The sequence below is a fragment of the Ursus arctos genome, unplaced genomic scaffold (assembly GCF_023065955.2).
Source record: "Ursus arctos isolate Adak ecotype North America unplaced genomic scaffold, UrsArc2.0 scaffold_29, whole genome shotgun sequence".
Lineage (NCBI taxonomy): Eukaryota > Metazoa > Chordata > Mammalia > Carnivora > Ursidae > Ursus > Ursus arctos.
In genome coordinates, this window is record NW_026622974.1 from 2159505 (window position 1) to 2230551 (window position 71047).

At 51.0% G+C, this 71047-nt stretch overlaps 1 protein-coding gene and 1 non-coding gene across 2 annotated transcripts; one reads left to right on the plus strand and one right to left on the minus strand.

The window, feature by feature from the left end:
• Positions 1-9516: 9516 nt before the first annotated feature.
• Positions 9517-48885, minus strand: LRFN2 (leucine rich repeat and fibronectin type III domain containing 2). Its single transcript, XM_026506960.4, has 2 exons — positions 47486-48885; positions 9517-10495 (listed from the first exon to the last, which is right to left on the minus strand). Exons 1-2 carry the CDS (start codon positions 48883-48885, stop codon positions 9517-9519), a joined length of 2379 nt encoding a protein of 792 aa, XP_026362745.3.
• Positions 22774-22877, plus strand: LOC113261382 (U6 spliceosomal RNA). Its single transcript, XR_003318365.3, has one exon. It is a non-coding gene; the product is annotated as a U6 spliceosomal RNA (small nuclear RNA).
• Positions 48886-71047: the final 22162 nt, after the last annotated feature.

A 71047-nucleotide genomic window follows, 5' to 3' on the forward strand; every position in this document is an offset into this window, starting at 1 on the left:
AGGCCTCTGTTCTCTTGCCCTCTTCTGGATGTGGATGGCAGATGGGCTAGACCTGTACCCTGGACCCACACAACTGTGTCCTCCCAACTGTTCCTCTGATTCTGCCCCTCACCTCTTCCCCTACTCATGCTTGTTTGATCCCTCTCACCTGCCCACTTCTTAGCCAACAGTGGACCATGGTCTCTAACCCCATCCCAACTGGCCTGGCACTGGAGGGCTGAAGAGCCTCATGACCATGAGGAATTCCTGGCAAGTCACCCTTTTCAGCGCTAAGCTGCAACTCTCCAGGGTCCTATATCCTTTCTCACCTCTCCCAGGCTTCGTTGTCCTCCTGCCATGTGGATATTTTCTTTCCTTCCTCTGGTTGCCTTCTGGGCCTATTTCTATTTTGCTGTAGCAGGCAGCCATCACCATAATGGCTGAGTGTGTGTGGGGGTGGGGGTGGGGGTGATGGGAACACATGTTCTGGGGTCTGAAGTTTTCATTTGAGACTCTCTTCTGCTACATAAACTCTGTAAGAACTTGGAAAAAACAAATAAACAACTTGCATCCTCAGATTGGAAAATCTGTAAAATGGGGAAAGCACTGATGTGTAAATCCAAGGTGTTAGGTAAGGAATGGAAGGAAAGAATTTACTTGGAACAGCGGGATGCTGTACAGCCTCTCCAGCCCTGCTGTTGGCTAAATGTCCCCACTTAGTTTTTCTCCCCCACCACTCTGCAGACAAGGCTGGGTCTAGGGAGGGAAGCCCAGTTGACCACCCCTGGAATCAGATACTCTTGTCTCAGCCCCCTCCATCTACCTTGTTTTCTACCCCAAATGAAAGGCAGAGGGGCTTGGGCAACAGTATCTTGTTGTCTTATGCCTGGCACAGACCCCTATTCCCCATTTTCCATACCTCAGGGGAGATGGAGGGCCCTCAAACTCAAGAGAAAACTCCCAGAAAATTCCCAGCCTCTGCTTCCATATTATTAATAATATGGGCCAAGGTTGAACTAACCTAAAACTGTTTGCAGGATTCTTCGGAAGACAGAGTCTCGTCAGAACTCCTCAAAATCTTTAAAGAGCAAGGAAGATTTGGACCCCTTTACTTGATGGCTGTGGAGGTCCACCCACCTTCCTCCCAGACCTCTGGGGTGACCCACACTCATCTCCATTTACCTTCATCATGGAAGCCAGGCTCTTTGTGTGTGGGTCACCCCACAGCTCTACCCAAGGGGCCTGCCCAGTTGTGTACCGCCAGATGGGGTGGACCATTTCTCTAACATTCCTTCTTCGTTCCAGTTGGGGACTAATGTGATGATTCAGAAGTAAAGACTAAACTGGGAGCCACTTTGAATTATCCCACCTGAAGCAGGTGGATGGTGTTTGTGTCAGGGACCAGGAAATTAAGGAGAGGTGGAGAGGGCTGGTCGATGGGCTGTCCCAGGTCCTCCTACCATGCCTTGGGAAGTGCTCACTCCTAACTCAAGTGAGCCAGCCTGTCGCTGGGTGATTTACTGGCATCTGGCAGAGTCTTCCCATGAGAATTTACAGCCAACAAGGGTTTTCCTCTAACGTCTATTAACCCAGAGAAATGGAGGAAACTGGTGGGAGGGCTTGGTGGCAACATTTGTGTCATTCCAGAGGCCTGTTGTTAGATTTTGGCTATTATGCCAGACCCGGAACGAGGATAAAGGGTGAGCAGGGATTGGGGAAGTGATAAGTGAGGGAGCCCTGGGGTGCAGTTGGGGATTTTCCAGGTCCTCCTTGTGTTAATGGGACTGTAGATCTCAGAACATGAAGGAGCATCAGGGGCTGCAGAGGCTACCCTCTGCTTTCTGCCCCTTTCCTGCCTCCTTCCTTTTGTCAATCTCATGGAGACCTATGCTGATTTGGCAAGGGAACAGCATCCTCCCCCTCACAGATTCTCCCAGCCAAGGTCCTGGCTCTGTACTTAATTTCCTACTATAATTTTGGCCACAGCACTCTGAGAGCTGCTTTCTGTCTGGCCTCTGGATTTCTTGTGAAGGAGGGAATGATGGCTCCACACAGGCCCACCAGGAATACGGAGTCATAACCATCAGGCCTTCATCTGATTTGAGTTCAGGGAGCCACTTCCTACCTGGGCTGAACTCTGAAATTCATCATGCACAATCTTGCTTGTAATAAGATTAATAACAGTTTTCATGGATATTGAACAGAAGATTCTAATACCCATCGAGGGAGGCTAGAGTGGATGGCCCCTGATAGCTCTGGCAGCCCTGAGATTCTCTGAGTCTGAGATACCTAATATTATCACTAATTCCCTGTAATTTATAATAATGTTTCCAATGATGCATATCATTAATAATAATGACTGTTATCACTCTGCCTTTTCCAATCTGATGTGTGATCTATAGAACTGCATGGTACTTCTCAGGAGTACTTACCAAAGTAGATACTTACCACTAATACTTTACCAGAGAGGAAACCAGGGCCAAGAAATGGCTCTGAATCTAGCTCCCAACACCGAAGGGCCCCTCACCCACAGGAACAATTGCATGTGCCTTGAGTTACTCAGGACACCCCCCCCCCCCAATTCTCTGCAACTGACCCTCTTCCAGGCCTCTTTTGTTCTCTCCATCCTACTTGCCAGCCCCTTCAAAAGCTCCCGGGATGGCTAGTTTCCTCCATCCACCCCTGCCCAGGCCCAAGCCCAGGACTTCAGTCCTGACCTGGCTTCTGTTTGGCACAAAGCCAGTCAGTCCCCATTCCAGGTTCCTTTGGAGCTTAAAATCCAGTGAATTCAACCAGCTAGAGGTGCCACCTGGGGCTTGTGGCCCTGGCAAATCCATCCACCCAACCATCTCTTCTGGGATAGTAGGTTCCCCAAAACTATACATTACCTTGAAATAAATGAAAACAGACCCATCTTTACAAAATCAGAGATCTAGAAACTAGCTCATGTCCCTGCCCCTCAGGGAAATATGTAAGGCCCTCAAGGGCATGCACAGTGTCCTTCACTTTTATTTTGATTTCTTTTTAAAACCAGGCACAGTGTGGGGCACACAGCAGGTCAGCAAATGCATGTTGAATGCCTACGGCGCTGATTTCTCCACCCCTCTCACTTTTTCTACTGGGCTCGGTCTTCTCAAATTCAAGGTTCACACGCCAGGGTTCAGGCCTTTGACATGAAACCCAGCGTTCCTCTTCGCCTCTGCAGCTCTGCAGGTAACTTCAGTGCAAATCCATTTATTGAATGTTTATCCAACTCTGCCACTCACTAACTATGTGATGTTGGGCAAGTTATTTAACCCCTGTCTACCTCAGCTTCCCCAAAGGGAATGTTAATAATAATACCGACTTCATTATGTTGTTTTGATGATAAAGCGAGACTACACCAAGCTCTTAGGACAGTGCATGGCACATAGGAAAATCTCAATAATGTCAGCTATTATTAGCAATTTAATTTTGTGGTTCAATATCCACTTGGAAAATGCTAATCTTGTGTCAACCTAATGAAGGGATAAAACTTTCCCTGAAATTAGTCTGGGTAAGTAAGGCAACTAACCCATCCTTGGTAGACAGGCAGAATCATATCCTGAGAGATCCCTGGAGGAATGGGTAGAATGTGACAGGGAACCCAGGAGGGAACATTCAGGACTAGTAGGTATCACTGAGGCCTTCCACTCTCTTCTTCATAACATTTTTCCTCAGACAGTGAATGAGATACCTGCTTCTAGTCAGGATGTGCTGCGTCAGGGATGGAGGCGTGAGGCTTTGAGGTTTTTCTTCTTGAGAAAGTGGCAACAGTATCAGGAAGTTCAGCTAATAGAGATAACTACGGTTTGGGGAACAGGAGACATCGCGAATACAACACAGCAGGTGTCAAGGGAAAGCGAACCCACCCCTGCTTGAGCCGCTGCTGGGTGCGCCAGGGAGCACCAGTGAACACATGGCACAGAGGAGGTGATGAAAGAAGGAGCAAGATGGGCAGCTGGACGGAGCGACCTGGGGCAGTGGGTGGCTGGTCAGTGGGCTGACTGGCTGCGGACCAGATGGGTTTGGGGAGCCCATGGAGATGGGTGAAATTCCAGTTTCACCCCCTCATCACTAAGAAACCAAGCGGGTGCCTACAGGGTGCAGTGACATCTCAGAAAGGGATTAGCTAGTGAGAGCGTCCTTGCCCCAGCCCCACACACACACCAGCGCAAGACGTGGGGCAGAATAGTGGCTCTCATTCACCAGGAGCCCATTCGACCGTTGGCTAAAGGAGCCAGAAGCTCGAGGATCCCAGCAAGAAGAGGAAAATAATCAGGCAAGAGCCTGCAATCTGGGCCTGTTTGTTTGGGGATGGGGAGCTGAAGAAAGAGGCCAAGCATCCAAAACGAGGACCCCGGGCAAGACGGCTGGGTCTATCAGAAGACACTAAATGGCTCTGATGGGCATCGCAGGAGAGCTTGAGACACAAAGGCCAGCTCCCCTCTTAGGTCTTTTGGAAAGCATAGCAATTCCCTCTGCTAGAGGCTTTGGGGAAGGAAAATCCTGAGCCTTGTAGTAAACACTGACTGGCTGTGACGTGGGAGACCTTAAATGAGATCACGAAAGATCAGAAACTAAGATCTTGGGTTTAAAGCCTGAAAGAAAAAAAACCTGTATTTTTAAATTGTGAAGGCAGAAGTGTTCCCTGTAGATGTTGGGAGAGCAACCCCGGTGAGTCTGATTCCGTTATGCAAAGGTAGAAACCTCAGGTATTTACCTGGGAGAAGCCTTGTCACCAGGAACTTTCTGCTGCCAGCTGCATCACGGGGAGCAGCTGGGTTTGAGAATCTAGGTGTGCTATTTAAAACCGCGTGGTGGGGATTTGACTGCTGTCTGCCAAGTCTCGTCTTTTGAGTAAGTGTGTCGGTTTTACCAGCAGCAGTTTGCAGAGACCACAGCGGCAGTAAGAACAGAGGAAGCCCCGCCTTGCTGGCTTCAGCCGAGACCCTCATTTGCAGACACACAGAGAATAGAAAACACAGAAATCCCCAGGCCGTTGTTGGGAAAAATCAGTATCTGTAAACCTGAGGAGAAAAGTTACTACTCGTCTTGGAAGGGGGGCAAACCCGAGACAATGACCTTCCTTTTACCTGGCTGGAAATTGTATCCCTTAAAAAAAAAAAAGTGTGCATAAGTCCTTTTGGAATTTCAACAGTGTTATGATAGCAAAATGAAAAGCATCTCCTTTGAGGGGAAACTGAGGAATGTGTCATTATCAAGAATTTGGGGGAAGGGGGTTGGACTATTTGTGAGAAAGCTTAATCATTCAGTTGCGCTCAGAGTCTATCAGCTAAATCTTCTCTGCGAAAGAGCAGAGAACTGAAGCTTCTCTCAATCAGGAAAGAGGATCTGGGTGGGCGAGTGCTTCTCCTGACAGGGACAAGAGTTTAGGAGCAGGAAGTGGTGGGAAGATGAGTTTGGACATTGGAGTGAGCTGGTGTGAGGCTTTCTATCTCACAGGGATGAAGTCATAGGCTTTCGGGGCACAGGGGCTGGGGGTGGAAGGCTGTTGAAGCGAGTGATCTCCTTGGAGTCTCCAGGCCAGGAGAAGGGCTGATCACAAGGGTGGTCTGAGCAGGACCTTCTGAAGCCTGGGGGAATCTTCCTGGTCAGGGGAGCGAATGTATTATAGGCCAAGAAGGGCCAGAAAGGCCAGTGTGAGGTCAGAGGAAACCAAGGGGACCTTACCTGGAGTCAACACTCTGAGAATTTTACCAGACCTTGAGGCCAAACCAAGAGCTCCCAGATTAGGCTAAAAATCGGAGTACTTCCATCCGTCTAAAATATGATCCATAATGGGTTGAAGGGAGGAAGAAAGAATAGGGGGTGATGTTAAGGAAAGAACTAAGACTTTGTGGCCAGACTTACTGTGTGACCTCGGGCAAGTAACTTAACCCCTCTTGGGCCTCAGGCCCTTCCTCTGTAAACTCAGCATAATAATATCTACTTTGAGAGGTTGCAGTGAGAAGTGCCACTTTAGTATCAGCACATGACCAGCAAACTGCAGGTGCTCAATAACGGTTAGTCTCCTTCCCCTTCCAGAAGCTGTGCTGGCAAGTCAATCGTTCTCTGTCCCGAGTTGCACTGTCCCGTACGGTGACTAGTACTAGCCACACGTGGCTCTCAAGCACTTTAAACATGGCTAGTCTGGACTGAGATGTGCCCTGAGGGTAAAGCGCACACTCGATTTCTAAAACTTCGGAAGGAATAAAACTCCCACCACCCACGCCAAACCAAAGTATCTTATTAATATTTTTATAGTGATTACACATTAAAATAATAATCTTTTGGGTACATTGGTTTAGATAAAATATATTATTAAAACTAATTCCACCTGTTCCTTTCTACTTGATTTAATGCAGCTACTGGAAAGTTCAAAATGACAGTGTGGGTCACATTTTATTCCAATTGGACGGTGCTAATCTAGCCACTAGGCGTAGCTAGGGTTGGGAAGCTGTTCCCAGAGAAGCTTATTCGTTTCTATTCCTTGGGTTTATCCTTTGGTTTGTTGTCCCAGTTCCCCAGTAAAAGAGCCTTTTGAAAAAGTGCCATCCAGGGCTCAACCAAGATGGGTGGGAGGTGTCCGTGCGCCCCTAGTGGCTAAATGTGGTGGTGGCCACAGTACAGGAAAAAGGAGGCAGGGCTGGTCTTTGAGATACCAGGTGGGACAGTCAGGGCAGCTGAGGGTGCACCATTCCTTCTTCTCCTGGAGCTTCACCCCAGATCCCCCTACTGTCCTTTATTTCAGAAGGACGACCCCGTTCTCTCTTATTTCAGAAGGCTCCCATCTTACACATGAACTTGGCAGGAAGCAGGCTCCCAGTGGGCAGTAACAAACACAGGTGCAAGAGAAAATGCCACTTCAAAGCCACATTCAGAAAACCTCAGTTTCCAGAGAAATGAACAGCAGACATTCACAGATATGAGAATGTTCTTTTTTTTCTCTATCCCAAGAAGTGTGGTTGGTTTTGTTTTTTAAACTGTACATTTTACTGTACATTTTTTTTTAGCAAAGAAAGTTGGCATTTATATTCTGACCACACAGATGTTGCTTTCCAAAACTCCAGGTCAGAAACATGACAAACACAAGTGCAAGTACATATCATGTCACGACAGAGCTCGGGGCCACTGACCCAAATATACGGTTGGTTCTCCCCTTCCGGTGTCCACCATTTCCTTCTGGGTGTCCGAACCCAAAGGCAAAAAGAAAGGTGGTATTTAGGGTCACTTCCTCAATGGCTACATGTAGAAAGACGGAAGGAGAAAGGTGTAGGGAGGAAAAGGAGAGAAGAGAAACACGGGCAGGGAAAGAGGAAGGGAGAGAGAGATTTCCGTTCAAGTCACCCAATTGTATGGTTGCTACCATGACCGGGGAAGGCCCGTGCTCTGGCCCCGGGACTGGCCTGGAAAATTAATGTGTCTCAGGAAGAGACTGGCCTCGGCTGCTAATGACTGTCAGGACCAGAAAGGGACTGGGGAAGGTAGAGGGTCAACAGGAAGAATAAGAATAAAGACAGGAGAGTGGAGGGAAGGTGAGAAGAGACAGAAGGGGTGGGAGGGAGAAGGACAAAGACAGGGGATTTGGAGGCTCCTGGGCTGGAGCCAGAAGGCAATCCTGCATAGACAGTTCCCCACCAGCTCCTTGTGTGTTCCGGGTGGGGTTGGGGGCCACCAGCTCAGCTCCAGGTCTGAGCCCATCAGAACCCTTCAGCAGAAGTGGACTCACCTGGACATCGTATGCGGTATGGTTGGCAAGTGGAAGGAGGGAGAAGAACAGGAGAGAAGCTAGAGATCAATGGCAGATACTCAGAAGAGCAAAGAACGGGTTGGGGAGACCGAGGGAGAGGTAGTATGTTGGCAGTGAGGAGAGATCTGGAAGAGACGGAGACCAGGAGAGACAGAGATGCAGGAGAAAGTCCTCCAGATGCTTCTAAAACAGTTTCTTCCTGGCCACATGTCCTCTGCCCCCTCCTGACACGGTCTGGGGTGTGGGGGTTCATCCCCTGGTAGAAAAGGACCCATGTGTGCCTCTCCCATTGCCCTCTGTCATTTCCGTGGATGGATCCTCCTCAAAGCTGGCATCCAGGAAAGGCGTCCCCCATGTCCCGTGCTGAGCCACCTTCCTCAAGAACAAACAAGGGATGGACTTTGGACAGAGAAATGCCCGAACCAGGGTGAAGACAGCATAATGGATCCCAAACACCATCCCAGGAGGTGGCCTTGGCACCTGCTCTGACTTGGTCACTAACTCACTGTGTGACCTTGGGCAAGTCCTTTATACTCTGGGGCAGGTTGGGGAGGGAGAGAAGGTTAAGGATGAGATGACTGCAAACACCTCTTCAAACTTCAAAACTCTACCATTCTAAAAAAAGATTTTGATTTCCCCCTCCCAAAGCTCTAGAATTCTCCCTCTGTGTCCAGTAGGGAGAATAGGGATGCTTTACCAGCTTGTGCTACTGGTACTGCTGATCTGGAAACCACAACATCTAGAGCCATGGAAGAGTTCATTAGTCCTTAGAACTTGAAAGGAATCAAAGACTGGGTACCATCCAGTAGTGTGAGAATTAAGAGACTGAGGTCCAAAGAGAAAAAGAGTCTTGCCCAATGTGTTCAGCTGGTTATTTAGTGGTGGCTCTGGAACCCAAACTGAGAGCTTTGGACTCCAAGTCCAGTGCTCCTTTTGCCACCCTACTCTGCTTTCCTTAAGAGAAGCCCTCTTTGCCCGCCATATGCTCATGGGGACTTTCGGTCCCACCTTCCCCCCAAAGAGGTAAAAATCCTATAGCAACTCCAAAAGTTAACAACCTTTATGCCCTTATGCCTCATAAAGCCCTTCTCCCTTTCCCACACATAAGAAGTTCTGGAAGTTCCCCTTCTGGCTTAGGCTGCTGTGATGGGTGTGGGGCATGATGTCTGAGCAGAGGGAGTTGGGTCAGGTATGGGAGTGGTTGCCCATCCCTCCCAAGCGTGCAGACAGTTGGGAATAAGGAGGAGTCTGGGCAGCGGATGCCGCGGTCTTGCCTCCAAACAAGAGTGGAACCAGAACCATCCCCTTCTCTTGTCAATGGAGAATAATCTCCCACTACCAGGGCTGCTGGGAACCCGCTCTCATGTGAAGAGTAAATTCTCCATGATCTGTGTGAATGAAGAGGAGGAGTCTGGGAAGTGGGGAAAATAAATTAAGAAATAAAAACAATGCTGGAACCATAAGCAATCCAAAGCCACTTGCTTACACACTACATTCGTGATCAGAAAGGAGGGAGTCCGCCTTTCCAAACACTCAGGGCTCAGTCTGACATTTTAGCGATTGAGTCCGCTTTCCCTGAGCACACCCCGGCTGGGTGGTGGGGGAGAGGCTTGGAAGGTGGTGTGGGTTGCGGGGGGGGTTGACAGGGAGACGAAACTGTCCCTGGATGTAAACATCACCATGGAAACTCCACAAAGACTTGCCAGTATAAATTCTTTCCCCTTCATCCACCCTGCAAGGGTGACCGAGAGGAGACCCCCCCAGGCCTACACCGTGCTCTCCATCACCCACTCGGAGCTGCCGAAAGTTCCCCGGGCCCCCACCAGGTCACTCTCCTCAAAGGGCAAGAGCATGCCATTGACAGAGAGGCTGCGCTTGGTCCAGATGTTCGAGACCCTCCGAGGGGGGCTGTAGCCACCGGGTGCGACCCCTCCAGCTGCAGCAGCTGCAGCGGCAAAGTCCCCCATGTCAAAGGAATGGCTGCGTTTGGCCTTGCCCTCCAGGGGCAAGGGGAGCAGGCTCCTGGCCCGGGCCGCTGGAGGCCCCAGCAGTGGCTCTCGGTCCGAGTGGTGGCCCCTGGCCGATGTCCCAGACCCTCTCCCGCCTGGAGTCCTGGAGTCCAGCAGCTCCTCTTTTCTCTGACTCTTGAGGTCCAGGGAGGCAAAGGCCCCCATCAGGCGGTCAAGGTTAGGCTTGGGGCGGGGTGCAGGGGGTGGGAGCCTCCAGGGGCCCCGCCCCAGCCCTGCGGCCTCCCCGCTGCCCAGGGAGCTGGAGGAAGAGGAGTCGCTGCCCCGGGCCAGGCTGGCACTGAACTGTACAAGTTCATTGCGCACCACCACCTTGGGTGGCCCCTGCGTGGGGACCCCGCTGGGTGCGCTGGCCAGAGTGGGTGGCGGGGCCCCATTGGTCTGCGAGTGCACGTTGCTGACCGCAGCGGCTGCCAGCTTGCCCGGGGCCTCCTGGTTGCAGACTTTGTAGCGCACCATGAGGATGACGATGAAGACCAGTAGCGTGGCCACGATGATGCCGCCGATGACCAGGATCATGGTGCCGCCCAGGATCTGGCTGTGCATCGACTGGCACTGTGGGTAGTCAGCCTTGGTGAAGAACTGGGCACAGCCCACGATGTTGGTGGCCGTGAGCGTCGTGGCCGTGTCGTCCCACATGGCCAGCACACACAGGTCGTAGCCGGTTCCAGACACCAGGTTGTTGACCACGAAGGCCTTGTTGGAGGCTGGGATCATCCTGGGGTGGGTGGACGCAGAGGGAGAAGACAGTGAGGGTAGGCAGGGACAGGAGAGGTTGGCGGTAGGGAGACAGACACAGGGACCAGAGGGAATAAGGTGGAGCAGGAGAGAGAAGGACAGGCGAAAAGGTGGGAAAAGGAGCCAAGGAGACGGGACGGGAGGGGAGAGAGGAGGAGGAAGCAAAGGGACGGCAGAGGGCAGGAACAGGGTGTGATAGGTGGTAAAGGAGTCCCGGGGGAGAGGAGAGAGGCCCACGTACGAAGCCAGGGCAGGACATGTGGGGGTGAAAAGGGCAGGGAGAGAGAGATTCAGGGGTGGAAGGGTCAGTGAGAAATTCACAAGCAGACCAAGTGCCCAATGGCCCAGAAGAGGCCGAAACACAGACACCAGCAGTGTGAAGATGAAGAGAACGAGAAGGGGGGTGTGGAGAGCAGGTAAGAAGAAGGAGGTAGAGAGAAGAAGGTGGGAGCCTCAGGCAGAGATGGGAGAAGGACCATGGGAGGGGCAGAGGGGGAGACATGGAGAGGCAGAGAGGTTAAAGCCAGTGGAAGCCCAGTCTAAACAAAGAGACCCCCAGCCTGACTCCCGGCCTGTCTTCCTCAGACTCTGGGAGGTGGTGGGAGCCAGGCCTGCCCGGCCTAAACTCGGGATGCCCCAGACTCCATCCACCCCTGCTTGTGTCCTGGAGATTCATGGACATTGTCTGAGCCCCTCCCTGGGCCCTGCGCTGCAGGAGTCACAGTCCAGGCCCTGCCCTCGGAGCCCATGACATCCTTCTCTGCGAATGGCTTTCTCAGGCCTGGCAGGAGAGTGTTTGCTGCTGCAAACCAGGTTGGAGGGGTCTAAGCAGAAGACAGCTGGAGACAGGGAAAGGAGGGGGACAGTGAGATGTGGAAGATGGGAGGGCGATTCTGCTTCCCAGAAGGAAGGGATGATTCCTCTCCCTCCGGGGCATGGCAAGAGGCTGGGGAAAGAGTCTCTGTGCAGAGAGGCCTGGTCCCTCCACCTTAGGGGAGGGTCTGGGGGGGCTGCAGTCTCCCACACTGGGGCCCACCCACTGTCCTGGGCCTCTTCTGCTGGGACCCTCAGGAAGCCTGGGCGCACACCCTGATCTCTAAGGCCCTGTCCAGGTATCGTGCCTTGTGGCATCTCCAAAGACAATGCCCTGTTACCCCATAAACACTCCTGCAGAGATAGTCACCTCGTCCTGGAGGGGCCAAGTCCCTCTCTGCCTTTCCCACCACCCCTCCTCCCAAAGAGCCCTCCGTTCTCCATCCCCCTACTACTTAAGGGCTCTATCAGCACCCACCAACCCCACAAACCCAGAGTCAGGCAGTTTAATTGAGATCTCAAATATGAAATACCAGAGCCTGAAAACTTCGGCCCGGGAGCTCCTCGTGCAGGATTGGAGCTGACAGGCATTTACTGACAACCCGTCAGTGGGCCGCGCAGGAGGTCTTTGCCTCCTTCCTCACATTCCCAGGCTGCTGTGTGGTTGGGGAAGCCACTTCGGAGGAAGCATTGGTCCCCAGCCCCCACCCCCCAGCTACAAGAGGTTGGGTGGGGCCGGGGTGGGGGGATCTGCAAGGGCCCGCGGGCCAGCCCCTTAGGTCTATCTGTTTCACCTGGGCATTGTGGCAACCCTGTGAGGATAGGGACTAATGCCCTCCTGGCACAGAAGAGGAATGGCCATGATTCAGAGAGGTTAAGTGATTTGCCTGAAGTCACACAGCTGGGGCTGCTAGGCTGGGCCGCTGGACTTGGACACTGGTTCCCAGATCCACAGTCTGGGTTTGCTCCTTACCATGTCACAAACATGAGGCACGTTTCTTCATCTCACTGAAAAGCTTGTCCCCGCCTGTGGCCTGTCAGCCACCCCTTCCCTGGAGCAGTGCTCAGGGCCCACCACGCTCTCATGCCTCCACCGGCAGGATCTCTGGCCTGCTCAGCCACCCACTGGGCAGAGCGCACTTCATCTCCCCTTGGAGCTGACGATAGAAGCCTCAGTGGAGGAGCGATACGTACCCAGAACAGTGACGCAGTAAGCAAACCCCAAGGGTCACCTGTGTGCCAGGCCCCATTGTCAGGGCCCTATGGCTCTCAGCTCACTTAGTCCTATAGCAACTCTCCGGGGCAGCCACTACCGTGACCCTTACTCTGCAGGTGGGGGGGGCAGAGGTGCAGACACAAACACACACAGCTGGGATTTGACCCCACACCGCTGCCCCCCAGCACCTTGCTGGGTCATGAGCAGTGTCAGAGCACATGCATCAAGGGGGGGGGGGATGGGCCAGCTTGCTTATTGAACAGCTGTTATGTGATGGGGTTTTCACATCCGGGGTTGCACTTAACCTTTGCCCCAATCCGAGGACATGGCGGATGGACCATGAGCCCAGACCTCCTATCCATGTTTAGCTGGCTTCTCCTGGAAAGCAGACACCACCCCTACCCCTAATTAATAATAAAGTAGAGGGGCTAAGGTCTAGGGAGGGCTTCCTATGTGCCAGGCACCGTTCTGAGATCTTTAAGGGGATTAATACTCATAACTGGAATCGTCATCTCCATTTTACAGACAAGAACCAGAGGTGCAGAAAGGTTAAGCTGGCTGCCCAGGGGCGCCCAACTAGTAACTGACAGAGCGGGGATCTGAACTGGGCAGTCTGGCCTCAGGGCCTTCCCTCCTGACCACTGTGCCCTCCCATCTCTCAGACACTGTCCTATTTTCCTGAGGCCTCAGGGCGACTCTGTGTGGGACCCTGCCTGGCGCCTCTCCCCCTTGCTTCCCAGGGCAGGGCAGCTCAGAATATGATAAAGCCACAGTGGGCCGTGCTGCTGACAGAAGTGCAACAGACTGAGCTGATCCTTGGCACCAGGGGTGAGAGGGGGCAGGCTGGGAGAAGCTTCTCACTGTAACTGGCGCATCAGAAACGTGGCTGGAGGAAAGAGCTCTGGGTTCCTGGGTATGTGTGTGTGTGTGTGTGTGTGTGTGTGTGTGTGTGTACTTACAGGTGAGCCAGAGCCACCTGGCTCCAAACAGCCTTGGCAGTCAAGTCCACCTTTGGCAAAAACAGCAATAACCAGCGTTCACTGAGCACTAATCTTGTGCCCAAGTTTGCGTGCATGATCTCACTTAACCCACCTGACAACCCCTGGAGGAAGTCATTATCATCATTCCTGTTTAGGGAAGGAGGAAGCTAAGGAATTGTCACTTTCCCTCGTGGGAGTGGTGAGCCGAGACCAGATCTGGGTCCGTGGGGATTCAGATCCCACACTTTTAGGCATAAGCAAGGCTGCTTCCCACCCTGCGCAACCAAAATGACAAACGGCATGAGAAAATCGTGTGAAATGGGCACTATTCAAACTCTAGTGACACAACCAAACTCATCTCTGCCCGGGTGGCCCTGTCTACCCGCTCATGCTCCCTCGCACAACCAAACCCTGGTCCTCCAGGCTAGATCTGGAGAGGCCGGGTCCCTGCTTCACTCCTAACCATGTCCCACGTTCCACCTTCTGGACTGCTCACTGCCTTCCAACTCCACACTCACACTTTTGCTTAGGCCTTGCTGTCTTTGGTGTGGACGAGTGCAGCAGCCTCCAGACAGGCCTCCCTGCCTCTGCCTGTGCTCCCTTCACGTCCATGCTCAGCACCACCAACCCCAGAGCGCACCATCTGAAACAACTCTGGCCACGCCCCTCGCACACTGAAACACTCCTCAAGGGCTGACGGTGACCTACAGGAGACAGTCCAAGCTCCGGAGAGGGGCTCCCAAACCAGGCTGCCCATCACATTCTTGTCCTTCCACCCACACACCCTCTGGCTTAGCCCACAGTCTATAGGAAAACAGCTCGGAATCAGCTGGGCCCAATAGCAGCAGAAGGCATACTCACAGAGGCATAATTAAAGCCTTTGCTTACAAAGGACCTTGTTACAAAGGGGTAGATTTGGGGATGAGGGGGCCGCAAGGGAATGTGCCATAAACCAGGATTGGTAGCAGACGTGATGTTCTCCAGTCTAGCTCTGAGCATACCAGGGGAGGTCACCAGACCCTGCCTGAACTCACTCTTCCCTCCTCCCAATCTTCTGCTGTTGCTCCCTATGGCTGAACCCCACCGGCAGCTGGGGTTCCTGGCAGTACACTGGTCAGGCTTCCAGGGCACACAGAAGCACAGAGGGGTGGATCTGGGGAGGTAACAGGCAATATCTGGCACAACCATCGGGTCACAGCCCACCTCGTGAAAGACACTTCCTGAAATCCTGTGTGAAAGACACTTCCTGAAATCCTGATAGGTTTCTTTCTATAACACACACCGGCAACATCTCTGCTAGCAGAAACCATGAATTGCTATTTTAAGTTCAGTTGCTCCAACATGTTAAATTTAATTAAGCTCACGTGCTCTAAAGCACAATTTAAAGCTGCAACCCCAAGCACTTACCCAGGAAAAACAAAACAAACGTAAGTGGCTGCCTCTGAGTTGTTTTTTTTCCCCCTATTAATATGCATTTGGCATTCATACTTAATACTATCAGACAAATCTACAGCTGATGTCTGCAGCTGATGCCAGAGGTTTAGGAAGGAATCACAGGAGCATACTGGTTACCCGAATATTTGCTCCCACATCTGTCTTCCCTTTCACCTGTCCCCACTCTGTGTGCCAAGGAACTACATTTCCCAGGCTCCCTTGCCTGTTTCCAGTCTCCTTGGGCTAGGGCTTGCAGGAAGAGTTTGCCAATGGCGGCCCTGGGAGAAGGCTGGAGAACCAGAGGTGGGGGAGAAGCCAGATATTTCTTCCTCCTTTTCTGCTTCATGTGGTGCCTTCCCATCAGCTGCTGAGCCCCCCCCCTTGTGATCCCCACTCCTGGGGGTCTGGTTCCTGCTGGATGGATTTGGATCTTTGGCTCTGGTCATGTCCTCTCCTGTGCTCTCCGCCCCCGGGTTGGGGTGGGAGGGGACTATGGCTTCCTGCTGTCCCTCATCTCTGCGATGCCTCCCTGCCCCGGGGTTGAAGCCCCAGCGATTCCATCCCTTGGATAGCCCAACCCCTGTACTGAATTCCGTCTTAAATATAGAGTGTGCTTTTATTTTTCCTGACTGAATCCTGAGTAGCACGGGAGGTAACCTTCCCGTGACGAGAATGTTCTGTTATCATTCTCCCCTTGCACTTTTGGAAGAGACTATCCTGGCTTCACAGCAGCAGCACATCGTGGCCTCACTGGTGGGACTCCAGCTGCAGGAAGCACTTGGCCACCTTCTCTGACTCTCTCCCCACTCCCCACATAAGCCACCCCAGCCCCTTGGCTTCTAGCAACCCCTCTTCCTGGAAGCATCCGATCTCTTTCTCTACCAGGTGACTGTGTCCTTTGGGGACTGACCCAGACGTCACATCTGACCCCACCGAGAGCTGCCCCCACCCTTACACATCCCTCCCTTAGAGCCCTTCTCTGTTTACGCACTGCCACCAGCTCCCTTGAGGACAGGGGCCTTGTCTCGCTCACTTTGTAGCTCCACAGCCAATCATGGTATGTGGCCCAGAGTCACGGCTGAGTCAGTATTTACCTTACGGTTGAGTGAGTGAAAGAGTGCTTTGTTAAATGTTAAGGCCTGTACAAATGGGAGAGAATCTTCTTTAAATATGATGGCTGGCTAACGGCGACTCGCAGACACTGGCTGGTCCCCAGGAGATCCTTCCACAGAGGTGTTTTCTATATCCTTGAGGCTCCCTGTGTGGCCTCCTGACCACCTTTATGGATGTGCACGTAGTTACGTGTGTGGGGCGTGTGAGTGTGGGCGTGGAGGTGCATGTGTGTGCATGTGTGGGTGGGTGTCAGTGCTCACACACAGATGGTGTGCAAAGGTGGTTCCCCCCAGTGTTAGTCACGGCTCTTCTCAACCCTTCCAGACACTCTTGTGTGTCCCCTGACACTTCTGAGGTGACTCCTGTGTGCCCTCTCCCAGAAACATTTGCAGGCCAGGCCTGCTCCTTCCTAATAGCTACCATTAAAGATATCAGAGCATCCGAGAACAGGAATGGGAGAGATCCTGACTCTCTGCCCAGGGCCTCAGGGCAAAGCCTGGGAGCTGACCCCCAGAGCCCACTTCCCCCTCCCTGGGCTCACTCTCGACTACATTCCCCTGTCTCCCTTGTAGTTAGAGGAATCCAAGCCATATGTTCTGGCAAATGGAATGTGAGCCACCCCCCGGCCAGGCCTTAAAAGAGAGGGACTGCCTGCCCCACACTCTCCCTCCCTTCTGCGGCCAGACACGGGGTACGGTGACCTGTCTTGACCACACAGGTGACAGCGAGGCCTGAAGGGTGGTAGAAGCCAGAGGTGTCTGCGTCTCCAGGTGAAGAAGACCTCCTGACTAACAGCAACCACCCCCCCCCCCCCACCAAATCCATGATGCACCGTGGCTCCCAGTTGGGCCTCTGCACCAATCTGGAGAAGCCACGTCAAGCTGCCCCACTTCACCTCCCCGGCTCTGCACCCTCCTTACCTGCTCTTCTCAGAACCACCAGCCTGCCAACCTCTCCGGCCGGCTGCAAGATCTCGGGGCACACAAAACAGCCTCATTAAAACAAAGCGAGCGGCCCTGGCTCCCCAGCCTCTCCTTCTTCCCGCAAGCCCCCGGAGGGGCCTGTTTGCTTCGCTGTACAAACTGCCAGGTAGAGAGGAGGCGTGGCTGCTTCTCTCCGGCATACACCTTATCGAGTACTTCCCATGAGCTGGGCACTTGACAGGCACGGTCTCTTTGATTCTGTGCACTGCTCGTGTAAGTGGGAATAATTATCCCCACGTTACAGATGAGGAGACTGAGGCTCAGGCGGGTGGGTCACCTGCTCAAGGGCATGGGGCCGGACAGTGGCTGAGCCAGTGTTGTAAGCCAGGCCTGCCAGGGCCCCGAGCATGATCTGCCCTCTACTGAATGACCTGGAACTGTACTGAGCAGAGTCAGATTTTAGCAGCAAGCAGGACTTAGAGTCAGGCTAACTGACAGCAATACCAAAAAACTCCCAGAAAACCAAAAAAACACAAAAATCGCATATTAGTACAATGACAGCTGATATTTATCGAACACTTAAATATGTCAAACACTCTTCTGAGTATGCGACATGTATTAAACTAATTTAATCCTAATGGCAACTCTATGAGGGAGATATGCTATTACAATCCTCGTTTCACAGATAAATTGAAGCTCAGAGAAGCATTTTGCCCAACGTCTCATAGGACATTTGTGCCTAGACAAGATTTGAACCCAGCACTCTCACATTACCTCCATCAGTGCTCACAATAACCCTGAAAAGTACAGTTCATAATTAAGCTCCCATTTTAGAGGCAGTAACTGAACTGCCCGAGGTTGCAGGGGGAGTTGGGGGGAGAGATGGGATTTCGGTGAGCACTGAGGGTCGTCTGGCTGCTTCCTGACACTCGCATGAGGTCTGGAGACTCGAGGCGGGAGCCACGTGGATATTTGCAGGCAGTTTCCTCACAGAGCAAGCTGCCAGGACAAAGGCCCTGAGGCAGGAACAGTGAGGAAGCGGGTATGGCTGGAATAGAGTGATGGGAAGGAAGAGTGGTAGGAGGTGAGGTCACTGAAGTCGTAGCCAGGAGCCAGGTTCTGGAAGGCTTGTAAATATGTTCGGTGTTGTGTTCCAACCCAGAGTATTTGCTGGGCTCCAGGGTTGAGAAAGATCCTGAGGCTGTGTTCAACTTCAGTGGGACAGAGTGGTATGGGTTTGGAAGAGCCTGTGTCCTCTGTCTATTGTTTCTGGTCTAGGGATCAGAGAATAGTTAGAATTGCTGGAATTACTAATACAAGCTATCGAAACCCCTCTTCTTGTGTCTCAGGCCAGGTGCTGGCCTTGCCTAAATGTGTGGCCCTGCGTGGTAGCAGGGAAAGCCATACGGCTGCTCTTTAAGATGGGATTAGCATGGAGCTGGCGTGACTGAGTGAGGGCTCCAAGAATCAGAAGCCTCTTAGGAACTTCTGACCGGGGCCAGGGGCCAGGGACCACACTCTGCCGCTGCCTTTCTGCCTTTGCCCCTCCTGAGAACACAGGGCCCCCCGGGTGTCCTGAGGCCCTCTGTCTTCTTGACTTCACCCTGTCAGCAGGTAAAGAAGCCCCATTCAAGATGATTGAGATTCTGAGGCAAAGCCCTCACTATCCATTCCCACAGCCCGCAGGAGAGCAGGCCAGGTGGGGAAACAGAGCCCTTGTGGAACTGGCCTCTGGGTGGGCTCTCTTACCCTCCTTCCCCCTGCCTCTCCTGCACCAGCAGCCAGGGGATCTTGTAAAAGCCAGTGAGGTCAAGTTCTTGCTCTGCTCTCTACCCCCAGTGAGGCCTGTCTCACGTGTCAAAGTCCTTGCGTGGTCCACACAGGCCCCATGTGATCTGCGCCTCACCTCTCTTATTTCCTCTCTTCCTCCTTACCCGGATCACTCTGCACCGGCGCCTGGCCTGCCTTCTAGTCCTCAAACCTGCCGAGGGTGCCCCTGCTTCCGAGCCTTTGCACTGGCGGTTGTCCTTACCTCAGTGCTCTTCCTCCAGATGGCCCATGCTCACTACTTCACCTCCTTCAATTCCGCTCCAATGTCACCTTCCCTGACCTATTTAACATGGCAGGCTTCCTCTCATCTCTACCTTGGCTCCCCCACGCCCCTTACTCTGCTCCATTCCCCCCCATTCCACTGTTATTGCCTGAAAGATGCTAGCATTTGCTTATTTACTATGCTTACTATTAATTATCTTTCTCTCCTTGCAGTAGAATCAATCTTAGCTCTCCCTCTGGGCGTCAGTTTTTTGCCTGTTTTGTTCGCTGATATTTCCCCAGCCTTGAGAACAACACTTGGCACCAAGGAAGCCCTTAAAAACATCTGTTGGGCAGGTGAAGGAAATGCGTGTTCTCTATTTGCACTACCTAACACAGTAGCTACATGTGGCTATTTAAATTTGACTCTAATCAATTAAAATGGAATCAGATTAAACATTCAGTTCCCCAGTCACGCTAGTCACAGGTGGCTAGAGGCTACCACACGGGACGGGGCAGCCGCCGAGCACCCCCGTCCCGTCCCGGAGCTCCATCGGACGGCACTCTTCTAGAGCGTGCGGAGGGCCCCAGCAGGAGGCAGGTGCTTTCCTGTGTGAGCCCCAGCACCCCAAACAGATGGGGTCAGGCCGGGGAACACCGTCCAGCTCAGGGACCACTTCTAGAGGTTTCCATAGGGCTTCTGGGTTCTCTTTCTCCCCGCAAGGTCCCTCAGTGACTTTGGACAGCTTCATCCTTTCGTTTTGGTTCTTGCAGCTTCTCTTGGCTCCTTGGACCTGAGGTTCAGTGGGGTCTCTCTGGGGTTCCCCTGGGCCTGGCTCAAGCTCACATGCCCTCAGAGTGCTTAGACTCTCAGCCTTGCCAAACAGAGGCTCTGCCCCCCCCAACGCCGTGTAGTTCTCTGTTTCTAAATCGTCATTCCTGCTTTTCCACTTCCCATCTAGGAGTTACACTTTGGTTGCATAAGTCTCTATTAAGAAAAATCCCCGATAAATCCAATCCCAATGATAAATGTCACGCCTCCCGGGACTACCTCCCGCTGGGAAGAAAGAGAAGGTGCAGGGCAGCAGAGTGCCACGGGGGTGAGCAGACCCTGGAGCCAGCCTGCTGGGTTCAAACGCTGGCTCCGCTGCTAACCAGCTGTGATAAGGTACCACGGGCAACCTCTTAACCTGTCTGTGCCTTAGTTGCCTAAAAATACCCGATTTCTGTAACATGGGGCATTTATAAGCTCTGCCTTATAGGGTCGTTATAAGGTTTACATGAGTCATGATTCACAAAGAACCTAGCTCGGTGTCTGGCACAGAGTAAGTTCCTCTTGAACATCTATCATGTAAAGGAGTCGGTGATGCTGAACCAAAAGAAACATCTCTTACAGTGGAAATGCAGGCCTCGGGGTCCTCACACCAGCTAGAAAGCGGGAGACCTGCGTTGCCCCCGTGTCCTGGCTGGGCCGGCAGGGAGGCATGGTGCCTGGGACACTCACTGCAGGGACATGTGTCCCCCACCCTCCACATGACTCCAAGAGTCTTTTTCAGAAGACAAGTGGTGACAACGTTAGTTAACCCTAGTGGAGTGATTGTGGAGATGTCTGGAAATCAGGCCAAAGTGAGGCAAGCCCCAGCAGGCTACCTCTGTGCCCACCTCCCCAGAGTAAGGGCTTACCCAGTGACAGGTGAGGGTTTGACCTGGGGAGACCTTTCCTTTGCTGCCTGACTCGGGAAGCATGGCACAGCCGGCTACCTGGCAAGGGCATGGGAAATCGCCAGGCCCCGTGTTTGGCTGGTACTATAGTGCCAGTAAGGGAGTTTCTCCCTGCTCCATGGTGCTCCTTCACGGAGAGGATTGAGCCAGGAGGTCAGGGCGAGAGCGCTGGTCCTGGGTCGTCGGGGTTCAAAGCCTGGCACCATCACTTACTGGCTGTGTGACCTTGGGCAAGCCACTCAACTTCTCTGTAAAGGGGGGCAGATGACAGGGCCTCCCTCACAGGGTCCTTATGAGGACTAAATGAGTCAGCACCTATTGTGTGAACGGTGCTGGGTCCTTCGTGAGAGCTCAGCATATGCTAGCTGGTGACCGAGGGTGTCATTTGGTCGGAGCGGGGGAGGGGGGCGGGGGGGAGCGGAGCGATGAACCTAGCAGGCGCGAGGTTAGGTTCAGTTCCGACTAGGGAGGCAGACACACAGCCCGGCGCAGCAGCAGCCGTCTCAGACCCAAAGGTCTGCTTTGGTGCCCTTGCTGGCCCAGCCTGCCCTCCCACCCAGGTGCTTGTCTGGCCAACTCCCCAATGTCTGCTGGTCTCTCTTGCCTCCCCTGCCATTTCCATACACAGACCTCAGGAACGTGGCTTGGGAGGGGCGCGAGTCCCTCCGCGACAGGCCCCTCTGGCTGTCAGCACTGTGCTCCCACGGGTCAGGTACAGGCCGGGCAGCCCATTCAGCTTCACACAGCCTCGAGTGGAGGGGAATCCCAGCTCACGTTGGGCTGTGTCCTGATAGCTGTTGCTTCTCCCACGGACCCCAAGCCAACCCTATGGGGACACGTAGAACAAGGTGGTGGTTTGTCTGTTTTTGGACACGTCGGTGCTTCTCTCAAATCTTGCAGTGGCTCTCCCATTCCAACTTGAGGTTCCACTTTTGCAGAATTAATGTTCCCTTTCCTTCTAACATTTCCTTGGGCCCCAGTTTTCATGTGCCTCTCGGCTGCTCACCTCTGGTCACTTGCGTCTGTGGTCAGCCCTCCTCTCTGGGGCACTCTGAGCACAGAGAGCGGGGTCAGACCCCACCTTACCCCGATCGGACATCAGACTTCTCCTGAGCCTCCCCCACTCCCGCCCAAAACTGCACTGGACTTTCTGGAAGCAGCATCCCATCGGTGGTTCCCACTGAGCACGCGGTCAGTGGAAACGCCCTGTGATTTCCCTGCGGTTGCTACGAAGCCCCGTTGTTCCCATTCTGTTCCCCTAAAGCAACATTTCTACCATTGCCAGCTCATTTTTGCCATTGCTGTTGACCAGGCAAGCTCCCCAACCCACGGAAGGCCTCTCTTCTGTGTGTCTTTAACTTTCCTTCTATCTCCCTTCATCCAAATCGTGACAGATGTGCGACTTTTCTCTGTATTTACTTGTCCTTAGCTCCCAGCCCCCAAGGACCGGGTTGGCATGTCTTGGAGGAAAAAGTGTGGGTTTTGGAAGCAGACAGAAATCTCTCTTTGAAGGCCGGTTCTGCCCCCAACCGTGTGACTCGGGATCATTGTCTGTCTCTGAACCTCTTAGGTCACGTGCGAGATGGGGAGAGCAGTACCAACCTCCCGTGTGAGTGTGAAAAATCAGAGGCGGTGGGGGTAAGCATGGCCGCCACCTCCACCCCGTTCCCAGGGCCACTTGGTCCCTGGTCCCCCAGTGAAGATGACGATGACGATGAGAGTTGCCTTTTATCTCCTTGAGGAGCTGAGAAAAGCTTGCTCACTAACAATTCATCACTCACAGAAAAAAACACAGAAGGTGTCAGACCAATTATACCTCGTTGCAAACACAGGAGTGTTCAAAATAAAGATTCCCCACCAGCTGCGTTCAAACTGCACCTGAACAACGGTCAGACCCCAGGTCAGCGCCGCGCAATGACGTACCTGATGTGACAGGTCCCCCGGTTGGTAGACGCACCATTTCATGCGGGCGCCTTCCAGGGACAAAGTCACCTGTGGCACCAACGTCCTTAAAAATGTTACCACGGTGCTTGTGTCAGCCGCACATGTACAAAAATTGGAATGATAGAGAGATGAGTACGGCCCTTGCACACAGATGACATGAAAATTCATGAAGCATTGCCTATTTTTATGAAATTCTGACACAGGCTACAACATGGGTGAACCCTGAGGACATTCCGCTAAGTGCAAAAAAGCCAGCTACGGAAGGACAGCTGCGGCACATTCCACTTACTCGAAGTATGGCGAGCGCTCACGTTGACAGAGATAGCAGGTGGCAGGAAGGGCGGCTGCCAGGGGCTGGGGGGCGGGGAGAGGCAGCTGGCGTGTGGCGGGTGCAGTCTGCGTGGGGGACCGGGCGGTGCGGCTGCACCACAGTGTGAAAGTCCTGCGTGCCACTGAGCTACACACTCAAAAGTGCCTAAAATGGTCAATTTCACGTCCCATATATTTTAACACACACACACACACAATGCCGCCCTGCAAATGTCATCACAAAGCAAATCCTGCCAGGAGGGTAGGCTGTTGGAAACAAATCTGCCACGTCCGGGTGGCTGATGCACCCTTGGGGGGCGATCACCATTGGCAGGGCCTTCCTGGCTCCATTGTGCGCGGGCTCGGTCGGCCCTGTCAGATCAGGGATGGGCAGCATTTGGGGAGGGGCCTGGGTGGAATAGGGTGGCCCCTGGCCTTGTGTTTGCGCTTCTCCCTCTGTCCTGGCAGTTGAAGAACAAGGCAGCTCTAGAGCAGAACTTGGCATGAATCAAATGGGTGCAAGGAGGTTGTGCAAGAAAATCACATGGTGGTTCACAGGGTCCACTGTGGTGTCAGCTGGGCCTGGGTTCAATTCCTGCCCTGCCACTGATTAGCTGTGGGACTCCAGGCAGGTTATGTCACTCTCCCTGCCTGAGTTAAATAGCAATGCTAGCACCTGCTTGGTAGGAACCCTGTCAGGATGAAAGGAGGTAAGTGTGTGCAACGGCAGGAGGCCTGAACAGTAAACACGAGGTTCTGAGTCGACGACAGTGGGGAAGTCAGTGCTGACCCTTGATAGAAGAAATCAAGATGAAATGAAGCCCTCAGTCATCTCATGGCTGAGTTTGGGGGTCCCGCCTTTCCCCCCAGTTATAGATCCCTCTCTCTGTCACACGAGAAGCTCCTTGAAGAAGGGAATTGTCTCCACCCCTAAGTGGAATTTGTGCTGTGTGGAAAAAATTCACTGACTGTGTAGGTAAGTCACTTCACATCCCAGCTCTGAGCCTTACTCAGTTTTCTTGCTGCAAAATGGGTTCATAATGTCGATCATATGGTGTCTCCGTGAACAGTAAATACGGTTTTGTTTGGTACCAGACACCATGCTTAGAACGTGTGTGTGCAGTCAGGAGCAGCCATGATGATGCTGGGGTTCGGGGTAGATCAGGTTCCGTTCCTGGCCCCACCATCGGCTAGCTGAGCAATCTTGAACAAGGAAATCTCGCTCGTCTGAATCTCAGCTTTGTCGTCTGTGCCATGGAGCGATAATCCTGCTACCTACCCCAGAGGACACTTGAGCAAACCTAGGAGAAGGGAGTCTCCTGGGATGCAGCACGGAAGTGGTCAAGGGTCACAGTGCGAGGGGTTGTTCAGCACCCGTGCACGAACCAGTGACGGAGAACCCCGCGGTGCTTCCTTGAGGACCGCTCCAGCCGTGAGGCCAGAGCCTGGTCCCCACGACCGAGGAGCCTGCGGGACATCTAGCTGGCCAGGCGGCAGCGTCACTCCACTGCTGACTCCGCTCAGCAAAGAGATACTCTCTCCAGCGGGAGAAGCCTGCTCAGCCCTTCTCTGGGCTGCACGTCCGGGGATCCTCCCAGCCCACCTCTGCCTCTCCGGAGCAGGCTGGCTGGGAAGGAATTCATCAGGGTAAGGAGAGAATGACCTCTGGAAGGAGACGTCCCCACAGTGGGGAGACTACTCTGCTCGGCCAAGCAGGAGAGAGGATGGGAGAACAGAGACATCCCCACCCATCCAATACCCTCAGGTCCAGGCTCTAACCCTGGCTTTGTCACAGACTTGCTGTGTGGCCCTGGGCAAGCTACTTTCCTTCTCTGTGCTTCCAAGTCCAATTCTGATATTTTAGAATTCTATAAGAATATCGCCAGCGGAGGGGTGATAAAAGCCAGGGAGAGGCAGGAGGAGGGCAGGTGGGGTACAGCCAGCAAAGGGCTGGCGGAGCCCGAGCACCAGGTTCCCCACCCTGAGAGCACATAGGATTAGGCACCCGAGTGACCTGGGCTGTGAGCTCAAATCCTGCCTCACAACTTACTGGCTGCCTCATCTTTACCCTGTCGCTTAACTTCCTAGAACTTCATTCTTCTTGTTTGTAAAAGCTGTTTGCAGTTCTAAATTGCAAGGTCATATGAGGATTAGAAATAACGTATGCAAAACACTGGCATACAATATATACTCAATAGATCATGTATGAATGTGGTGAATGCTCCCACTTTATCACGTCTGTCATCTCTCTCTCTCCATCTATCTCTACGTATCTGTCTGTCTCCGACCTTCATCATCACTATCACCTTTTTCATACAGAACACCACCACCACCCAACCCATCCATCTCCCAGGAGGAGGGCAGAAGGTGAGCTGTCTGGGGGCACTGGTAGGTTGTATGGGGGCTCAGGGGCTCGGTGCTGAGAAGGTGAACCTTACTGTGGGACTTATTCATTAGCTGGGAGCTCTCAGGTGAGTCCGGCCTGGTCTAGAGGTGCCTGTCCTGGTTCTACCTGGGAGTGCCTAAAAGTAGCAAGATTACTATCCTCTCCTTCCCGAGCCCTCCCCAGGCCTGGGGCAGCAGTTCCTGTGGGGACAATGAGCACAGAATAGAGCCGCTAAATGCACTTTGTTGTCCCTTGGGGATGGTCATGGGGGTCTGTGATCTTCTTATATGGAAGTAATCATGTGAGTAAATCACGTGTGAGTACATCAAAGACTTGGGTCTATAGTTTTCTGGGAATCTCTCCAGCACTGTTTATTGTGGTGTATGGGTCTGAAGCCCCAGGAACTGGCTTCCTTTCCTCCCTCTCCTGGTCTGGCTATGGAGAGGCCATGCTGGGCTGCAGATGGAGCAAAGCTGATGAGGGCCCCTCTTGCCCTTTCCCACACACAAGGCAGGATGGAGGATGAAGCTTCTGGCGGGGTGGCTGTGTAAGTGTGTGTCCACTGGCCAGTGTGTGTGTGAGTGTGTGCTCATTGGCCAGTGTGAGCATGAGTGTGTGTCCATTCGCTAGTGCGTGTGTGTGTCCATTGGCCAGTGTGTGCGTGAGTGTGTGCTCATTGGCCAGTGTGAGCATGAGTGTGTGTCCATTCGCTAGTGTGTGTGTGTGTGTCCATTGGCCAGTGTGTGCGTGAGTGTGGGTCTATTGGCCATTATGGAAGCATCCTCGCTGTGTGAGCAGAGAGGAGGGTGTTGGCTTGAGGCTGTGGCCTATGTTAGCATTTGAATGAGTCAGACCATTTAGGAAGATGTCCTTGAGGGAGCTGCAAGGCTCCTGGGATCTGGCCCCACTCCCTCCCTGCCCCATCTCCTAGCCTCTGCCCCTTGCTCTCCCGCTGTAGCCACCCAGGCCCCTCACTGCTCCTCAGACCTGCTCTGGCCTTGGGGCCTGGCCCTGGCTCTTGCCTCTGCCGAGAATGCCCTTCCTGCAGACCTCCGCTTGGCTCAGTTCCTTCAAGCCTCTATCGGACCTCACCTTCTCAGGGAGGCCCACTCTGCCACACTCTTTAAGCTGCACCTTGCCACCGCCCGAGCCCCTTCCCCTGCTCTGCTCTCCCCTGCATAGCACTTACTGCCTCCCCACGCCTAGATAATTTACTCATTTATTGTGCTTGTTGCCTGCTTCCTCCATGAGGACAAGGATCCTCAGTTGTTTTGTTCACCGATGCATCCCAAGCACCCAGAATGGAAGCATTTACATTCTGGCATATTTGCCTCTGGTTCCTCATTTGTAACATGGGGACGATAATAGAAGCTCTCCACTTCATAGAGTTGTCGGGCAGATTAAATGAATGGATACCTACAAGCACAGAGAACAGTGCTTGGCACATAGTTCGATAAATGTCGGCTGTTATTATTATACTCTGTCACAGCTGGGAGTCAGAGTGAGAGGAGCGATCCGTGCGAAGGGCCCGGCACACTGGTGGTCACCAGAGGGGAAGGGGCTTACTGTCCTCTCAGTCATCTTGTAAAAATTCCCTGACCTCCCACAGTCCCGGAACCCATAGTATTGGACCCTTTAGGCTTAGGAAGTTAGTTATCAGTTTATTCATTACCATTTTTTTTTTAAATCCAGCCAGGAAGCCAGGAAGCCCCAGCCTGCCCACCCTGGGCTGCTGGCTCCCGATTCTATAGCTACTTAGCAGAATGTGACCAGCAAGCACGTCCTCTGAATGGCGTGGTTGCCATTCAGACCACGCAGGACCCCAGCTCAGGCCCAGGAGTTGGATGCCGGGATTCTTCTCCCAGCCCGGAGACCCCTAACAGGCTGTAGGACCCAGGACAAGTCCCATGCCCCCTGTCTGGGTCTCTGCTTTTCCTGGGCCCAGAAAGGAGTGGGGATTAGACCACTTCTAAGGTCTTTCCAGGCAGGTCTGTTCATCCAAGAAATGTTCCTGGAGCACCTGCTCTAAGCCCGCGCTGCTCCAGGCATTGGGGGTACAGTAGTGAGCCCTAGACACAAGTCCCTGCCTTGTGGAGTCGACATTCTGGGCATCGGGGGCAGGGGGCGGGCAGAAAGTAAATACACATAATTGGTAAATGATTAAATATGTCATAAAATGGAGCATGCTATGGGAAAAAAAAGGAAAAGTGTAGCAGGTTAAAAGAAGGTAAAAGTGTTGGTGGAGGGAGGGCAGGCTCAGCTCTAAGTGGGGTAGCCAGGGAAACCTCCTTGAGAAGGTCCCATTTGCAGAGAGGGACATCTTACATTCCAGGAACCTATGAATCTCAGCCATTCTTGGCACTTCTGTGCTCCAGAGAAAGCACTGTTTGGGGTCCTCTGGAATCCCCCATCTCTGAGCACACTGATTCCCAGCCTGCCCAGTGGGTGATGGGGCCAGAAGACAGATGAGCCAAATTCTCAAGAGTGATGAGTGATTGACCACTGTCTTTATCCACACTCCGATAATTTATAGCTCCTGTGTCTCTGATGGAATAAATACGACATTTTATTCTTCACTTTGCTTAAGACTCAAGGTCAACAGCTCAGCTGTGATTCAATGGCAGCTCCCTCCGCCGGACGTCCATGAGCCAGGGAGCCCCGTGGCTGTCAGAGATTCATGGCACCATCCTCCAGCCCTGCACACCCGCCTCCCCCTCAGCACTTGGTTCTGGGCTTCACCCGGCCAGGAAGGCAGTGGCCGCAGTGGCTCTGGGGGATGACGACTCATTAAGGGCAGAGACCAAGCCATAAATCTCCTCCCTCTCTCCTGAGTACACCCCATCACTAAGGTTGAACCCATGCCCCGCGTTTCATTTCAGTCCTGGGAGAAGGTAGCGATGGGGCGGCCAAGCAGCCACGGTTCAGATGGCAAGTTATAAATGAGAACGCCCCAGGGTCTGGTCATCACTTTCCTCAGCGTGGAGAAGGGGCAAAAGGCATGCATTAGCTTTCCGGCCTCCCATGGAGTCCTCCAGGCCCTTTATGCAGCCAGGGCCTCCTTCTGCTTTTAAAGAAGCTATGGTTTAGTCTGTTACACATCACCAGCACTGCCCAGAAGTTCTCCCACTTGTCTGGGTGAGATCCCTCCCTATAGCACCGACCTGTTTTTCCTTGTTTCTTCCTTACGTGGGGATGGGGGGATGTGTTCACGCTTCCCCTTTCTCCTCATGGTGGTTCTGAGTGACAGTAGGCGGAAGGTTCTGGGTTTTTGAAAAGATTAGGCGGCTGGGAAGAGGATGATATAAAAGGGAAATGGGGTCACTGGTCTCTATTATCTTTCTTTTCTCTTTTTTCTCTCCTTTCCTTTTTTTCTTTCCTTCCTCCCTTCCTTCCTTCCCCCCTTCCTTCCTTCCTTCCTTCCTTCCTTCCTTCCTTCCTTCCTTCCTTCCTTCCTTCCCATCTTTCTTGTAAGCTCTATGCCCAACATGGGGCTTGAACTCATGACCCCAAGATCAAGAATTACATGCTCCATTCACTGCACCAGCCACAGTTTGAATATACTACCTGTGACCCCAAGACATCCATTGCACTCCTCTCTACCCTAACTCACATCTTGGGAGGAAGAAGAGTCATTGGGAGCTGGCTGGAGCATGGCAGGCCTGGGTTTGAATGCTGGCTCTGCCATGCCCAAGCTGGGAGACCCAGGGCAGCTTACCTACCCTCTCTGATCTTGGAGATCCCTACTCTGTAAAGTGGGCGTAATAGTAACAGCTGCCTCTCAGGTAGTTGTGCACATGTCCGGTGCAGTGGGGTGCACAGCACAAGCACTCCAATGCTAGCTGCATATTATTAAGGCAGCGAGGCCCAGACCCTGGAGCCAGCCTGCCTGGGTTCAAATCCCAGGCAGAACACCTCAGGAAAGCTACTTAACCTCTTTGTGCCTCGGTTTTCTCATCTGTAAAAGCAAGATCATAACAGGACCTTCCTCATCGAGATGTTGAAAGAACTAAATAAGCTAATAAATGGAAACCACTGGAATAGTACCTGCACATGATAATTTCTCCAAAAGGCTGGCTCTTATTATCATCATCATTACTGGAGGAAAAAAACCACCTGCATTTACTTGGCAATTTTGACCTAATCTCCATCAGTCGGTTTTGTGATTTATAATCCACTTACTTCTAACCAAAGATAGAAGATGACTTGCCACATAAAAACATGGGAGACAAGTAAATTTTTAAAAATCCGTTTTATGGCAGATCGGAGATCAGTAAGGCGGTTTGCGCTAGAGGCCCTGGACCCCAGGATGACTGGTTGTGGCCTGAGACTGAGGTATGCACACAGAGCCGCTCGGCAGCTCTGAGTCATCCTATCTCGGGAAGGGGGGGTGGTGCTCAGAACAACGTGAGATTAGCAGCTTTCTCAGGGGCATCCTGTCTGTGTGGGAGGTGGACCACAGGAGCAGAAAGGGCTGATTGTACTTCAGACGAGGGGTACCCCCAGCCCAGGAGGGGTGCCGCAGTCCACTTGGGGCTGGCCAGGCCACACCCAGCACGCTGCCCACTAGACCCCACACATGCCTCTGTGTGTGTTGGCACTACCTGACACGCTTCCGAGGCAAGGGAGCAGGAGAGGCACCAGAGAAGGCGTCCCCTCTCCCTTCCCGCCCCAGAGACAGGCACCGCCCTGTACCGGAAGTGCCTCCTGTGCCTCTTCACTGACGGAGCTCCTATTTGACCTTCGGGGTCACCTCCTCCAGAAAGCCTCCCTGACCTTCCCAGGACCTGGCCTGCAGCTTGCACGGCACTTATCACAGCCGTAGTAACTGAATCGGGTTCTCCTCCAGTACCGAGTCCTTTCTGTCTGCCTCCCTGGGAAATGTGAGCTGCAGGAGGGCAGGCGTGGCCTGTGAGTGGCCATTTTCACCCAGAGTGGCCCAGACCTGACATTCGCAGCATATGATAAAGACCTCTTCAATGACCAAAGGTGAGAGGCAAGAAGGGAAGAAGGCAGGGAAGGAGGCTGTTGAATCTGAAAAAAATAACATTCGGCAAGCCACAAGAATTATCTGCAAACATTAAACGGACCTATTTTGAAACCAGAATTCATTTTATTCCTGACTGGGATGAAGGCAGAATGGAAGGGCAGGAAGTAGAGGCAGATGGAGTCGGGGGCCTGTAATAAGGAAAATCTTCTCAGCTACAGCATCCAACGGTAGGTGGGGCTCTTGGGGGAAAAAGGAGGGGGTAGTTTCTTGTGTGGGGAAGGTATTCCCATATGGGGCCAGTTAATATCCTAAGGGTGTCGGGGGGAGGTCAGGTGGGGGTGATAGATGGGAGAAGTGTTGGGCATCATAAGGATTCACAAAGAAAGGAGAGGGCTGCCCTGGATGACCTTGAACTGTCCTTTTCTAATTCGGGACCTTCTTCAGTCTGTGAGAGTAGCAAGAACTAGGCTCATTTAAAGACAGAAGAACAGAATCCAAGAGAGTTGTGGCACATAAACAGCTGGACCGGTGTCAAGACCTTGGCCTTCCCTCCCTCCCCCTGAGCTCTCTCAAGTCCTTAGCTACATGTCCACACAGGGGAACTGGGCTTTGAGGTCATCGTATGACCCCCTCCCTGACCCCCTCCCTCTTCCCCCTGCTGGGACCACCACTATGCGCCCCCTCATGTCCATACCCTCTGTTGATCAGTCCTGGAGGAAACCACTTCAGCATCACCTAGGTTTTTGCCTATGATAAGTGCAAAGAAGTGCATCTCTAACGGTGGAACTTCAGGCTCTCTGATCTTCTACGAAGGAAACATTTTTGGGTGGGGTCCTATTCGTAGGCCTGCTCGATACAGAATGGGGGTGGTGTGGGGTTTGGGTGTAAATCTTGGCACCTCTGCTTTCCTGGCAGCTCCCACCCACGCACTTTTGCTGTAGTGGAGAAGCTTTCTTCTAGCCCCTGCCAGAGGGAAACGACTGCTGGGCACCAGCCTAGTCGACCCGGGAATTTTCAAAGTCTCGCTGTTTCACTCAGACCTTCTTTTGAGCAACAATCAAAGGCTGGGGGAGGAGAGCAAAGCAGCCTTGGGAAGCAGCCCTTGGCACCGCCTCACACACGGTGGCATTTTGACGGGTGGTAAAAATATCTCTCTGGCGTTCAGTGCCGGCTGCTGCCACCGCCTCAGCTTCCAAGATCCTGTCTCCTTGTCCAGGGCCTCTGCAGCCTCCCCACCTGTCCAAACGCCGCCCTCCCCCCCCCCCCCCCAGGGGACAGAACACAGGTCACCGAGCCCTGACCAGTAGCTAGCCTCGCATCTGCAACAGCTGCCTCCATCACTGTGGCCCGGCAGCAGCGAAAACGCACCGAAGAGCCACTAGAGAAGGAGATTTATTATCAGAAATACTGCAGCACATGCCTAATGAGCTAATTAAACAAGAACATAAATAATTACTCCCTATCAGAGTGAGAGGGCTGGGAGCAGAGAGGGCTGGGGGCGGAGAGGGTGGGGGACGCTGACTGCGGAGCTGGGACGGTGATGTGGGAGCTGTCTGCTCTGCAGGGGGAGATGGGAGCGCCTCTCCACTCCAGGCTGCGGCTGGGCCTCAGCGAGGCTCCCCAGCGGGGCAGACGCAGGCCCATGAATCCCGCCAGAAAAACCATGACCAAGCGCTGCTTTGTTCCCCACCCGAACATTTCCTGCTCACTCACCTGCCCACACCTGATCTTTTTCCCCCTCTAAGGACACTGAGGGGAAAGACGGAAGAGTCATTCTCGCATTTTATGGATGTGACTGTTAAGGAGCAGGGTGGGTTTCAAGACATAACTAAGACCCCTGCGACCATCTTGTAGCTTATTTCCCTGCTTCTAACCCTGCCCCCCTGAGGTCTATTCTTCACCTAGCAACCGGAATCTTCTTTCTTAATCACATCATGCCACTCTCCTGCATTCAACTACCCTCCCCCACCCCGTGGCTCTCATCTCTTTCAGCTTAAAATCCAAGGCCTCACCATGGCCTATGGGGACCCACATGATCTAGCCCTGTCTAGTCTTCTAATCTCATTCACTGTCACTCTTCTTCCAGATGCACTGAAGTCCTTGCTGCTTCTCCAACAAGACAAGTTTATTCCTACCCCAGGGCCTTTGCACATGCTATTTCCCCTTACTGAACTCTTTTTCTCACTCTATTCAGGTCTCACTTCCAATGTCACTCCTTAAAGGGGCCATCCCGATCACCCATATAAAGCAGTAGCCCCTCATTCTGTGTCCCTTTATACTAATTATTTTTCTTCCAAATACACACATAAATTTTTTTGTCCATCTCTCTCATAAGAATGTAAGGACTTTGCCTATCTTGTTCTAACCCTAAGGTCTTGAGAGTCTACCCCCAAACAGATTGAGCTACCCTAAAATCTAGCTACTGCAAGTCAAAATGTGGTTTGTGCCTAGACCACCCAGTTCCAAATCCAGAGTTTTCTCCATCACTAGTCATTCCCTCCTTTAGAACTTGACCTGGCTCCCCACTGTCAACAGGAGGAAGCCTGACTTTCAGGACAGGGCAGAGTGCTGGCTACAGGTTCCAGCTCCCCCGCCTCCAAGCTGTGGGGGCTTCGTAAATCACATCACCCGCAATGGCTCAGAGTCCTGGTCTGTCAAAAGGCAATACCACACCTACAGGGTTCATGTACCAATAAAGAGAGCACACAGAATGCGTTTAGAACAGTTCCTGGAGGGAAGTAAAGACTCAGTAAATACAGCTGTATTGTGTGACATTCAAGGACACCAACATGCTGACCTCTTTAAACAAACCTATTATTTTCCTAGACCAGAGCTTCTTGAAATGTGGTTCCCAAAGTAATAGTATTGGCATCCCCGGGAGATTGTATTAGAACAGCAGATTGTCAGACTCTGCTCCGGACCAACTGAGTCAGGAACTCAGTAGGTCCTGCATCTGTGTGCTAACAAGTATGCCAGACGACATGCTCACGTTTGAGAACCTGTCCTAGAGACAGCTCCTGCGTTAGGTAGGCCACGTGTGCTAGATTGAGTTGTTGGTCCTGTTTCTTCACTTTCCTATAAGAAATGATACCTCCCCAGCCTTGCCGTGGCCTGATGGTGGGCGAAGTGCATGCCTTGTCCCCCCCACCCCCCGACTTCGGGCTTGGCCATGTAACTTGCTTTGGCCAATGGGATTTAGTACATGTGATGCCACCACACACTTGGGATTTGGTTCTTCTATTGGGCTTGCCCTCCTGCATTTCTGCTTTCACCAGGAGAACATACTCTAAACAGCCATTGTCCCTAGGTGGGATCCAGAATGAAATATGTAGGGAGGACCTAAGCCACAGCCCAGCCCAACCCAGCTCAGGTCAGCCAAGACCAGTTGAACTCCAACAAACCTGCAGACCCATGAATAAGAAAATGAAATGTTAGTGGTTGTAAGCCACCTAGATTTTGAGTTTGTTTGTCATGCGGCATTCCTGTGGCAACAGCTGACTAATACACCAGCAGCCCTTATAGGTCCTTGACCAGGACCAATCACTCTTGCCTCTGCCTCTGTCTTTACTGGTTCCACCTAAAGCAGCTATACCTTCCCCTCTTCCCTCCAAATCTCACCTATTCCCCAGGATACACCTTACACTCCACTCCACCTGTTCCCAGAAGCCCCACCCCCCAGAACACACCCCACCCAGGCATGTGGATTCACTTGAGTTAGCTGATGAAAAAGCTTAACTGGATAAAGTTCACCAAGCAATTCATTTAGAGTTTAACCTTCTAGGTGGCTAATGACTACACTGAAAAGCCGCTTAACTTAGTACCATCACTAACTAATTACCATGTTACAAGGTTAAGTGTTTAATAGTTCCCCCGATGTTTAATTTCCAAACACTTCTCTCCTTTAGGATGCAATAGAAGTCAGTTCCCACATCTGGATCAGTACTTCCACCCACAGCATCAGCCCCGCAGCCACAGAAGGAGTCGGAGCCCATCTCTGGAGCCCACCCCAGCTAGAAATAGCTCCCCTTCGTAAACAGTTAATGAGCTGTTCGTCCATATTGCATGTCTCCATGGCCCTGCCTTCCCTGGACTGGCACATTGCAGTTTGTGGTTTGTGTGCTTCTGCCCCCCTCCCCCCCACCACCTCAGCAACTTTGAAGATGATGGGCATTAATTTGACTTCATGTCCTCAACCCTTCTGAGCCCCACAGGGTGCCCACTCCCATCACGTACGCACATGGCAGACCATAGCCCTAATTGGCAAGAACTAAGACATCCCTCTTTGCTTCTCTCTGTCTCACTGTCTCCAGAGATGAGAAAAGAGCACTCAGAGAGAGGCAGAAAAACAGCCTGGATCATCTTCTTTCCCAGGCTGGCCTCAGCTACATGTTGGCTACTGGTTTCTGGGATTGTGTGGACAGGTGCCAAGAAGCGTTAATGACACCGAAGCTTTCGCCCATACAGCCCTGCGGTGGTTGCACGCCTCCCCGTCATCCTCTCTCCCTCCCAGCTTCCCGGCAGAGCCCTGATTTTATCTGGGGTGGCAATGTGCCTAACAAACGACTACCTTTCTCAGCCTCTGGCAGAGTCATTGGGTGGGACTTCTGGGGGCTAACCACCCAGGAGGCGGTGCCTGATGACGTTTCAGCCCCCCAGAAGTCTCCCTTGGAGACAAGGATTCGGATACCAGTCGTTTATCTGGGAGGTGGGCCCAGGACAGTCCGGTTACGAGATGGGGAAGGAAGTCCTTGCGGGGTAGGTGGAGGGTGGTCCACTGAGCAAGGTACCACTGTAGGCAATTGGGGCTCAATCCTCCTGGGACCCTCTTGGAGGCAGCACAGAACATGCCTCAGTTGTCTTCCTCCCCCTTCCTCCAAGGAAGAGGAAGCTGGGGTATGAATCCTTCACTCCCCGTGTCAGAGGCTGGGGCGGCTCCTGGGGATGGCAGCCCGCCCCCTGCACTTCAGCCTGTGCTGCCGGAGGAGAGTCCCCAGGCAGAAGTGTCAGCGAGCACAGAAGACATGAGCCACGTGTTAAGGATTATGCCACTGACCTTCAGAAGGAGCCTCAGTCCTTGAAGGCCATGGAACTCCCATACCAGCCTTGAACTACCTCCTGCTGGGATTCTGTTACGTGACAGCAAAAAAAAAAAAAAAAAAAAAAAAAAACCTCCAAATTTGATTAATGCACTGTAGTCCGATCTCTGCCATTAGAAGCACTTGGCGCTTTATGAAGATGCTCTTCGTTCACGCCTGACATCTTCCATTTCGCTACCACCTAGTAAGGTAGGCAGCACCTTTATTATTCCCATTCTGCAGATGGGAACCCTGAGGCTCCGAGCAGGAAAGGCAAGAGCTCATGTCTGGGGCCCCTGAGTCCTACCTGGTATTCATCTCTCAGGCTCAAACTAGCGGGCGAGAACAAATGACTCCAGCAACTGAAGTGTGCAAGGGGCTTTACTTTCCCGCACGTACTTTATCATGTGGGAGATAAACCCATTCTAAGGAATTTTTATTTCAATGTGAAGGAGGAAGCAAAGTCTCCAAGAGGTGAGATGAGCAGGTCTTCTTGTTTCTCCCCTTACCGGAAGTTCAGAGACCAGCCCCCAGCCGTGGGATGCATAGCGGCTCTGCCTACCAGTGCTGCCCACACATCTGATTTCACGGGCATGTGGCATGACGCTGAATTCACGTCAGAGTCACCGGGCGAGCTTTAAAAACACTGATGCTTGGGCGCCACCCCAAGCTGACTCAGAATCTCTTGGAGGGAAGATACAACTCCCCAAAAGATTCCAGCAGGCAACCAGGATCGGGGAACAATGGGGAGGTGGGAACCTGGGGCTTGGGGTCACATCTTCCGCACCTCTGGTTCTTCCTGAAAGGAGCTGGCTGCTGTGAACCCACCTGGGCAAGTTGTCAGATGAGGGTTTGGTGGCATTATGATGACCGTCACCACCTGCACTGACCCCCAGCACCATACATTCCTCCCAGCTGCGCCCCTCCCTCTGGGAACCTTCTTCGGTGTTTTCCTGGTGTGAAATAAATGATATCCCTACTTCCATCCATGGACTAAGCAAAGGTATGTAAAATTAACAAGGGGCTGGTTCTCTGGTTCTCCAAGAGCCACATTTCAGAAGCAAGGCAGACCGGATATACACTATAATCCCTTTACTCCTGCTAATTATTTCTATCTTCGGAGATGTCTCCAGCCAGAGCTTTTTGAGAATGAAGAGGGAATGACAAGTAGAGAAATTAGTCACCTCTGAGCAGATGCCCTGAAGGTTTTTGAATCTGAGTGGTGTCATCTTCTTGTGCAGAGCAGGAAAGGAAGGATGAGAAGGTAGTGATATGATTTGAAATGCTCTTGGAAGGCACCCCTGAAAAATGTCTTCCCTATGCACAAGTGTGCTTTGGGTTTGAAATTCCACCATTAGAGATTCACTCCTTTGAGTCTTCCCAATTGAACTGCAAAAATTTCTGAAAGGGTTTACATCTTGTACCTTGATCTCTTAAAACCCTGTTAGATCATTTTCCAAATTTACAGCTCTCTTGGAATACAGCTTTGAAGACTGGAGCCATAAGAGGCAGCTTGAAGAAGAGGGCCAAGAAGAGGGGCAAGAAGGGAAAGCAGGCAGGCTCCTAATAACATTAAGTACTTATATGTATCCAGCACTGCACACTTGACTATGAAAGATGTGTTTTCAAATACTCGATCTCATTCAGTCTGCACCACAATCCCAGGAAATATGCAGAAAGGAATCTCTGTTCCCATTTACAGAGGAGAACATGGAGACTGAGAGTAATGAAATGATTTGTTCATGGTCCCAGGACTAGTACATGGTGGAGGTGGGGCGAAAACTGAGGTTCTGAAAGTGCTAGCTTCCTCCCTATCTTTTCTATATTAATGGGTGTACATTGTGCTGAGCTTTAAAAAACTACATTTCCCAGCCTCCCTTGCAGAAAGGTGTGGTCAATGAGATGTGAGCAGATGTTATTGGTCGGGGCTTATGAGAACTTCCATTTGCCCTCTTGCTCTCTACTTTTCATCTTTCCTGTTGTGTATAGAAGGGAGATGTGATAGCTAGAGCTCCAGCAACCATTTTGCACCTTAAGGACAAAAACTGTGCTGAAGATGGCGGAGCAGAAAGCTAGAAGGAGTTGGCCCCTGGTGGCCATGCTGCCCAGAAAACTAGACCTAAAGTCTCTTCCACTGGACTTCCTTTACATGAGAGACATATAAACACTAATGAGTTTAAGTCTTTGAGTTTTCTCTTCTTCCTAATTGCCACCCTGGACTTCTGACTCCAGACTTATTTTCCTCTGGGATGCCTCTAGCAACTAAGTTACTTCACAATGGCTCACCTGGTACCGCACAGAAATCCTCATATTGCCTTGATTTTCTGCTAGCTGGTCCCAGGAGGCTATTTCTGAGTGGGAACCAAGGTTCTCACTGGCCCTCCTGTACCACTTTCCCTCAACACTACTAGGCCCTAAAAACGTGGGAAGCAACTAAAGCTGAGAGAGACAATCCAACAGACTCCCAGTGACTTACCCCATCCTTCTCAGAAGGAGAAGTTACAGTTGGTGCTCCTTGGCCCAAGTCTATAGCCTTAACCAAAACCCACATGCTGTTAGTGAGATGTGCCCCCACAGCATGGTACTTGGCACTGAACATAGGAGACCACCTTTCCCGTCTGCATTTTTTGGAATCCTGGGAAATCTACTCAATTCATTGGACAATTAGATTCACCATCTATAAAATGAGCCTAATATTTGTCCTGTCCATCCCTACCTTATGGATGTCAGGTTTCAGTAATTTAACAGTGTGAAAGAAATGTAGAATACTACAAAATCCAAGGCAGGCTGATCTTGATTTTGGCTCTGACCAGCAAGCCAACCTGCTGGGGAACTACTTTCCCTGACCCATCCACCCTGGGTTCTTCCTTTACATCTTTTTCTTCCTTCACCTGTGGGAGCTCAATCAACATTTCAGTAGAAGCTGGGGTGTCTGGGGAAGCCTCCCCCTGCACAGACTGAGCTCCCCTTCCCTTTAGGGAACAATTATCCCTACCAGTTTCTCCCCATATCCATAAAGTCTCAGGTTCATTAGTTAATGCCCCTCCATCCCATGGTGGAGATCTCTGTCTTTTCATGGGGAGGAGACAGATCTCCACTTAAGTGTTGACTGGTAAGATCTCGATGGGGTGACGTAAAGGACCTTTATTCTAGAAACTATAAATCACTCTTTTTTTTTTTTTAAAGATTTTATTTATTTATGTGACAGAGAGACAGCCAGCGAAAGAGGAAACACAGCAGGCGAGTGAGAGAGGAAGAAGCAGGCTCCCAGCGGAGGAGCCCGATGCGGGACTCGATCCCGGAACACCGGGATCACGCCCTGAGCCGAAGGCAGACGCTTTAACGACTGCGCTACCCAGGCGCCCCTATAAATCACTCTTAAAAGACATTGAGGAAGACATAAAAAGATGGAAAGATATTCCATGCTCATGGATCGGAAGAATTAACATAGTTAAAATGTCCATGCTACCCAGAGCAATCTACACTTTCAATGCTATCCCGATCAAAATACCGAGAACGTTTTTCAAAGAACTGGAACAAATAGTCCTTAAATTTGTATGGAACCAGAAAAGACCCCGAATCTCCAAGGAACCGTTGAAAAGGAAAAACAAAGCTGGGGGCATCACAATGCTGGATTTCGAGCTGTACTACAAAGCTGTGGTCACAAAGACAGCATGGTACTGGCACAAAAACAGACACATAGACCAATGGAACAGAATAGAGAGCCCAGAAATGGACCCTCAGCTCTTTGGGCAACTAATATTTGATAAAGCAGGAAAAAACATCCAGTGGAAAAAAGACAGTCTCTTCAATAAATGGTGCGGGGAAAATTGGACAGCCTCATGCAAAAGAATGAAACTTGACCACTATCTCACACCAAACACAAAAATAAACTCCAAATGGATGAAAGACCTCGATGTGAGACAGGAATCCATCAAAATTCTAGAGGAGAACATAGGCAGCAACCTCTACGACATCGGCCAAAGCAACCTTTTTCATGATACATCCCCAAAGGCAAGAGAAACAAAAGATAAAATAAATTTATGGGACTTCATCAAGATTAAAAGTTTCTGCACAGCCAAGGAAACAGTCAGAAAAACTAAGAGGCAGCCCACGGAATGGGAGAAGATATTTGCAAATGACACTACAGATAAAAGACTGGTATCCAAGATCTACAAAGAACTTCTCAAACTCAATACACGAGAAACAAATAAACAAATAAAAAAATGGGCAGAAGATATGAACAGACACTTTTCCAATGAAGACATACAAATGGCTAACAGACACATGAAAAAATGTTCAAAATCATTAGCCATCAAGGAAATTCAAATCAAAACCACACTGAGATACCACCTTACGCCAGTTAGAATGGCAAAAATAGACAAGGTAAGAAACAACAATTGTTGGAGAGGATGTGGAGAAAGGGGATCCCTCCTACATTGTTGGTGGGAATGCAAGTTGGTACAGCCACTCTGGAAAACAGTGTGGAGGTCCCTTAGAAAGTTAAAAATTGAGCTACCCTATGATCCAGCCATTGCACTACTGGGTGTTTACCCCAAAGATACAGACATAGTGAAGAGAAGGGCCATATGCACCCCAATGTTCATAGCAGCAATGTCCACAATAGCTAAATCGTGGAAGGAGCCGAGATCCCCTGCAACAGATGACTGGATTAAGAAGCTGTGGTCCATATATACAATGGAATATTACTCAGCTATCAGAAAGAACAAATTCTCAACATTTGCTACAACATGGACGGCACTGGAGGAGATAATGCTAAGTGAAATAAGTCAAGCAGAGAAAGACAACTATCATATGATTTCTCTCATCTATGGAACATAAGAACTAGAATGATCAGTAGGGGAAGAAAAGGATAAAGAAAGGGGGGGTAATCAGAAGGGGGAATGAAACATGAGAGACTATGGACTATGAGAAACAAACTGAGGGCTACAGAGGGGAGGGGGTGGGGGAATGGGATAGGCCGGTGATGGGTAGTAAGGAGGGCACATATTGCATGGTGCACTGGGTGTTATACACAACTAATGAATCATCGAGCCTTACATCGAAAACCGGGGATGTACTGTATGGTGACTAACATAATATAATAAAAAATCATTATAAAAAAAAAAAATCTCGATGGGGTGGGACCTGACCGAATTGGCCCTCTTATCCTTTCCCAAGATGGAAGGCCGAGCAACAGTAGAAGATGCCCCCTCCCCAGCACTGCAAAACTCAGTGGGGTGGTCCAGTCTCCCCAGGATGGGGGGATGGTGTAATGTCTGACATTCATGGAAGAAGACAACATGGAAAGGAGGGCCTGCAGATAGAGTGGGAGTGGGGCATGGAATGGCTGTTATCTTCCCCCAACTTCGGGGTCTCTCTTTTCATAATCCATCACTTGCCCTACCTGTGGATGACCACAGCATAGTAAGCAAGAGGAAGGTGAGACTGCATCCTGGGTAATTCCACACTGTGCTTTAGAAGCATGCTTGCTGTTCCCCTGGCCCTCCTGGGGACGGTTCCAACACCACGCCTGGTGACAGATGTTCTTGATGACTCTTCGAGACAAGTGTTTGTGAATGTCACTTGGGCTGATAATGACATGCAGGGCACATAATTCTCCATGTCACACCAGGGATGAGGCTGAGCAGGGACAGGCTGCTGCCTTCTCCAGGGAGGAGAGAGCCTCCCCTTTTTCTGACTCCTCTCCTGCCACCCTTCCTCCTTCCTTGTGACCCCTCCTTGCTCTGACACTGTCCTCATTAATGCTGGCCCCTTCCTGAAAGGGCAGGCTCTGGGGCAGAGGGATGGGAGAGTCGGCCCTCCCCAGTCACATGGGAAACATGCCAGGCCCCTGTGGGGCTCAGCCGAGTGTACTCAGGGAAGACAAATGCCTTGGAGGTCAGCAAGAACCATTAAAATAATTAGGGAGCTAATTATCTGATAAAAGAACAAGACCCTATTTCATAGTCAAATTCAAATCCTGAGTTATCCATGATTTGGGATTACCTATGTCTGCTTCCCCTTCCTGGTATGTGGAATAGAACCCGATGTTTTCAGACACTGCTCACAGCTCTCCAGGGCTTCTGTGGGCCCCGGATGGGCATCACTGATGACCTATCGATGACTTGTGTCCTGTTCCCATTGGGCAATCTGAGCCCCTGCCGAAGTCCCTGTCTGTGACCGCAGGCCCTGGGGCTCAAACCCGTATGAGAAAGGGCACCCTAACCCTGGGAAGTAAGATGCCAGAGTGGCCTCAGCTGGTAAGAGCAGGTGGATTTAGCGAGTGTAATACTGCCTTAACCATGGGATTATAAAGGTCTTGCACAGAAGCAGAGACCATCAGGGCTGGGATCATGTAAGTCAAATGTTTCCATACCTGCTTAAAGTCAGGCTGCCCACTCAGCGTCCCTGGCACGAAGTCACCCAGGTTCTGCTTGAACCCCTCTGGTATGGGCAGCTCACTACTTTGTGGCAGCTCTTACTTATTCTGCTGTTGGACAGCTCTGATGCTCATTCCCGTTCTGTTCGGTTCACCAAATGTCGACCCAGTAGCTGTCGTGAGCCAGGACTTACTAGGAGCTGGGGGTACAGAGATGAGTACACATGGAAAGCATATGCTGGAGAGGAAGAAAGATACAAAACCAAAGTTCACAGCCAGATGGAGAGCAATGAGAGGGGTACGTAAGGCTGTTGTTGCTGGACTTTTTTCTTGTAACGGGCTGATGGCTACTTCCATACACGTGTGCGCATGCATGTGTATGTGTGTGCATGGCGTGTGTGCATGCGTGCATGTGTTTTCTGCTCTTCTACTCCTAAGTTCTTTGAATAATTTAAGGGACATAAGTCTTCTTTTCTGAGTCGCTTCATCTCCAGTGTAACCTTCCTCCATCTCCCATTAGCTTCCAGAATCCCATTCTCATCAGTTGATCTCTGGACACAAGGTACTTGGTAAAAGGACTCTTCAGACCGTGCCATCCTGTGTCAGACATTCCACAGCTCTGCTCTGACCAACTTGAATGATTCAGCAGTTAGAATCGTAATCTCTCATGAGCTAAGCATTTTACTTCTGTTAACACAACCAAAATCCATAGGAGTCTTAGCAGCTCCACCACTTTGTGGCCGTAATGTCCTTGAGATCAACTAAAACTCAGAGCCTGGGCCACACAAAATTCCCGTCAAGCCAGATGTTCCCCACCTTGCGCTTGTTCAATTGAGTCCTTGAACCAAAGGGAAGGGAATACATGTTTTCTGTGTCATTATCCATGACAAGAGGAAAATGGATCAAACAGAACAGAAATGGGAGCAGAAGCTGAGGAGGCACAAGGCAGAAGCTTTCTTGCATGTTCACATCAACGTATCAGTCTGGCTACTTGACCAGTTTCAAGCTCATTTCACCGGTACACATTTCTCCATTTTGTCCCAAACAAAGGGTGAGATTTTGTCAAATGTCCTGTAAAACTGTCATAAGCTCTGTTTATGGTAGTGAGTCACAGCCAATGGAATCTCCTAGGACATTTTCCAAGGGCACTTAGCACCCCAGAGATTCGGATCCACTTCCCTGTGGGGATGCTCGGGGGTTGGATCTAACGCAGAATTGTTGTACAAGGAGGGTGCCGGCTGAGAGGTGCTGTCCTCAGGAGTGACAGGAGGCACACCTGTCTGAGCTGCTGGCCCACAGTATTTCCTGAACACAGATCAGCAACTGGGCAGGATTTTCTCCTCATGAACCCATGCTGGGGCCTGGCAATCAGCATACTTTTCTGAGGGCTTACTGCCATCTGTTGCGAAATCCTTTCTAGAATTTGGCAGGGACTCCATGGCCAGCCTAGCATCCTATGCTTTACGCGGTCTATTCTTGGAAAAGCAGAATATCCGCCCTTTTCCCATCTGAGGCACTTCTCTTTCTGTCCGTGCTGCCTCAGGACCAGTCCCACAGCTCGGGAACCCCATCTAGGGTTCCTTTAGTCTTGGAAGCGACCCTGGGGGCCTGGGGACTAGGACCCGTATTCTTCCCTTCCTTCTCCATAGTACAGGTCTTGCCCTTCCTGGATTGCTTGGATCCTGATTCCGTCTCTGCTTCTTACCCCTGTATCACACCTTGGACAAGTGCCTTATACGGAAAGTGGAACAATCATAGTTCTCACCTCCTGGGGATAGTAAAAACTAAATGAGTCGGTCGGCATAAAGCCCTTCACATAATAGCGCCTGGTACAAGGAAGCTCTCAGCACAGATTTGCGCCCTCCCTCCTGGGAGGGTGGGAACAAGTCACAAATGGCCAGGCTGACCTGCTGGCTCCTGGCTAGGCTCATTGCAACTTCCTTCCCAACCAGCAGGCTGTTGTCATGGTTCCTTTCTGCTACGGACAAGGGTTAAAAAGCCCCATTTGGCTGTCTTTAGCTCTCTCTGCACAGCGCACGCTCCTCCTCACCTTCCACTATGGGCCTTTCTTCCCTGTTTTGTACACTTTCCTGCTGAAGTCAGCGCACGTCAGAAGCCACTGTGCAGCCACTAGTGTCTTTTCTGTCTTAAGGGGACAATTCATCTTGGAGAGTGAGTTGAGGGGTGGCAGATGGAGAGGGAGGGAGAGAATCTTAGGCAGGCTCCATGCTAGGGCACTTAACCATTAAGGTGTCCAAACCAAGGAAAATCCAGTTTCCTTCTTGGAGTGCCCTATTTCTCTCGAGCCAGAGTCGCCATCAGGGCGCCGGGTGGCCTGGCCACAGGGGTGAGTCTAGGTGCGGACTCCTGCTTCTTTCTGGCTTTGTGAGGCTGGGACAGCTTTCTAATTCTCTCGGCCCTTTTGACTTCGCACACTGCCCGTAGAGTGTCGGGTCAGACCCAGAGCAAGCAGGCAATGATGGTGACCCGCGATGGCTGTTCCTATCATCTGGTTACAGACTCACTCTGAACTTTTTCTCTACGATTTTGGAACTCTGTCTTGTTACAGACTGACTTGTGTATTTAACTCTGCTGTTCCGTTTCCTCCCCCAAGCATGGCAGACAAGATAATGGTCTTCCTCTCACCTGTTACTATTACTTTTACTAACAATAATGATAAAGATGCATGTACCTCGAACACGAACTGTGTGCTCATACTATTTGGAGAACCTTCTGAGCTCTGTCTCCTCTGGTCCCTGTGACCTCCCTCAGAGGAAGGCTGTCCTTTCTCTGTTTCTTTGTTTGTTTTAAAGCCAAGGTTTCTGATTCTTTCATTAATTTTATGAACTTAGTGTCTCCAGATTCTGAGCCACCGAATGCAAGCAGTTTGAATTCGCATCTTGAGTGAGGTCAGGACCTGAGCCCCAAGCCCTTCTGTGCCCCTGTCTGGACACCAACAGTCTCCCCGCCCCCATCACCCACTGCACTGCCTCCCCTCCTCTCTGTGCCCGTGCGAACCTCAGAGCAGGTAGCATTTCACCTTTACACTTTTTATCAAAGTCAAGACCATATAATAAATTCACAAGTGAACAAATATATTTTCCAAAGGTCAACCTCACAAGTTATCAAAGAAATGCAAATTAAAACAAGTTCCATTTCTCACATATGAAATTGGCAAAGATGGAAGTAATTATATATTCAGTCATTGGCGAAGGTGTGGTCGAAATGGACACTGTCGCCTTTCACTGGTGAGGGGGTCAATGAATATTTACATGCAATGTATAAAGATTATAATTTACTCATTAAACCAGTAATTCATCCCCTAGAAAAAGAAGCTAAGGGAATCACTGAACTTGCCCAGGTGTGTTTAGGTACGATGCCCCAGCAAGGCACTACTTTCAATGTTGAAAATGAGAAACAATCTAAATTTTCAACAACAGAAGACTGGTTACAGAAATTGTGGTACAGAGAAGTGAAAAATATTTGACTACCATGGGAACTAAGCAAGCTGTAAGGTGGCGTGCAAAGAATTAAGAAACACAAACTAGACTGACCATAAATATTGTTTTGAATTGAAATAAAACTGAGAGGCCAAATGCATCTGGTTTACTTTGGTGAGATTACAGGTAATTCTTATTTCTCTCTTTGTCATTTTCTTTCTTTTTTTTCAAGATTCATTTATTTATTGGGGGGAGGGGCCGAGGAAGAAGGAGAAAGAGTCCCAAGCAGACTCCGCCCTGAATGCAGAGCCGGACGCAGGGCTTGATCTCATGACCCTGAGATCATGACCTGAGTCTATATCAAGAGTTGGACACTTAACAAACTGAGCCACCTCTCTTTGTCATTTTCTTTACTTTCCAAACTTTCTACAAAGACTACTACTTTTATAATTAGAAAAATACATACATGTATATTTAGGTTTAATGATAAATCTATAGATCTCTTAATCTGTGTATATATGCATACATTTAAGTTAGGTTCTAATGCTTCTTTCTGCACATCCTGAGAAGCGAAGTTTCCAGACAAACCAAGCATATGTCTGGCCAGGGAAGTACTCTGGTTTCCACCAGTTTCCATGATGCACCCCCTCAGTCTCAGGGACTCCGTTTGGGGAATGAATGCCTTCCTTGCAAGCTCTTCTCCCTCACACATTCGAGTCTAGAGACTTACCAGCTGAGATTGGAGTTGGAAGAACTCTCAATGCTCTTAACTGCTCCTGCACCATGGACCCTTCAGGTGTCTATGAAGCCTCTGGGATCCCTTCTCAGAATAAGCATTTTAAATGCATAAAAGAGGGACACCTTAACAGTTGGTTAAATGCCCGAGCATGGAGCCTGCCTAAGATTCTCTCTCTCCCTCTCCATCCGCCACCCCTCAACTCACTCTCCAGTTCTCTCTCTCTCTGAAAAAATAATAAAACAAAATAAACTAAACACATAAAAGAAAACATAGAGGATTTCCAAAGAAACCAGGCATTCCTTGAGCAGCGAGATTCTAGGCCACGTGCTTCACGTTTACCGCAAATCAAGGCTGGCTGAGATGGGAACTCATCTGGGGTTGGAGCCTGGACCCTGGGCCTGGATCTGTCGCTCCATGAGTTCCTCCCTCTGAATGACAAGGCGATTCTACTGCAGCTTTTTACTCTTAACCTCCTTTTCCTCCAGGTCCAGGAAATGACCCCTTGACCCTCACCATAAATTTACAAGGTCAACATCATTGTCTCTATTTCCAGATAAAGGAGACTGGTGCCCGAGATTTCAGCGTGGGGGGCAGGATGACCCCACTTCTAATATCCAGGCTCCCGTGACCTGCTCTTGCCAATCAAAAGTCATCCAGGGCTTCTGTGGGACCGGCTGTGAACGGGGCAAAGGGACGCTCTCCTCCCTCTAGGGCTACTTGGAGGGAAGAGACTGTGTGGGGGTGAATACAACCAGAAGAGAGTGAACTTAGGGAAGGTAAGAAACTCTGAGAACACAGGATGTCAGTTGGGGGGGGGGGTAGCTTTGATCTCGCTGAGCCCGAAGTAACTTCCTGACTTTTATGTTACGTGAGCCAACACCCTAGCTCTCCCTTTTCCCTTTTCTTTTCTTCAGCCAGTTTGAATTGGGTTCCATTACCTGCAGTCACACATTTGGCCTAAGTCAGATATGGATTTTCCCCATTTTACAGATGGGGACAAACAGGCAGGCCCGGAGAATTAAATGAGTAGCAAGTGGCAGGGCCCTGGTCCGAATTCTACTCTTCCTGACCTTAAAGCCTTAAGCAGGACAGCATATGCGTCCAGGTGAAGGCCAGAGTCACTTCTCCCAGGAGGAGTGAGATCCTTTGGCCAAGAGGTCTGCTCCTCGTTCTTGTGTGTCCTCCACCTGGGGCTCAAGACAGAAGGTTCAGAGGCTCGTAGCCACGTGCCCACCGCCAGAGCCACGCCCTGGGAGGCCTGGTCCTATGTCCGTGTCTCTTGGGGCTGCCCACAGCGTTCCTTTCTTCCTACACTTCAGCGGGTGTGCTCTCTACGTCCTCTTCCCTGCACGGAGGGCAGAGATCGCCCCACGACTCCCCAGGCACCTCTGGGGAGAAGACGCAGGAGCGGAGCCGTGGGGAGCCCTCCCCGGCCCCTCCCCTGCCCCCGCCAGGCCCCTCCCCAGCCCCGCTCACCTGTAAATCAGTACCTCATCGTCGGAGCAGTTGTACTGCAGCTGGTACATCTTCACGCGGGGTGCCGACTTGCTGACCGACCACTTGACCAGGGCCGAGGTGGTCGTCACGTCGGACACAAGCACAGCGCGTTCCGGGGGGCTTTTGGGAGGCTCGCCCCCCCCACTGCCTCCGCTTCCTCGGCCGGTCTTGCTGGAGCCTGTGATGTCCGAGAGGCGGGACTTGGGGGGAGCGGTGCGGCTGGTGCTGTTGCTGAGGTGTGGCAGCTGGACGACGGAGACCTCCACCATGGCCGTGGCCTCCCCGGCGGCGTTGGCAGCGATGCAGGTGAAGGCGCCGCTGTCCTGAGACGTGGTGATGAGGATGTCCAGGGTGCCGTTGTCGTACACGGCGGTCCTTGAGGAGTTCCCCACCAGGCGGTCATCGGGGGCCACCCAGTGGATGAGGGGGCTGGGGTCCCCAATGGCCTTGCACTTGAGCGTGGCCGCCTGGCCCTCCAGAACCAGCAGCTTGTGCGTGTGCTGGGTGATGAGAGGTGGCTCGCACACAAACTCCTCCTCGCGCACGTGCCAGAAGTAGCGACCCTTGAGGCCCCCCGGGGAGCCGCAGGTCTCCAGGTCATCGTCCCGCTCGAGCCTCCTCAGCCAGAGCAGCTCACAGTTGCAGTGCAAAGGGTTCCCCCCAAAACTAAAGGACAAGGGTGGAGCAAAGGGCGTGGCAGTCAGGGCGGAGGCCTGGGAGCGGGCAAAGATGGGGTCCGGCGGCAGCTTCTGCAGCCGGTTGGAGGTGAGGTCAAGGCGAGCCAGTTTCTGCAGGTCGGCAAAGGTGCCCTCCGCGATGTGGTCCAGCAGGTTGTGGTCCAGGCTCAGCTGGTGGAGGTTGACCATGCGCCGCACGGAGCCCCAGGGCAGGCCGTGGAGGTTGTTGTAGGAGAGGTCCAGGTCCTCCAGCGTGAGCAGGAAGTCCTCGAAGGCCTCGTCAGCAATGCCCCCCAGCTGGTTATTGTTTACGATGAGATGCTGCAGATTGACCAGGCCCCGCAGGGTGTCCTCCCCAAGGCTGGGCAGCCGGTTGCTGTCCAGGTGCAGGGAGCGGAGGCTCTCGAGGTCCAGGAAGGAGAATGGCTGGATGTGGCTGATGGTGTTCCTTGACAGGGTCAGGTCCACCAGCCCCGTCATGTTGGCGAAGTCCTGGCGGCCGATGTGGATGATGAAGTTGCCGCCCAGACGCAGCTCCACTGTCCGCCGGTCGATGTCAGGGGGCACGAAGAGCAGCCCCTTGGAAGGGCAGAGGGTCCCCAGTGACTCAGACAGGTTCTGGCAGACGCAGTACTTGGGGCAGGCGTCGACCACAGCAAACGCCATGCCAAACGCCAGCAGGCCACCAAGCAGGGTCTCCATGGTCTGGTCCCTCAGGCCGCGGTGCCTGGAAGGGAGGGACACAAGATCAGGGTCAAGAGGCAACTTCCTAATGCCCTCCAGGGCTTCATCTGTCACCCTAACCCCCGCCTTACGGAGCAGCAGAGAATGGCCTGTGCTCTTGTGAGTCCAATCTCTTCCACCAATCAATCCCTCTAATAGAATTCCCCCCTTTTTCCCCTAGCCCTTATCACTTTCGAACAGACTATTTAATTTGCTTATTAACTATGTTTATGGTATACTTCCTATCTCCCCCACTACAATGTCAGCTCCACAATGGAAGGTACTTTTGTCTTTTGTTAATTGCTGTATCCCACATATCTAGCACAGTGCCTGGAACACAGTAGGGGCTCCATAAATGTGCTGAATGAATGCATGGATGATTCCATACCAGTGGTTCATCTAATAATCATCAGATTTGAAAAGTGTGTTCTGGATGTATTTTGAAGCACTTTTATCTTCTTAATTGGTTTCGACTTGGCATGAAATCAAACTGGACCAGCATTCCTTAGGAACAAGGACGTGGACAAGGAGAGAGCTGGCCCCTGGAGAGATGCCAGCGTTATTGGGGAACTGGTTGTAGTAAGTTTCCCCATTGAGAATCTATACAGCGAATGAACCTTTGGGAGTTCGGAAGTGAAGAAGGGGTGAGGCTGGAAGCAAAGGCATGAAGTTCCTCGGAGTACCTAGTATGTGCTGGGTCCTCTGCCCGGGCCTTTATGTACATCATCTCATTTGGGCTCTGGGAGCACCCTTCCCGGGAAGGGCTTCTCCGTGTATACAGAGCCTCCTCTCCTTCAGGTGTTCACTCAGAAGTCACCTTCTCGCTGAGGCCCCGCCCCGACTGTGCCTATCCCTCTTTCCTGCTTTGTGTTTTCTCCTGGGAATTCATCAGGATCGACCTTACTGTATATTTATTTCACCTACTTGTCTTGTTTATTGCTTGTCTTCTGTACTGGCAACAAAGCCCCAAGACGTAGGGACTTGTTTTTATTCACCACTATATACTCAGGGCTTAAGGCACCGCCTGGTACATAATCGGTGCTTTTGCATGAATGAATATCTAGGGAAAGGAGGAATGGACTCTGGCTCAGGTCTTTGTGTCTCCAAATCTTACAGATTTCTCACTATTCCATGTTGTACTAACTGCAGTTCTATTTATGTGGTGCTGAAAACATCAATGGGGTTGGACTTTTGAAAATCCTGCACACCGGTGGTGTAGTGTCACCCAGAGCAGCACGCTGCAAGCAAGGCCTTCTAAGGCCACTGATCTGGGGACACGCTGCCTGCTCTTTCTTGCTCTTGCAAAAGTTCTGCATGCGTGAGCCAGTGCAGAGGGGCTGAGGAATTCTGCCGCAGTCAAGAAAATGGATTAATGTTTAATTCTGCATTGCTTCCCCCTTTTTAAGCTAAAGATATTCCTTTTTGGAAGCAACAACTATTAATATCTGAAGGAAGCAGGGCTCCAGAGCTCCCAGTTTGAGAAGCACAAGTGCAGAAAAAAACAACAGGCTGATTTAAAAGGATATATAGTAAATTTAAAAACCTATTCCAATCAGATATGATTTTATTGTGAAGATATGAATTCCATTATTATGACTCTTTCAGGGTAAATCTCCCTCCCTTTAGGGTCAGAGACTTAATCTGTATTTCATCTGGAGAAAGTGCTGTTTTTGATCAGCCCTGTCCAATAGAAAGATGATTACTAGCCATTAATGTAACTTACAATTTTCTCATGGCCATATAAAAAGAGAAAGAAGTGAAATAAATTTTGATAATATATTTTATTTAAACCACTGTATCCAAAGTATTACTTCACATGCAATCAATACACACAACTATCGATGAGATATTTAACATTCTTTTATTCATAGTAAGTCTTCAAAATCAGGTGTGTGTTTAGTACTGAGAGCACATTTCAAGTGCTCACTGGTCTTATGTGGTTACTGGCTACCATATTGGACTCATTGTTGGAGCAGGTGTTGGCTAACTATACCTAAGGGTCAAATCCAGTCTGCCACCTGTTTTTGGAAATAAAGTTTTATTAGACCATGGCCATGCTCATTCATTTGCATATCGTCTATGGGTATGCGTGTGTGTGTGCACGCGTGTGCTCGCATGCACGTCCTACAATGGCAAAGGTGAGTAGTTGCAGCAGATATAATGTGGCCAGCAAAGCTGAAAATATTTACTGTCTTGCCCTTTACAGAAAAAGTTTGCCAACCTCTGTTGTGGATGATTTTTTTTTGCCTCTTCATCTTCTTCATTATGGTCACCCTCATTGAAAGCCCTTGCCAATGTGCCTAATTCCACACAGTTCTGCTCTGGGCTCCCATGAGCAACCACCCACCCTGCCAGTCCCTGCTCTCACAGACCTGAGGGGTACCAGCCCACCCTGACCCAGATCCCACCAGGAACATCCAACCCAGAGGTGTCTCTGTGTGGAGGTATTCTACCTGTTACTGTCTCTGTGCTCAAATGTGCTCGGGCCTTTTAGGTCCATACTTAGCTGGGGCCCTGATAAAACAAACAGGAAGCTTCTCTATCTGCATTGACCCTCTTCTTATTTTTTTTAGCACAAGGACAAATTTTTGCAAGGGCTGGTCCTGGCCACTACCCTGGTTTATCTCTTACCATGCTCCGTTCCACTGTTCTTCATGTCCCAGCTAGGCTCAACGTCTCTTACTTATAAATGCAATGCTTGATCTTCCTCAAGGACTGCCAACAGGCTCTGGGCTCTTCCTGGCCTCTCTCCCTACCTCCGCTCCTGCCTGGACAAGTTCCGATTCTCTCTCCAGGTCTCAGCTCCAACATCACCTGCTCCGGGAAGCTTCCCCACAACCTGGACCAAATTCAGCTCTGCTGCTATGTGCCCCTTATTCTATACTTGTCCCACAGATTGCTCACCGCACTTTTCATTATACTGCCGTCCTTCCTTACCTACGTGCCTTCCTAGACTGTAAGCGCCAAAAGGCAGGGAATTTAGCCAGCTTGTCCACCCCTCACTGTACCCCCAGGGCCTAACACCACACCTGACTCATAGCCAAGTGCCCAGTAAATATCAATTAAATGAATGAATGAAGGATGAACTAAGCAAAGGGAGTTTCTGGCATTGTTGCTGAGGTTCTGAGGTCTGTATTAACCCTGGTCAGGGTTCATTCGGTTGATCAGCTGAGAAAACTATCCTTATGGAGAGGCTTGGTCACAGCAGAAAGTTCAGAAACATCTTCTGTCAACCGTGAGCTGCACTTCCCAGCATGACTCACCATGGTCGTAGTCAGGGAATTCCTAATTCTCTGGCTACCGTGTTTGCTCAAGAAGAGGTGAACGGTACGTCCTCTACCCACTGGGAATCCAGGGACAGCCACACCCAAGGATGTCCCTCCCTAGTTAAGTTGGAGGCAGCTGTGTGCATGCATGTGTGCGCGTGCTGAGAGGGGGGGTAGTGTGCTGAAAGCCTAGGGCCCTGAGAGAAAGCCATCCTCCTCTCCAGCTCTCGCTGAAACACTGAAGTTACCGAAGGCTAAGCAGCATGTCCAGCATTTTCATATCACGGCGCACACAGGATGGTGGTGCTTCTCAGATTCCTAGAGCCCAGGGCCAACCTTGCTGGTGGCCGGCATTGGATCTCTGCGGTTCATCCCTCCAGATCCTCCACCCACCCACCCTCTCCGACCCTGCCCTGTGCCCTGCAAAGCTGGCCATCTGGGCTGCATTAGAACACCATGGACAGACTGCCCCATCCAACAGCATCCTCTGGGGTCGTCCTGAGTCCTGTTGCCTGTCCTCTGCTAGAGGGCGGTGGTGGCAGCAAGCAGGGAAGACTTGGACACTCCAGGGTGTGCACCGTGCACAGGGCCCATTGTTTTAAACAGTTCTGTCCTTGGAAATTAGTTTTTAAAAGTTTGTTAAGGATTAACAAGCGTCTAATGAGTTCAAAGCTGGGACATAATAGAGCTGGGTAAATACATTCTAAGTGACCAGCATGGAAGGTTACGGACAGATAAGTGACTATTGAATCTTAATTAAAGTTGTATTCTGAGAACTGTCACTTAATATATTACTCTCACAGCCAAACAAAAAGCAGCTTAAACCGCGGGTTGGGAGGGAGGCAAGGGGAACATGTGGGTGCAAGTGATTAGTGCACGCCCAGAGTGGGGGCCCTCTCCGGAGCAGGGATTTGAGCCGGAAGGAGCAACTAGGTCCCTCTAAGCAAGTCCAGGTGGGGGAGGTGGCGGAGGGGAGCAAGGAGAGGCGGAGATACGGAGTAGAGGTCTGGTCTGTGAGCAAGGAGCGGATGAAAGCCGGTGGGAGGGGCTCCGGGATTATTCTCCGGCAAAGCTGCGGGAGGTGCACGGGATCGGAAGCGAGGCTGTGCAATGGACGCTGGTGTCAAACGTCCGCATCAGCCGTCACGCCCGGGAACCCACCTGCAGAGCAGCAAGCGCGCCCTCTGCTCAGAACGTCTATGAGCCCGGGCCAGGGGGAGGGCGGAGGGGGCTGCCTGGAGCGGCACACAGAGGACCCCGGAGAGGAGGGGAAACACTCTTCCCTGGATCTGCGGTGCTCTCCAGGATCTGCATGTCTCTGCGTATGAACAGTGTCCCTTCTCTCCTGGGTTGCTTCAGGTGGTTTCCCCAACAGCTCTGCAAGGTGAGTGCTGCCACTGGTCCATAAGGTACAGAGTGCGCTTAGGAACAGGTGTCCCTGTAGGGCCCCTTCGCTGGACAACCTTGCACAGTAAACAACCTACCCTCCCATACCTCGCGGCCTGGAGTATTGCTATCCCCATTTCAACCACTAGGAAATGAGGTTTGAAGAGATTTGGGCCAGCCCAAACTCTCCCAGCTGCCCTGAGAAGAGACAATGACACTCTGGCTCTAGGCTGTCTTTGAAGTAGAGCAGCCCGCTCCTCCCCTCAGAGGCTTCCACGTGCCTGGTGTACAGGGAGAAAGTGGCTGCCGCCACTGTGGGATTCTTGGTAACCTTGACGGCCCAGCTGTGGGACTAAATTTGGACACTTGCGTTTCCTGCTTAGGGATGGTGTTCTCAGAAGCAGGGGCCTAACTGGCTCAGAAAGACCCACTTGTCAGGCCTCATGGTGGTGATTCTCACGTACACACACACACACACGTGCACACACACGCATGCATGCACACACTTAAATATACTGGCAGTAAATATAACGTGTGGAACTAGGCTGATGGTTTGTAATCAGAGTCTCCAGATGGGATTTTATATTTAAAACAAAAGGGAAAAAGAAAGGCGAGGACAGAAAGCAGAAAACTAATGGACATGGCGGCAGAAAAGGAAAGTTCCCGTTCCTTCCCCCGATGGTGAGACCACAGACTTGAGGAAAGCCCAGCCCCTGGGCCCTGCCTCCCTGTCAGAACCACCTCGAGCTGTTCAGACAGAAGAGGCAACATTTAGCAGATGGCTGGCACGATGTCTGTGATATCTCTCCACCCTGATTTCCATTTAAAAGATACCTTAGCAACCAGCCAAGGAGCCACCCGCCCCTGGAGCCTGTAAATCAAGCAAGATGCCTGTCTCTGCTTCAGGTAAAAAGAAATGGCCCCTCCAGGGTGCTCCCAGCCAGGAAAGTGTGAATTAATAAAAGTGGGAGGGGTTCAGATCTGTCAGAGGCAGCCGCCAGCGCCAGCGCCAGCGCCTTCTTTCCAGACCTGCCCTCCCAGAGCACTCGCGGCTCCCCATAAATCATACCACTCAAGGCGAGCCCTTGGGGGACCGGCTCGGGAGCTAGGGGATGGGGAAAGGAAACTTGACTTCCAGACAAGAGCAAATGGGGCTGCTTCTCTGGTCTAGGACTTGGCCCTGCCCCTGGCCCCATGTTTGGCTCCAGGGTAGGCTTCTGACCCTCTCAGCCCCATTTCCAGCGCCTCCACCTCCCAGACCCTTAGGAAATAACAGACTGGGGCTCCTTCGAAGGATAAGAAAAATGAATTAGCATTAGAGAGCTGATTTCCCCAAACCCTTCACAGTTGCCCTGCAGAGAGATCCTTCTAGAACCCTCAGAAAGAGGGCAAGGGGCAAGCTTAGTGTGTCCGTGCTGTAGAGAGAGATAGCCCGAGACCTCGGAGTTCCTAGTCTGACGGGAGAGGCACAGCCTTTTGACCTCAGGCAGCTCCTATTTTGATGCTTCAAACAGCTTCTAGTTTGAAGGGGTAGGGGGAGACACAGAGAGAGAGAGGCGAGAGAGAAACAGAGAGAGGAAGCCAAATCCCCAAGGGAGCTGCTTCCCCTCCAAGAAAAATCTTAGTTCCTTGGCTACGGAAAGACTCTCACAGGATGGGTAGGCTGGGCAAAAACATTCTCTATGCTGTCCCCAAACAAAACCAGGGAGGCAGAAGCCACACCCTGAACTCCCAAACTTCTGCATAAACTAGTTTAAAACAGTGGTCTGAGACAGCATGGGCAACAGGACAGAACAGGAGAAATCATGTCTAAAACATCAAAGGGGCAGAATGAGCCCATTTACGCTCTGTTTAAACTTCTATTGTGCAAGATAAGCAGTTGTTATCGTAAGAAAGTTATTAAAATCAGAGCTGCTTCCTCTCTGTTCTCAATGACAGCATTAGGCCCCCGTGTTAATGCATCCATGATAGCTTTTATTGTGTTGCAATGTAATTATGTGTTTTGCTGTCTCCTACTTCATTCACCTGGGAACCCCTTCTTGGCAGGGACTGTATTTTGTTCAGCTCTGAATCCCCAGTAGCAAGCTCAGTACCTGGCACAGAGGAGGCCTCAGGGACGTGTCTGATGAGAGAATGAATGAGTGACTGACTGCAAATGAGTGCTCTGGGATGACCAGTGGCACCCCTTGGCACCTTCGCCACCCTGCTCACGCCGATTTGCCACAGGAGCACGCTTGCCCTTGTCTGGGGCAGGCCGGGCATGCAGGAGAAGTAATGCCCCAGACGGCAGCGCAGGCTCAAACCCATGCTTCCCCATGAGAGGGGTGGAGGATAAATACCTCGACTCCCTTCCCCCACTGGTGAGATGACTTCTTCGGTCTCCTGGGGGTCCCCCGTGACAGTAAGCCCCAATGCCCTTTGCAGTCACCTGTTCCTTGTACCCCGTATTGTCTGGGCTGTCTTCCCTTCCCCACCCTCACACCTCTTCCTGTGTGACCTGCAATCACCAGCCAAGTAAACGCTTCCATTCAGACCCTTGCTTCAGGTCCACTTCCGGGGAATCCAGCGGAGGGCCCACTTCTTAATTATAACTCTCATGATGCAAGGTACCAACTGAGGTTGGGCCCCCGTGAAAATGTCACATACGTGGAAAAAAAACACGATATGAAAATCACACACGCTCTCGTCAATGACAAAAACAAAACAAAACAAAAAAACCTAGCAACTCTGGGAAGGAAGGAGACCTGAGTTCCCACACAAAGGATTGGTCGTAAGAGTTGAAGGGCAATTGTTTTCTACCCAATGTTCTGCGACCAGGGCGTGGAACACTCACCCTCTCGTCTCAAGCAAGCTGTGAGCCTGGTTGTGAGTGAGTGTAATTGTGGGAGGCCCGTGTGCACACACATGAGGAGTGTTGATATCAGTGAACGGAGAGGTGTGTGTGAGGAAGCGGGCACGTCTGACTGATCACGCGCCTGGAGGCGCCTCCTGTGCGAGGGAGGGGGTGTTGCATGAATGAAGGTGAGTGAGCGAGTGAGTGACTGACTGAACGGGATGTGTTTGCTTAAACGGAGGGCTGTGTGGGTGAAGGAGGCCCTGGTTTTACGAATGGGGGCCTGGATGTGAATGAGGCTGCCTGTGAGCTAATGGTGTTTCAGGAAGCGAGAGGGAGCAAGCTTGTTTGTTTGGCTTTGATGGAAACAAATGCTGTTTTGCTGCCGTGTTGTCAACTACAAATGCATTAATCTCCATGGTCGCCTGTGATCTGTCCCTGCTTAGGGGACACAGGCAGCCCGCAGGGCTGGCAGCTCTCAGCATCAGTTTAGGCCTCGACTTTCTTCCCTGTCCCTGCCTGTCCGCCTCTATTCCAGCCCTTAGGTGAGTGTGTGGGAGCTCTGGTTTCACAGAGAGATTTTTGCTTTGATTCAGTCATGACTTTCAAGATTCCTTCTCTAAAATGCCCCCTGCCCCCATTTCGAGCACTTTTTGGAGTCTCTCACCTGAAGCCTCAAGCCAGGAGCCTGCTCCGGGAAGCTAGTGGACCACTCCTTTGTACCTCAGAGGGAGAACGTGGAGGGTATGGATACACAGGGATGCATTTCCAGTCACCAGGGCCTCTCCGGTCCCTTCTCCCTTGCCCAAAGTACCCCCCCGCCAAACCCTTCGCAGATTCACATCCAAGGACCCAGTCCTTGCCATTTTATTATTTTATTTTATTTTTTTAATGCTTTTTTATTATATTATGTTAGTCACCATACAGTACATCCCCGGTTTCCGATGTAAAGTTCGATGATTCATTAGTTGCGTATAACACCCAGTGCACGATGCAACACGTGCCCTCCTCACTACCCATCACCAGTCTATCCTTTACCCCCCACCGAGGCCCTCAGTTTGTTTCACATGAGAGACTATGGACTATGAGAAACAAACTGAGTCTTTGCCATTTTAACTCTTCTCCACTAGAAATCACAGAGCACCCCTGGGTTCACTGACTCACCAGCACCCCTCCCCCAAGCACCCTGACCTTTCCTTGGGCCCCAAGCTCAGGGGGGCAACCTCAGTGTGCGGTCCTCTCTGGGACTGGGCTAATGAAAGGAGCAGTGGGGTGGATAATTCAAGCGGCAGATAATCCAAAACTCATTTCCATTTGGCTAGGGAAGGTTCACACTATGATTTACTCTCCTCATTATGTTTGGCTCAGGCTAAAATTAAAATTGGCTTTTCTTCTTCAAGCCATCCAGGCTACAGGGTAGGCAATGACTGGATAGCATTAAAGTTCGCTCCAGCTGGAGAACATAATTTAGGGTTGATATCTCACTAGGATATCAGACTTGAAGGTCGCTGGAGATAGGAGGAGTCCAATCTCCCTCCTCAGACTGGGGCTCCCTGAGGGCAGGGCTGTGTCTAATCCCTGTATCCCCAGCATCTGCCAACGGTACTGCCTCTGGAACTTGAAGCTATTGTTACCAGTGTCCTTCTGCTCTTCTCACAGTCCCTCCCCTCCCCCCACTCTTAAGGGTCTCAGTGAGGGCCAGGCCTCCCAGAAGCAACCCTGTCCGGCAGGTAGGCAGGGGGGCTTCAGCTGGGCAGCCCCGGGCAGGATATCATTAAAGTTCGCAAGCTGCTCTGGGAGGAGGAGGTCTCATTACGAAGGCCTGCAATTATTATCCTGTCCTGCTATTATGTGTTTGCTAGGACATCAAGCATGGCATATTTAATCTCAGGCTCCTAATAACACCTCTGATTATTAAAACAGAAAGAATTTAGACAATCAAATTGGCTTCTTGATGGGAGGGTTTTTTTGCCTATTTCATCTCGCCTGTTTGTGGCAGTGGGGCCTGGGCTTCTTGCCGCAAGGAGGCGCGTGGGCATAAAGAATCCCATGTTGCACCTGCAAGGTCTGTCTGGTCTTTCCTTGGCCTTGGAACAGAATCCTCAGCTAATGGCCACCCAGACTTATAAGGTGACACACACTTATCAGTTGGGGCTACCTTTGCTGCTTTATAACCCCCACAAATTCCCTGGCAGACATAAAGCATAAGAAAAAGCCATAAAAGAAAAAAAAGGCTTCCTCCCACTTTGTAATAAGCCAATGCAACAAGGTCCTCCTGCCTGTTCCTTCACTATATTGCTCTCCTTTGTCCTCCCAGTTCTGGGGACTGAGGACAGAGACACATTATCACTCGGGGTCCTCTGAGGAAACAGATGACAGAATGGAAGGGCTGCCTGAAGGAAGTGTAGTGAAGGGACAATGCATGGTGGGTGTGGGCAGGTTTAGGGGAGCTCTAGTACCAGGGACTGGCAACAGAGGGGAGGCTTTTACCTTTTTGCCCCCAGGCCTGAAGGGGTGAGGGCAGAGGGCAGTTTCAGGAACCCGGGCCTGTCACAGCCATGGGAGAAGAGTGACCCAACAGGAGTAGGTGCCCTGAATAGAGGCCACATCCACTGATGAACTGCCCTCTGGGAGGGAGCCGACCAAGGAAGTAAGTGCCTCTCTCTCACATTGCCCCCTCTCCTCTGGTGGAAACTTTCAGCAGCCAAACCCAGGAAGCCAGAGGATAAGGGGGCCTGCATGAGACTGTCTGCACAGGTCGGCCTCCAGGGCCACACGGCAGGGCTGTGGAGAGTTTACCCGGAAGCGCCAATGGAAAATAATATGCACCCAGAAAGAGCTCCCTTCACTGCTGTCAACTTTCCCAATGAGTTGGCAGATAATAAGGCCACTTGGAAGTGAAAGAAAAACAAGAAGGAAGAGGGAGGGGGGAGTGAAAAGGAGGAAGAGGAGAAAGAGAAGGGAGAGATCAATCCATTGGAAGCAATAAACCCCACAGACTCAAGGGCAGTAAATATGAATTCAATTTGGTTTTGCCATTTACAGAGCCCGCCTTCTTAAGCGCTGACAGGCTGATCAGATAAAAGTCACTGTCGCCACCAGGACGGTGCATTTAAATTTTTATTGCAAACACCAGGCTCCATTACCCTGGGGTTTGCTCTCTGCATCCCTAATATTGTCTTTCTTCATGTTGAAATGTGCGTGCCCTGACTGGCATGCATGGACTAGCAGAGCAGGAAGAGCATGGTGCAGGCCTTCTGTGCTCTGGGTCCCCATCCTAGCCCCGCCCAGGACCTCAGCAAGCCACTTCTCTTCTTTGTGCCTCAGGTTCCACATCCGGGCAATTAGGTTCTGTGTGTGTGTGTGTGGTGGTCGGGCGGGGGGCTCATCTCCTCAGGTCCATTTCCAGCCGATTGAATGAGATTTGGGTGGGGGGGGGGCAATGGAGACTCAGGCCCCACGAGCACCCTGGTCTACTCGCACCCCAGCCCCTCAAGTGTGGGGAATGGAAGAGAGTCTCCTCTCTGTCTTCAAGCCTGAAAACCTCACAGGGTTTCTCTTTTTCCTTTTTTTTTCTTCCAGTTTACAGACTCATCTCTCCCTTCCCTTTATCTCCTTTTCCCTCCTGTCCCCCTTTCTCCCCATGATCTTCCACCCTTCCCCATTTCCCTCTGCCTCTGCCTGTCTTCTTTGTCTTCCCCTTCTTTTCTCCTTTGGCTCTGCTCTGGAGCCTGTCTGGAACACTGCAGCCAATTCCTCCCCCTATGACCCTCCCACCCCTCCAGACACGGAACCTGCCAGACTCAGCAGCAGGGACTCGTCAGGCTTCAGCTGAGCACCTGCTGCTTTGGGCATGCAGGACATGGGGACGGACAGAACTGGACAGGATATCCCCTCTCTTCTCAGGAGGAGCTTACAAATACGTGGATAACTAATCCAGCGGCGGGGGGGGGGGGGGGCGGCAAGTGTCTACAGTGTGTCTGTTTCCTTCTACACGTTATCTCACTTAAACAATTTGATATTGTAATACTACTTGCCCATTTTACAGGTGGAGAAACTGAGGGTAGAGAAAGAAGAGTGGCAAAATGCTATGGGGATACTTCAGAAGACATTCCTCCTAACTAGAGCAATGGAACACTTCTTGAAGGGGGTAGCACTAATTGGGGCCTTAAATAGTAGGTGGTAGGATTTCAGCAGTTAGGGATGGTGGTCTTAATGAGAACATTCTAGAAGGACAAAGATTCAAGGTGTTGTAGGAGTCAGAGGGGTAGTTAACAAAGCTGAGTAATTATAGAAACCTTTCCAAGGAAGATCTTTTCAGAGGTCCCAGTTGGAGAAGTGCTGTCCTAAGAAACCTGACTTCGAGGGAAGGTGGCTAGTGGGAAGCACACAGACTCTGGAGTCCAGCCACCTCCCGTGCTCAAATCCTGGCTCTTACTAGTGTGTGATCGTGGGCAAGTTGCTTGACCTTTCAGTGCCTCGGTTTCCTTGCCTGTGGAACTGGATAATTTCATAGAGTTGTGAAGATTAACTAGGTCACTGCGTGTAAAACACTTAAGCAGAGTTGAGCACATAGTGAAATCGCACAACAGGGTCACCCATTATAATTCTTATTCTGTGACTGTCTTTAAGTCACAACCGGCTGTTCTCAAAAGAATCTTTGGTAAAGAATGGATCTGAGATTTCCACTGAAATAAAAAGCAAAAACGCAAAACATATTCCAGAATTCAGCACCCCCCACCCCTGGGGATCTCTGCCACTAGCTGAAGAAATTCTGTTGTGGTAGGTCACGTGGGTAGAGCTGCAGGTAAAGCTGGGGTCGGGAAGCAATCACTGAATCTTCCTCCAGTCTGACTGCTCCCATTCCAGGGTTGGGCTCGAGGGTAGTTTGGGGATAGGATGCCTCCAGGCCCAGGGAAGAGGCAGAGATTTTTTTTTTCTTTAGTGAAGGAGCTTTCAAAGGCAAAAGTGCCTAATACCCATGAAAATCATAATGAAGCCCTACTTGGGGTACTGGGGGTACTTTCTGCTCACCTGCTGCCATGGGAGCCCACAAAAAAGAAGGGTCCTCCACGCCTCCTCTCTAATCACTTCCAGTTTGTTGGTAACTCCTTCTCTACCCTGCTCCTTACCACCAATGGCCACCAGCACAGCTGCCATGTGCCATGCTCACTACACTTCTGTCACTTAGCTTATGTGTATTTATTGTGCTAAGTCCTTAGCAGCTATAAATATTTATTGAGCACCTGCTGTGCTGGGCTCCATACAGAGTCTGAGTAAATAGTTCCTCTCTGTTCTCTAGGAGACTGCAATCTATTAAAGGCCAGACAGAGAGACCCAGCACTGAGGGAAGGGGGGGGGGGGGCGGCAGCAGTCTGATGACAGAAGCAAAATCTGCCCTGCCTCCCTCCTCAAACTCAAACTCACAAAGAAGCAGAGCTGTGTTCCCTTGTTTAGGGGCTCCCTGAGGACAGGGCTCTGTCTCCCCCCTCAGACTGGGGCTCCCTGAGGGCAGAGCTCTGTCTACCCCCTCAGACTAGGGATCCCTGAGGCAGGGCTGTGTCTCCCCTCAGACTGGGGCTCCCTGAGGGCAGAGCTCTGTCTACCCCCTCAGACTAGGGGTCCCTGAGGCAGGGCTGTGTCTCCCCTCAGACTGGGGCTCTCTGAGGGCGGGGCTGTGTCTCCCCCTTCAGACTGGGGCTCTCTGAGGGCAGGGCTGTGTCTCTCCTCAGACTGGGGCTCCCTGAGGGCAGGGCTGTGTCTCCCCCTCAGACTGAGGCTCCCTGAGGCAGGGCTGTGTCTCCCCTCAGACTGGGGCCCTCTGAGGGCAGGGCTGTGTCTCCCCTCAGACTGGGGCTTCCTGAGGGCAGGGCTGTGTCTCCCCTCAGACTGGGGCTTCCTGAGGGCAGGGCTGTGTCTCCCCTCAGACTGGGGCTCCCTCAGGCAGGGCTGTGTCTCCCCTCAGACTGAGGCTCCCTCAGGCAGGGCTGTGTCTCCCCTCAGACTGGGGCTCCCTGAGGGCAGGGCTGTGTCTCCCCTCAGACTGGGGCTCCCTGAGGGCAGGGCTGTGTCTCCCCTCAGACTGGGGCTCTCTGAGGGCAGGGCTGTGTCTCTCCTCAGACTGGGGCTCCCCGAGGCCAGGGCTGTGTCTCCTCTCAGACTGGGGCTCCTTGGTAACAGTCTTTTATTTCTTCACCATAAGAGCAGTTTGTGAGGAACACTCTATTTATACTTGCTCTTTGCAAGGGGTAAATACCCCACTGAACTTCTCATTAACTTTAGGCTAAGCACATTCCTACATTGTGCCTCAGTTTCCCCTAGGAAATTAATAGAGGCACTAATTAGCTTTAAAGTTGCTGTGATGTTGGGGCACCTGGGTAGCTCAGTCGGTTGAGTGCTGACTCTTGTTTCAGCTCACGTCATGATCTCAGGGTCTTGAGACACTTCCCCACGTTGGGCTCCGCACTCATCGGGGAGTCGGCTTAACATTTCTGCCCCTCTTCTCATGTGCATGTGCTCTCTCTCTCTCAAATAAATAAATAAATCTTTTTTAAAAATTGAAAAATAAATAAAGTTGCTGTAATGTTAGGATGTGGAGTGAGATTCACCCCAGTCTCTCCTCTTCCCCCAAACATGGCTACCTTTTGCACCACCATAGATAGTCACATGGCCACTATCTGGTGATGTCTTCTACCTGCACTACCTGAGGACCTGGGATTAGAGGATATTTTATTTTATATTTTAAAGATTTTATTTATTTACTTATTTGTTTTAGAGGGAGGGAGAGAGAGAGCTCACCCCAGAGTTTCAGAGCAGGAAGCCCTACCCTGACATGTCAGAGGTCTGGGTGCTCCCAGTATTAGAGCACAAGCAGGTGAGGGATGGAGAGCGGTGGTCCTGAGCAGTGTCCTTCCCACAGGTCTCAGTGCAGGATGAAATGTGAATGCCTCCTCTTATTCACAATCTCACGGGGCCTCAGGATTCAGGGGGCTTGCTGATTTGGGGTAAGGTCTTACACTTTTTTGCTATCTTTGGGAGAAAGAGGATTAGGGATTGGTTGAAGGGGTGGGGTTTGTTTCTCCAGCAACCCCTGGGCTTTAGTGAACTCAGCAAGCAAGGGCTCCCCTCCAGATCCCACCTCACAGTGCCTCAGGTAGGATGAAAAAATTGTCATTATGATAATCAGGAGAACAGAAGGAATTTGAAGCCAAAAGGGAGCTGCCCCTGACAGGGTGTGACTACAGCAGTCCACAGTCTCCTGCTACCCTCAACTCCCTCAAATGTACAAAGGGAAGGGTGTTTGGGGGAAATGAGATCTCTGAATTCTCTCCTGGCCCTAACCTTCCGGGATCTTTATTTTGTTGCAACACTCAAAAAGATCAAATAAATCAGTAATTAAAATATTAATTCCTGATTATGTGAAATGAGAATTTTGTACTGCCTTACGCAAGGAACTGAGTCCCTCATGAAATTTTAGGCACTATCCTCTGACTCATGGGAGTGGAATTTGGAAATACCGTGAGGCTCGGAGAGTCTAATCATTTCTCCTAATTCACATTACCTAAGTGCCTCCTGCCGTTCGATAGACAGCAGAGCCAGGGAAGATGAATGCCTCTGGCTCGAGTTCCCAAGAATGCTGAGGAGATGGGGTGGTGGCTCAGTAGACCAAGGAAGGGGAACTGAGTCTATTTTGCTAAAGGGAAGAAACAAGGGAAACTTCTTGGTGTAACTGGGCGAGGTAATGGGGAAGTCCGGTTGGACAGTTGGGAAGGCAATCAAATCAACCATGTCTTCCTTGACCAGTGCTGTGCTCTTCCTCCAAGCACAGAGACTCCTGCTTGTCCTCTGATATCCATTCTCTTCTTTCCCAGCAAGAATCCCCAGGTGTTATTTGTCCTAAAGGTCATGCAGAATAAAGACTACATTTCCCAGCCTCCTTTGTACCTAAGTATGATCATATGACCAAGTTCTAGCTAATGGACTATAAGTAAGCCAATAGTAGGTGATACCCTAGAGATTTCCTTAAAGCAAAAGCACACCCTTCTTTGTCCCTCTCTCTTTCCTAAGGCCTGGAATGTAGATGCACAGATAGAGCTTGAGCCGCTCTCAGTCCACCAGTTGGTAGCCATGCGTTGAGGATACAAAACAACAAAATAGAAGGAACCAGGATACCGTGACACCACCACATAGCCTTGAACTCCCTGCAGTGTTTTTTTTAATTAAAATTTTTTGACATTGTTTAAGATACATAAGAAGTTTTTAAAAATGGCAAGAGTTCCCGTAGACTGTTCACCTCACTTTCCCCATCTTGCCTACCCATAGTGCGTGGTCGAAACAAGAAATCAACACTGGTGCAATGCTATTCACTCAAATCTAGAACTTCCTCTGCACTTTGACATGGGAGAGAAATATGAGTCGTTCTCATTTAGGCCACTTCTATTTGTTCTGTCCTGTTTTGTTTTATCACTTACAATGAAATCTATTTCTAACTGTAATGATTTCCAATAAGTATAATAAGGTAGTATCCCAGCTCCATCCTGAGAAAGGTAGGTGGTAGGCAGAAGTCGAGCTGGCCTGGATGCAATGAACAATCAGACAACCTTCTGGACCACGGTGAGAAGTCCTTTCAGACAGTGAGAGGCACTGGACTATCAAGGCTTCTTTCCCTTTGCTGGTGCTGGTAGAAGGACTGTCCTCTCCCACCTCCTTGCTCCACACCCACCTCTGCGGGCATCCCCACCTCCACCCCTAACTCTGTGCTCACCCTTCTCCTGAGGGAACCATCTCCACACCCACATCTTCCCTACCCAGAGCTCTGCATCTCTCCGCTAGTTCATGGAGCCCCAAGACGCTCATTAGTGTTGCAAGCTCCTGGCCCATCAAAGTCACATGTCAGGAGAGCGGAGCGAAGGCGGGTGACATTTGTTGGTATTTTCAACTCGGTGAAAACAAACAAGTTGTGCTGGAGTTAAATGTCAAAGGCCCCTGAGCATATTGCAAGGGGTGGAGGAACATTTCCTCGGGGGGACAGACTCGTCTGTGTCCCCGAGTAGGTGTGTTTGGGAGATGCCACTGTGCCGAGGCCTGCAAGGAAGGCCAAGTGGGTGGTGTTTGACAATGTCCAGCAGCATCCCGCTGCGGGCAGATTGGGCAGTCCCCCAGCGAGGACATTCAGTCATCACGCATCCATTCATCCGGAGAGCATTTACTGAGCGCTCACTATATATAAAAGACTGTAATGGGTGCTGTCAGACAGTGAGCAATGAAACAAATATGGCTGGTCCCCGCTTCGTGGGAATGGTCTTTAGAGAACATAGAAGGCGGATAAACATCTAACATAAGAAGAAAACAACCATTATCACTAGGGGTGGAGTGTTCTTTTTGGGTTCCCAGATAAGGGAGGGGGAAAGGAGGACCAGGAATGAATTTCAGGGGTTTTCCATGAGGCCTGAAGGATGCGCAACATTTCGACGCGCATAGATGTGAGTTAAAGGTGCTATTCATCTCAAAGACAGCATCAAGGCTGTCCACCCATGTTACTCTTAGCTTTACCATCACTGCTCCCCACAAACAGGAGGTAAGTGACCCAAATGGAGCCAGATATATGGGACACAATCGAGCACAAGAAGGGTTCCTGGGGCCGATGAACTTACTGAAAGGGTGTGCTGAATTTTGTGTGACCATGCATTTTTTTTCTGGAAAGAACATCCACAGCTTTCATCAGACTCTCCAACATGAAGGTGATTTCCCCCAAAGCTGAACCCCTATCTAGAAACTTGTGAGAAGTAGGCCCTCCCTGGATCCCAGACCATTACTTGCCTGACCATATCTACTTCAGGAAGGGAAGTTGGAGATCTCTAGATATGGCTCTTCCTGCCCAAGTTCTAATTCCTGAGACCTGCATTATGTGCTTTAACTGGGGAGAGTAACCAGCTACAACTTGGCGGCTGGGGGCCGGGGGGGGGGGGGCGTTGGCAGAAGGCAGAGAACTGGGGGGGGGGGAGAGCAAGGCGCGCTATTTCCCAAGGAAGAAACATCCTCTGCTTATGTCTGGCCCTGCAGTGAATGAATTATCAGCCTTTTCACTTAATGAGTATCTCTATCGACTAGCCACGAGGCCTGTGTTGGGGAGAGCAGACATTTCATTACCAGAATTCAGTGGTGCTATGTTGATCCTGGTTTCCTGACAATTACGAGAAGGAGCCAGAGTGCCAAGTAGCATGCTTGTGTGAGTGTTCCCTTGTTCAAAACATACAGGTTCTTTTCCATTCCCCAGTCACAAGTGTAGCTCTTATGTGACCAGGGGAGGCAAGAGGCCCCTTGTAGGAGATCCCAAAGTACAAAAGGAAGGCCTTTTGGGGATATGCCCTTGGGACTGGGCCACATATCCCTGCTCCTTTCCATATTAGAAATGAGTAATGGGACCTCTGGGTTGCTCAGTCAGTTAAGCATCTGCCTTTGGCTCAGGTTCATGATCCCAGGGTTCTGGGATCAAGTCCTGCGTTGGGCTCCTTGCTCAGTGGGGAGCCTGCTTCTCCTTCTGCCTGCTACTTCCCCTGCTTGTGCTCTCTCTCTCTGACAAATAAGTAAGTAAAAAACCTTAAAATAAATAAATAAATAAATAAATAAATAAATAAATAAATAAGAGTAACCCCACAGGCTGCCAGTGGACAACCTTGCAGGAACAATCATTCCTTCATTTTGTCACTTCCAAGGTTACCTTTCCCAGTGAAAACAATATTATGGACACCCCACATCACCATTATTTTCCCTTCTACATAAGGAGAAACAGAGGCACAGGAAAAAGGCTGGACACATTAGTAGAAAGTCTGAGAGGACTTTCAAAGTGCCTAATCTCCAGTGAAAGTCCTCTAGCAACAGAAGGCAGACTAGAATTGCTGTGTCATGTGACAGTACATGTGTCTCTAGGTCAGCCTTTTTAACATTCATGGTGGCAGCTGTTCTCAAGGCCAGAGTCACAGCTGGTCAACATCAGAGGTCCAAGGCTGACCACCTCCTGGGTCAACCATGCCACTGATTTGCTCCCATGATCCTGTTGACATCCCAAGCTAACAATGATCCAGAATTAGGCCCATCCACTATCAAAGCCATAATAGCCAATGGTATCACTAGTCGAGATTGTAATATCGCTCTCCAAGGGGTGAACTCTGGAATAGGAGCAGACAATGTGTGTCATTGTCAGACAGGATTCTCCAGTCTCTCTCTGGCCTGGCCATGAGTCCCAAAGAGGCTGTGTGTATCAGATGGTGAAGCTACGACAAGACAGAGCGCCATTAGAGGCCTGGATCTTTGAGGACCACATGTAAGATGGTTGCCCCGAGGACTACTCAATCCCCATGGATTTTGTAAGGAGGAGAAGTAAACCTTTGTTGTGTTGCGGTACTGAGATGGGGACCACTTGTTGCTAAAGAGTAACTAGCTTGTTCTAACTAAGAAATCCCTTAACTTCTCCAAGCCTGTCTTCTCTTCTATAACATGTGGGGGAACGCTGTCCAGCCTTCCTCCTAGGGCACATGTGAAGAACGGATGAAACGACAGACAGCTTAGATCAGAGAATGGGCAGGTGCCTCACCAGCATGGAGGCTGATGCCACTTGATGCTATTTCTACAGGCTCCTGGCTCCACTGGTAGGTGATGGTCCAGAGCAACATGAAATAACTCCCAGCTTTTTCTATCCCCCCAACAGAACAGAAACACTAAACACACTTCTTCCTTATGTTAACAGACCCTACCCTTCCCACAAGGCTTCACTGGGCACAAAGCACTGGCCAGAGACTGTGTTCTAGCCCTTCATACGGTTAGGTGTGCCAAGGTGACCTTGTGTTCTCTAAAGAATTTGCAGAAATGACAAGGGCCTCTTCTATCTACATCCCTGGCTTAAAAGAAAAAGGGATCACGCTCCTCTTGCCAATCCTCATGTATTGCAAAGCAAATGTGCCAGCCACACGGCCGCAGTCACACAGAGGAGTACCAGGCCCAAGGGCAGCGCGAGCCACAAGACGGAAGGAAGCTGGGTCTGAATGACATTGTCCATCACAGCTGCCCCACCAGCCTGAACCAGCTAGCCCTGTGTGAAAGTCAGATACACTTCCATCTTATTTAAGCCACTCTCTCTGGGGACTCTTTGTTATAGCAACTTCACCTTTATCCTAACAAATACACTGGATAAAAAGATGAGGCTGCCAGTGTTTTAGTTTATTTCACACATGCTTTCCAAGAATCCAGGTACCAACAACAACGAAACCAATCTTTATTGCTTATGAGCCTGGCTGGAAAGAGCCTAGGCAGACAGGCCGGGAGGCCCTGAGAGATCTAGGAATCCATGGGGCCCACCATCTGACGATCCTCATTTTCCCCAGCAATCCAAGGAAATTATCTCTCCACCTTGGCCACCACATTCTCAATGAAGTGGACAAAGTCTATGATAGGGCTGTCACAGGAGTGAAGTCTTAGACCCAGAGGAACTGCCATTGTAGAGGGGGGTGACAGGCTCCCCAGGTCTCCCAGCCCAGGGTGAGACAAGAGAGATTAAGAGACTAGGGGAGGCTGTGTGTGATGTAGAGCTCGCTTGTAAGTTGCAGTTACCTTGTAAGCACGGCCTTTTTATATAAATAGAGATATTTCAGGTACAGATACAAACCTGTGCCCTTTGCTATGAAATTTCCTTCATGCACACCCCACCTTTTCCCGCTTCCTAATGGCCTCCACCTTGTCTCTGCGGGTCCCATCTGATCAGTTTTTCAGGGCCCAGAACAAATGCCACCTCTTCCCCTCAAAAAACCTGTGTGCCATGTCCCCCTTGACCAGATCAATTGCTCCCTTTTCCAAATTCCCTAAGCACTTTTATCTGGGTTTCTCTGGGGACACTCGGTGCTTTGTAACATGTACAGGGGCTGGCGAAGATGCAGAATGAGGCTTGCTGGAACAGCTGGAGAGAGGACCTTTGAATGAGCTCATCAGGCGCTCTGCAAGGGGACTCACATACATGATCTCACCTGCTTCTCAACCTTACGAGTCAGGGACGAGTCAGATACTACGAGTCAGGTATTACCGTCATCGCCACTTCGATGATAAGAAAACACAGCACAGAGAGGTGAAGTAACTTGCTCGTGGTCACCCAGCTAACTGCTCAAGAAGACACTCCAACGTTGGAAGCTGCAATTACAATCACGGCACAACGCTGTCCTCACTCATGAGAGGGACAAGCAGGGGTCCATGAAGCTGGGCGTAAGGGAAGTGCCCAAGTTAGGCACAAGAGAAGGTGGCCGCACGTGGGAGCAAGGGCCAGCTCAGGAGCCCTGGCGTGGGCTCCCGTGTGGACTTGTTTCTTCACAGGGGCTCCTTTGCTGAGGTTCCTGCCAACAGCAGGCATGAGGTTTGAGCCGCTCAGCTGAGACAGTGAAACGAATCTGTCAATTAAGTCAAACATCTGGTCAATGTAGCAAAAAATCAGTCACCAGGGGTCTGGCCACAGATCCAGTGCTCCTTCCAGGGGCTGCACTCTTCCCCAGGTGACAGAAGGAGGGAGCCCTCATTGCCAGACCCTCATTTGCATGCTCCCCTCTGATTGGTTGGTGAGACTCACACCTAATGCAGTCCTAAGGACCTCCTGTGAGCAAAGCGGGGATAAATCCTGTGGGTTCTAAGATGTGCTTTAGAAGGGAGAGCTGAATTCAGCCCTGATCCAAAAAGCACATCCCCAAGCCGGGTGGTAAGTTCTGTGCTGCCTGCTGTAGAAATGCAAATTGCCATAATAAATGCCGATTATCCCAATTACCTCTAATTGTCTGGCTTGTGTAGCAGGAGCATTACCATAGGAGAGGCAGATAAGGGAGATGGTGTATTTAGCAGAATACCCTATCCAGGGAGTTGGGTTACAAATAAAGCAGGTGAGCTGGGCCAGGAAGCACCCCCCTCCGTGGTCCCTTGGAAGGATTGCTGCAGAAAAACAAGGGGCTTCACAGTCGCCCAGCTGCTCTGGGCCAGCGCTGATGCAGTGACATCTTTATGAGATGGTCATTAACTGCTATTTTAAAAACTGGCTGTGTGCTGGAGAGAGAGGGCAGAGAATATATGCTTGAACACAGAATTTTAAAGCCAAAAACTGACGTTAGAAATTACACATACTGTGTGTACCACAACTGCACCAGGTGATTGCACTCCTTCCAACAGCCAATAATTTACTGGGCTTCTGACAAGCGCCGGGTACCGTTCAAGGCTCTGGGAATGCAGCAGTGAACCCACGAGACAAAACAACACCGGAATAATCCCTGCCTTCACGGAGCCAACATTCTAGTTTGGAGAGGCAGAGACAAATGAGACACACAAATAAAACACAGAGTATAATAGAAGGTAGTAAGTGCTGAGGAGAAAAATAAAGCAGGAGAGCAGATGGAGATTGCTGATTATCAGGCTTGAGATTGAAATTTCATGTAATTGGGTGACTTGACAGGAGATGACATAAAATCTTAAACTGTAATAGCAATGATAGCGCGCCGCTGCCTCTACAGAACATACTCTTTTAGTCAATACCTGAATCAACTAAAGAAAATTTGATACAGGACAGAAAAATGTGGTCACCAGCCATCTGCAAGTACATTAGCTAAAGTCTCGTCTGTAGTTATGTAGGCTCTTT

Bases quoted from the DNA above. Each gene is read 5' to 3' on its own strand.
- LRFN2 (XM_026506960.4), bottom strand. From the start codon at position 48,885: ATGGAGACCCTGCTTGGTGGCCTGCTGGCGTTTGGCATGGCGTTTGCT. The intron at 10,496-47,485 runs GTGAGCGGGGCT...CACCCACCCCAG, and splicing joins GATGAGGTACTGATTTACAG to GATGATCCCAGCCTCCAACA.